The sequence below is a fragment of the Lathyrus oleraceus genome, chromosome 2 (genome assembly GCF_024323335.1).
Source record: "Lathyrus oleraceus cultivar Zhongwan6 chromosome 2, CAAS_Psat_ZW6_1.0, whole genome shotgun sequence".
Classification (NCBI taxonomy): Eukaryota; Viridiplantae; Streptophyta; class Magnoliopsida; order Fabales; family Fabaceae; genus Lathyrus; species Lathyrus oleraceus.
The window spans coordinates 429,698,381-429,770,469 of NC_066580.1; positions in this window are offsets into that span (position 1 = coordinate 429,698,381).

Genomic DNA, 72,089 nt, shown 5'->3' on the forward strand with positions numbered 1-72,089 from the left:
CCAATTGAATGCCAAATGATGTGAATTTTTGCATGATGCTACTTTTGGATGTTAATATTGCTTGTGAATTTTTATGGAATTTTTGGATTTGTTTGAGATTTTCTCTTCTGGATTGTCATTTGTGGACTTTTGATGAGTCATGAATTTAGATGATTTGTGAAATGCTTGATGTTTATCATATGAACTTGAAATTTTGCACATTGATTCTAGACACTTTGAAGTTTATCTTGGCTTTGGTTTGATGCATTTATCATGTATGGATTCTGTTTTAGGCTTATGAGAAGTTGATGCATGAAATTATGCCCTAATTGAGCTTGTTTGTGCATACCTTGCCTTATGGAATTTATTTTCCTTGCTTCCACTTGTCCAAATGATTTGATTTTTGGTATGATGATCATGTGATGAATTCTGTTTAGCCATGATTTTTCTTGAGATTTATTGAATTATTTTTGAGCTAGTTTGGATTGGTTCATTCTGTTTGCTTCTATGAGCTTTCAAATTGCATGCTTTGCCTTCTTTGCCTTATGAAATGATTTTGGTGAATGTTATGGACATGAGACCACTTGGATGATGTTCTCATTTGATTGAACTTAATTTATGCCAATTTTCATGTTCTGTTTTGAATTATTTCTCCCTCTTTGACCCTAGGCCTTGTCCTAGTGGTTAGTGCTTATGTTTGAGTTGTGTTTTCAGGACAAGAAGCATATGGCCTTGAGGAGTTTGATTCATTTGCTCATTTGGATTGCTATTTGATTGATGTTGATTAACATTGAGTTGTTTTGTAGGTGGATTAGCTCCTTTGAGTTGAGCTTGTGCTTTGCTTTGATGCATAGCTTGCACTTGTTGTCTGTTTGACTTTGTACAATTAACTGTTGACTTTTAGTTTGTCTGTTTGACTGTTTGAGTTGTGTACTAACTGAGCTAGATTGTTTTCAGGTACATTAGTTGCTATAGTTCTTTTGAACTTGCTTTTGCTGTTGCTTGGTTGCTTAACCAATTGAGGTAGAATTCACTGACTTCATGTAGTCTGGAAGACCTGGCCTGTTACTTGGTCAGGCACCTGTCTGAAGTCCTCCTTAAGAGGCAATGCTTGTGAATGTTTATCTTTGTGCCAAGCAGGAAAAGACCTTTGATAAGGCAATTGGCAGATACAAGAGATGTGCAATCCATCTCCTGCTATTCAGTCGAGTCATCCCTTTGCTCACACAACTGGTGTTGATGCATTGTGGATATTAACCCAAGATCTATGTTGAGTCAGTCATAAGTGTAGAAGGGTTCCCGCTTTCTGAACCCACACTTCCTTTGTCTAAAGCTCTCCCAGGCCAGGGATAAGAGCTGTGAGGCACACCCCTCACTTCCTATTTCATCTGCTTCACCCTAACTCTCAATGTTAGGGTTAAGAGCTAACATCACCTGATACAGTTGGCTTGCTTTTGCAGCCTAACCCTTGTGTGAGCCCACTTTGTCTGTATATAGTGTGTGCTAATTGTGTGTATGTTTGCTTGGTTTTGATTATGCTTGCATGCTTTGCTTTGCCTGTTTAGGATAGCTTGCAGCCGGTGCAAGTTAGATAGAAAACTCAACCTAGGACCATTGTGGAATACATGATAACTATTAGGCTCGAGTCAGTCTCCCTTCTAGTTGGTCATCTCCCAGTCTCTGGTTAGGAGAAAGTTTCTCCCCTGTTAAGGGGAACTACATTGCCCTGATCCTCATACCAGATGAGGTACGTAGGCAGGAGGTCGTACGAGATCTCTCCGGGCACCCTTTTTCTTTTTGTGTGTGTTTGCTTGACAGTTATTAGGCTCGAGTTCCCGACTCCCTATTAATTTGTTGTTTGTTATCCTTCTTGTGTGTTAGGAGATGGATGTAAGCCCAGCGATTGGCATTCAGTATCCTATTGTTGTGTGCTTGGAGTCCGATGTAAGTCCAGCATTTGGCGTTTGGTTTCCAGTGTGGGTTTGTTTGGTTCGGAGTCTGATGTAAGTCCAGCGATTGGCATTCGGTTTCCATGTTTGCCTGTTTGCGTGTGTTTTGTTTCGGCGTGCGTGAGTCGAACTACGGTAGCTCTAATTCTCATTCCAGATGAGATACGTAGGCATAGGATGCGATATCCTAGCGAGCCCTTTCCCCTCTTTTCCACCTGTGTTGTTTCCGGTGTGTGTGTGTGATGTTTGTGAGCAGTTTTAGCAACCTTTCTTCTATCTTTTTGAGCGTGGATCCCGTCGAGTACGACGAATGCGTAGGGGTGCTAATACCTTCCCTTCGCATAACCGACTCCCGATCCCATTCTCTTTGGTCGCGAGACCATGTCTTTTCCAGGTTTACTTCGAGCGTTTCCTTTCCCTCTTTTGGGATAAATAACGCACGGTGGCGGCTCTGTTTGTTTTGTTTTAGCCCGCCGGTTGTTTTTCGCGGATGCGACACTCACCAATCACAGTTTTATGGAATCCATCAAAAGCTTTGACGACCACTCCACTCTACCTCATGGGAGGCCCCTGATATGATAGTCTAGCAAGAGTGGATTTTGGCAACACATTCAGCGATGATCCAGTGTCTACTACCATATTAGACATGGCATCATCCTTATAGTTCATGGAGATGTGAAGTGCCAAATTGTGGTTCCTTCCCTCCTCGGGGAGATCTGCATCACAAAAACTCAAATTGTTACAAGCGGTAATATTTGCAACAATGTTATCGAATTTTTCTATTATGACGTCATGATCTACATACGCCACGTTTAACACCTTCTGTAGAGCTTCTTGGTGTGGTTCAGAGTTCATCAACAAATATAGCACATATATCTTTGAAGGCGTTTGTAGAAGCTGATCTACAATGTTGTACTCACTCCTCTTGATGAGCCTCAGCATCTCATCACAGTCCTCTTTAATCATGCCATTCTGGCCAGCAGGGACAGGAGTTTTAGCAGCAACGACGGCAGGTATATTAACAGCAAGTGCCGGATTCGGAGAAACAGCAGGATTCCCTAACGGACGAACAACACTCTCAACAGTATCAACCCTTCTGGTGTCAGTCTGGGGTTTCGGCGGCGCCGAAAAAACACGACCGCTACAGGTCAAGCCACTGACATCAGTGATATTAACAACAGAAGTGGAGGGTAGAGGCACCTCCTTCCCATCTTCTAATGCCACAACATTATAACGATAGGGAACAACCTTATCAGAAGAATATCGCACAGGGCCAGTTGGCTTGATTATGAGAGTAGGAGAAGCCTTCTGCTTGCTGCCATCGTACCGGATGACAACAGACTCAGGTATCCTGAATACTTTTGATATCACATTAGCTTCATCAACCTCATCGGGATTCTGAAGTATTTCAATTACACCTTCATCCAGCATTTCTTGGATGTCTTTTCTAACTTGACGACATCCTCTCTCATTGACAGTGCAAACACTGCATCTGTCATGGTCATGCTCATAGTGGTTGTATCCACACAACAATCTGTGCATCTCGACCAAAGATTGTCGGATATGGCTGACATATCGAACCTTATATTTTCCAGGGCAACCCTGGACCATGTCGACAGCAGATTTCCCATGCTCGGGCAATGGGTTCTTCTTGACATTAGGACTTACGTCCTTGAAAAACAGTATACCGCTTCTCACAAGGTCTTGAACCTTGGTCTTCAACGGGTAACAATTCTCCACATCATGTCCGGAAGCACCGGAATGATAAACACAATGAAGCTCAGGCTTATACCACCACTGAGGGTTGGTAGGTATAGCAGGTGGGTCACGTGGAGTGATCAGTTTTCCTTTCTATCAAAGAAGGATATAGCTCTGCATAGGTCATCGGAATAGGATCAAAACTGACCCTTTTCCTATCATAGCTTGTACTAGTCTGATTGTTGTTTCGAGGCTGGTAGGCCTGCTGTTGAGGACGGTGTTGTTGTTGTTGATACTGTTGATGTTGCTGTTGCTGGTTGTGATGCTGATATTGCTGATTTTCCCTAAAAACAGGTGCTATATGAGCCACTTGGTGCTGATTACCGGCGGGACGCACGGTCTTCCTCTTCATAGAGGGTCTTCTAGATTTAATATGGGAGGTCACAACATGTGCCTCACCATCTTTCTTCTTCGCAAACGCCCCATAACGTTTGGTAGAAGAGCCTTCTTCTCTAGTCAGGCGCCCTTCCCTGACTCCTTCCTCTAGACGCATCCCCATATTCACCATCTCGGTGAAGTCAGAAGGAGTGTTGGTAATCATGCTCATAGTAAAATGAACTCAAGGTCTTCAGAAAGATCTTGGTCATCTCTTTCTCTTCCAGCGGAGGCACGATCTGTGCAGCTAATTCTCGCCACCTCTGGGCGTACTCCTTAAAAGTTTCCTTATCCTTCTGGGACATGGCCCTCAATTGGTCCCTATCGGAAGCCATGTCAACATTATATTTGTATTGCTTGACGAAGGCTTCGCCAAGGTTGTTGAAGGAGCGGATGTTCGCGCTGTCCAAACCCATGTACCATCTCAGGGCGGCACCGGACAGGCTGTCTTGGATATAATGAATTAGGAGCTGATCATTGTCGGTATGAGTCGACATTTTTCGTGCATACATAACCAAATGGCTGAGAGGGCAAGTATTTCCCTTGTACTTTTCAAAGTCATGCACTTTGAATTTTACAGGGATCTTGACATTTGGTACAAGGCAAAGTTCAGCAGCAGACTTGCCAAAGAGGTCCTTCCCTCTGAGAGTTTTGAGTTCCTTATGAAGCTCAAGGAACTGATCGTTCATAGCATCTATCTTTTCATACACGTCTGGGCCCTCAGATGACTCAGAGTGATAAATGGTGTCATCTACTCTTGGCATAGTATGCACGACCGGAGGTGGCATAGCAAGGACCGGGCTAGATGTCGGCAAAGAAGAAAACGTTGGGGCGAGACCCTCAGGAACAAAGTTCGCGTGCATCCCCCAGGGAAACCCGGCTGGCATAGTAGTATGCGTGAAATGGGCACTGGTAGCAGGCACTGTTGAAGAGGCAATCTCAAAGATGACTGTCCTCTGGGGAGGAGTTGAAGGCGTTGGAGACGACTGGCTTTGGGCAGCCAAGAAAGACTCCATCAGGGCAATCAATCTTGCCACTTCCTCCTTCAGCTCTCTGTTCTCTTGCTCAAGGTGATCCATTAGTTTTGAAGAGTTGGCTCTTGTGTAGTACCAGTGCGTCAGCTTGTCTTCAAAATAAATGAAGAACACAGAGTTAGACCACTGAACAAGAAGCCTAGAGCAAAACCTGCTTATGCACATGATGCATGTAATGCTTGTGCATATGATTTATTTTTTTGAATCAAAGGAACTTTAGAGTCCTATTTGTAAATATTGGAAATATTAATCATTTAGACATATATGGAAACATCATATCAATAATATCTGGAAAAACGTTTACACCAAAGAAGTACAGTCTTGGTAACCAAATACAATACAAGAGAGAAGGAAAATGAACATCCTATGGAACCCTAGAAACAATCGTCCAAAGCTCTCGAGACTGGAAGATAAGCTGCACGAAGCCTCTTCACCTCTCGCTCATAGGCTGCCTCCATATCTGCCTTCTCTTTGGCGAGTCGATCGTACTTCCTCTTCCAAAACTTGGAAGACTGAGGAAGAAGAGAAGTCACCACATCATCAGGCTCATCGATAACTTGATGCTCAAGGAACTCTATCAATGCATCCTTATCTCTAAGTTGTTGAAGTAGTTCCTCTCGCTCACGGATCCAAGCACGCGAACAGTCTTCATCTCTCAACTCCTCTACTCCTTGGTCAGGAAGGGTTGAAGGCCCAGCCATAACCAAAGGTGTAGGTCTTGGATATTCATAAGGCATAAGGTACTCAGAAACTCTCCTCCTAACCCATGATGTGTAGGGTTCCAAAGCAATATAATTCTTCGGACCAAGCTCTTTCCTTCCCTTCCTATGAATCTTACGCCAAGCGCGGACCATCCTGCCCTTCAAGCCTTGGGGATCTTTACCCTCTTGAAAGAACACACCTTCTAACAAAATGTTATTAGGTTTATCCTTTAAGGGGAACCCAAGTTGACGACGTGCTAAAACAGGGTTGTAGTTAATCCCACCACATGTACCAAGAAGAGGCACATTGGAGAATTCACCACAAGAGTCGATAATCTGCACACCATCATATACACGGTTATACCAAAAGATATCATCATTAGTGAGAGACATAAGTCTCGTGGACCACCGTAGACATCATTTGTTCTCCTTGAAGGCAACCGTCTGTGGCAAGTGCGAAATAAACCACTTGTACAACAGAGGCAAACAACACACAATGGTACCACCACCCTTTGCATTCCTCATATGCAAAGAGAAATAAGTGCCACCCAACAGAGTAGGAACGGGATTAAGAGTAGAGAAAATCCTAATAGCGTTCACATCCACAAACTTGTCGATGTTGAGGAATAACACTAGCCCATAGATTAGAAGTACAAATATGGCCTCAAAGGCGTCCTCACTCATGGCCTTCCCATACAAAGTAGCTTGAGCAATGAGGAAATCAGATGGGAGACCTTGAATTCCACCTTTGGTAGTCATATGGGCACCCACAATAGATTCATCTATATGCAACAGATCAGCAATCTCTTGAGAAGTAGGAACCCTATCCAAACCACTGAACGGCAACTGATCTAGAATAGGTATACCCACAAGATAGGTATACTCCTCAAGCGTAGGCAAAAGCTGTAAATCCAGGAATGTGAAGCAACGGTATAAGGGATCATAGAACTGCACCAATACGCTCATCAGACCTTCATCCACCTGAGTAGCAAGAATAGACAGAAGCTTCCCATGACGAGCCTTGAACTCCAAGGGGTCTAATACATAGGATGTCAAACTACTTAACTTTTTCAAGTCGGGTTGTCTGAAACTGTACTTCTTTGTATTCCTTCTTTGCTTATCCATGTCTGAAAATTTTGCAAATAGACCTCTTAAGTTCCTTGAAAATGTTCTCATTGTTAATGATATGGGTGCAAATAGATGCATGAATGCATGGATGCAACAATCACACTCAAGGATCAAGCAAAGCACACCACACAAAGGTCATGGGATGGATCAAGTCTTCCTTAATATCAATCATCCATTTTGGTGGATCATGGTTTACACCTTATCAACACCCAAGTTCCATTGATATTAAGGATATACAAGAACGGGTCAACCATGAATCAAGGGTTTGTTGCAAGTCACGGGCATGGAGTCTCGGTTAAGAACCACCCAAAGGGAGTGTACTATGGTTAAAACCTTCCAATCATGTTATACAAGAGGTTCCCATAGTCATCATCCCATCTTTCGGATATTATCGGATAAACGACTACTCGTATTCCAAAAATATTCTCAAGAGAGACTCTTATGAGTGTAGTATCGCGTCACAATCGTATCAAATCTTACACTTGAACGACCTTTGCACTACGTCCTAAAAAATAGGCCAAGATGGGCTTGGTAAACTAAGGTCCTTGGCTTCTAAGTCATATATTGGAAAGAGTAATGCCTAACCACAACTACTCGTGTGACATTATTGATCCCAACATAACCTCCACCAAGTGAATGGGCTTGCAAGTCAACTTGCTTAGGAATAACTCCACACAAGTCAACAAGACTATGCCATTCTCCTATCATAAGTGCACTCGAGTTCGGGTATAGAACTCATCTCATAAAGTTGGAATGCATACACTCAAAATGATACCTGAGAACCACTTACTTCTGTAACGAAGTTGGAATGCATACACTCAAAATGATAAAATAAGTTTAATTAAAATTCTCATAATCGATAGTAAAGGATCATATGATAGGTCATGAAACAATCCTCATAACCCCTAGTCCCTAGAAAACTACTCGCTCATGATGAGGGCAAACACAATCACAGAGATATTCATCATCAAACTCATATCAATCAAACAAAATATATGAACAATATAAAGAGAATGAATAAAAAATATGAATTATGAGATAACCTTGTTCCACAAATTGCTCCCTTGGAGACTTGAGTTACAAAGAGAAGTAGAAAAATAGAAACTTGGAACAAGATACAAAAGTTGGGAACCCTAAACTCATAACAGGCTATGAGTTTTAAAAGGAAATAATAAAAGTGAAAAATATCCTTGGTTCAATGCAAAATATTCAGATTTGATTCAGATCGAATCATGCCTAAGAGCCACAATCAATAGAGGATCAATCTTATTATGAAAGCAAACAAAACCTTTGATCTTTCTCTCGCCTCCCTGATATGGCACGTAGCAGCTGTTGCGGGTGGTCGTAGCGGGTTCCTGTTTCTTGTACCAAAATGGATTCAAATGGGGGGCTAGGGCATCATGTTGTTGCGGCCTGTAGCAACCCCCTAGTTTTTGTATTGGAGAAAATTCCAAGATGTCATTTTTCTCCGTTTTGCTTTCCCTTGATTCCTCTTTGTCTTGGATGCTCATTAGACCCTGGAGTTCATAAGAAAACACAAACCAAAGTGTAAAACATGATAATTGAAAGGAAATCAAACAAAATGCGGTAAAATGCTAAAGGAAAACAACTAGAAAGAACGCTGCAAAGACCATTTATCAAACTCCCCCAAACTTATACTATTTCTTGTCCTTGAGAAACAAAGCTTGCATTTGTGAGTTTTCGGATCAAGCAGTCATATCATGATAAAACATACGAAATCAGGGTTGATGGTACTCATACGTGAGTCTTTGTTCCGATTGGCTAGACCTAGTCATCTTGGTAATCATCCGTCAATGAAGGTATTCATAAGAATAATAACCGTGGAAAAACCACAGACCTAAGTCTCCCTTTTAGACACCTCTCCAACTATGCCATGGGCTTAAGTCTCCTTTTATATTTTCTTCCCATTTCATTCAGACAATCATTTTAAGGCATTTAGGATTATTGAGGTCGTCGCATGCACAAGATTGATCGAAATTTTTTGTTTAGGCACCTTTTATTTTTTCTTTTTCGATGATTTTATGCTTTTTGGAATTTGTTGGTCCATTTTGGGACGATATTTGAGGTTCAACCTCCGTTAGGCTAAATAACCGGGTGAGGGTTACCCAACTTAGAAGGTCTAGTTTCCTTTATTTCCTTTTCATCATTTTGGTGACCAAAATTATTTGTTTCTCAACCAATCATACATACATGCAAGTTAAATTATGACAGGCTGTCAATATAAATTAATCAGGAAATACTTCTCAGAGTCGAGTATTATGGCACAAATCTACACGTTGGACTCACGTCCTTACTTCGGGATACCTAAGGTGTTCGGGTAATACCTAAGCTTTCAAACTTTTCCAATGTCCCTAGTCCTAGTCTTTCTTTCCTCAAACTCTATATACTTTCTCGTTTTCCCCACAACTGAAGCTTGTCATAAAAAAATAAAATTCACGGTCTTAGTTTTGGGAAAATCTACAAAAAAAATGGTCTTAATGAATCAATCAAACTAAAAAATATCTAAAACAAGGAAGAAACAAAAACATAAAAGTGCAAGAAATAAAAATGCGATAAAAATAATAAAAAAGCAAGAAAAAATAAATAGATACCCCCCCCCCCCCTCTTAAACTTGAACCAAATATTGTCCTAAATATTTAAGCGCAAGAAGGAGGGAGTAGAACTCACAAGAACCTCATCCCGGAGGTGGGAACCGCAACATGAGTTGTTGTTTCATTACTTGAATGTCATCCAAGACCACTGCTTCCCTATTTTGTTTTGTCCTCATCCCATGGATCTCTGATTGGACCCACTCCCACCTATTTTGGTTTGAATTTGAAGCGCCCACTTCGTGTTGGGTGGGAAGTGTGGATGGAGGGACAACATCCTCCTTCATGGAGGTAGCTACAAGATTGTTATAATTATTTACTTCACCCTCATCCTCGGATGTGTTATTTGGAGAGGGGATACCCGCTTGATGAAGCCAATTATTTGGAACATCAATTTAACCTTTCTTAGATTAGGCAAGTTAATAATGGGTTTGTTTCAGATCATCACCGTATAAGTACTTTCGTCCACATAAATCATCCCTTGATGAACAAGGGCTTCCATGTAAATCTTACTCTTCCCTTCAACAACATGGTTCTCGGCCAAATTAAACTCAAAACTAATAAACTCAGGGTAATCATACCCCCTACTAAAATGTCTCTGGTATCCGCTCGAGCAACCCTACCCAAATAGATTTCCGCAAAGGTGGAGGCATTAAGAATGCCATTTGTGGTCATTGTCGCAACCTGAAAAATACAGTGTGCGAAAAAAATACCGGCGAAAGAAAATGACAGAAGAGTCGCCACCGTGCGTTATTTATCCCAAAGGAGGGAAAGGAAACACTCGAAGTAAACCTGAAAAGAGGGAAGGACGAGACAGGGTCTCGCAACCAAATCTTGGGTTCGGGAGTCGATTATGCGAAGGGAAGGTATTAGCACCCCTACGCATCCGTAGTACTCTACGGGATCCACTTTTGTAGTTCTTGTCTAAAGGGTGTGAGTTTATCTTGTGTTGTTTACTAAAAAAGGGGTTAAATGAAAATGACTCGCGCGGGTGTCGCATCCACTGCATACGTATCTCATCTGAATATGAGAATCAGAGTCTTCGTAGCTCGGCTACCTAGGGGTTAGGGGGATGTGTGCTCGCTAAGACATCGCGTTTTATGCCTACGTATCTCATTTGGAATGAGAATCAGAGAAAGTTGTAGTTCGGCTAACTACGGGGTTATGGATTGGGCTTTGGACGAACGACGTTACTACGCAATCTACCGGATGCTCGACCTTTGGAGACTTACTCGCCTGTAGTAGAAGGAGTAAACGTGTGTTTAGGAGAAGAAAAATCAATGAAGAGTTATGGTTTGGGATGCGCATGCAAAAGGAGTCCTGGACGAAGGAACCTGTAAAAAAAAGTAAACACACAAAAACATTGCCTCCTATCGAGGTCTTCCAGCTAGGAAAGCAGTAAAATGCAGGAAAAATGTAAAAGGTACCACACGGATGAAGATCCGAGGTAACAGCAATTAAAGGAATGGGAAACCCAGGGATCCTTCCAAGCTAAACACCATCAAAGAAAGTGAGTCAGTACAGGTAATCGGAATGAAACCTCCAGGCGGTGTCCCACAAACAAAGTGGAACACCAGGCAAGCTATCCCTGCAAGAGTATGTGAGCCCTCACAAAAACTCAACAAAAGGGTTAGTGAAACACGATAAGCATTTTTTTCATGGATAACAGTATGGTTTCAGAAACCTCAAACCCTGTGGCATACACTTCAGAAATTAAACGATTAAGCATTCAAGGCATTATTTATACATTCATACATAATACATCACACATTTAGAACATTCAAATTGAAGGCGTAAAATAATGGGAATAGGGCAAACCTGATTGGAGCGCTTGATTGAAATTGAGTTGCACCCGTGAGGTTTACAAAACAATCTTTAGGGTTTATGTGAGGCAGAGGTGATTCTGTGCAGTTGAGTTCCCTTCAGGGTTTGGAGGCTGCTCTGAGTTCTCTGTCAGGTTTCTCTCCAGGTTTTGTCTAGGGTTTTGTTCCAAGGAAACCTCAGAGTATTTTGCTTCTCTTCCTTTTTCTGTCTCTTTTGTTTCAATGAAACTCTAGTATTTATAGGCTAATATTGGTAGCTTAGTGGGCTTTTGAGAGAGGTCCAAGTCCAAAAAATTTCTTTTATTTATTTTATTTATTTATTTATTTATTTATTTTTCGTTTTTCGTTTTTTTTTTTCGTTTTTTTTTCGGTTTTTTTTTTTTAAATATTCCGATTGCCATGATGAAATGCAAATGCTAAATGACCTAAAAATGAATGCGTGCATGAGGTGTAAAGCGTATGCTTCAAGAAAAAATGAAAGGTAAATTTTGGGGTATTACAGCTGCCCCTATTCAATCAACTGGAGACCTGGAAAGAAGATAGAAGCGGCTTTCGTGCTTTCGAGGTATCAAGGGATTGAATACAATAAAAGCCCGAGAATTTGCACTGAAGTGAAGTGAAGTAACAATGCCTGTCAAAATCGGTTAAGAGGTGGTCTTGAAAGAAGAATCCGTCTGGTACGGTGAGAGTCAGTCTGAATACCGAAAAAGAATGTTGACCTGGATACCAAAATAAATGGTAACACAAAAATAACCATGGCCTGAATGCCGCTCATCAGTCTGAATACTGGAAATGACTTCGATCTGAACATCGGGAGATATGAGATTATTAATATCGGTCTGAACACCGAGGAGCTGGCCTGAATGCCACAAGTTGCGTCGACCTGAACGTCGGAAACTTCTTCGACCTGAACATCGGAAAATTGGCATGGATGCCACAAGTTGCATCGACCTGAACGTCGGAAACTTCTTCGATTTGAACATCAAAAAACTGGCCTGAACGCCACAAGTTGCATCGACCTGAACGTCGGAAACTTCTTTGATCTGAACATCAGAAAACTGGCCTGAACTCCACAAGTTGCATCGACCTGAACGTCGGAAACTTCTTCGATCTGAACATCGGAAAACTGGCCTGAATGCCACTTCGGTTTGAATACCGGAAACTTGGCCTGAATGCCACTTCGATCTGAATATCGGAAACTTCATGCCTGTCAGCATCGGCAGAAATAGGGAACGATAATAGAGGCGGCACATGGGCCAATGACACTTGTTGGGGATAACAAAGGTAAGTCATGAACAATCTTCAGTCTGAGTACTGGAAACAACTTATGGCTTATCACTTGGGATACCGAGAATGTTTTATGCTTACATGCGTATGTTTGAATTTTTCAATGGCGTAATGCTCCATGAAAATGGAAATGCTACGCGATTTGGGAGGATGCAATGCAATATGATTCTACATGCAGGGATGCGAAATACTGGGTAGAATGCCAAGCTGAGGCAAGGGGATCTGCTGGGGAAATAATCACCATCTTCTGGACCCTGGCAAGGCTGCTGGAGATGCACAGCGCAAAGAACTCTGTGGGGAAATGACCTGCCACACGGTGTTCTGGCAGTGACGAAATACCGAGATTCTGACTGGGGAGAGAACGGCACTAAAAACCTGTTGTTGGGGAAAGCGATAGTGGTTCTGGTAACCACGATCTGCGAGAGATGACTCAGCAGGGGAAGCAAACACCGATATGTTACCGAGGTTCTGCTTCAAAGAAAGAAACCATGAATCTGGCATTGGGATTATCGATCTGGCCTGGAACTCTGAGGAGCAACCGCTTCTGCTGGAAAGATACAGTCTGGCACTGTCAACTCCGCTGGGGGTATATAGTCTGACACTGTCAACTCTACTGGGGAGTGTATAATCTGAAACCACCGCTTGGGGGGAGGTACAGTGGTGAGAACCTGTTGGGGATTGAATAATCCAACGCTCTGATCAGCTCTGCAGGGATAAGATACTGAATTCGTCTATTGGCGACTTTACTGGGGAAAACATTCACGATCATCTGCAGGGGATTTTAAGGAAATGCCCCGAGGGTACCTGTTCTGAATAGACGATCTAAAGCACTTAAGATTTACAGCAATTTTAAATGTTTATTAAGCATGTATCTGTAAAGCTCTTATGTGTCATGATGCAATGTTTATCAAAAATTCGGACGTCATTTTTGCAAACAAAACAGTAAAATGAAAATGAAAACAGAGATATACTGAATAACATGATTGAATGGCCTCTGAATAGGCATTTACATCAGGAAGCAATCCCTGGAAAGAGGTAATCGCACAAAAGATAAAAACAGAAATTAATCTAATGGCAATGTGAAATGGATTTCTATTGGGTTCCAATTCTGCTATGACTTGCTCGTCTTCAAGATCCTCCAGATGATCAACTTTCTGAAAGAGTGATTGGATTGTTTCCTATCCTTCAAAAGTTTCCAGTCATTGACACGAGATGAGATTCAGAACTACTCAGAACACAGTCATTCGCTTAATCCCTAACTTTTGCCTGGATCGCCCTTTTCGGGTTTTCAATCCACCGGGATACCCATTTTTGCCTAAGTTGCCTTTTCAGGTTTTCAACTTACCGGGTGTACAATCTTTTCACTTTTAATCCCTAATTTTTGCCCGAACCTTTTTTCATTTTCTTGGTTCGCCGGGATGCCCATTTTTGCCTGGACTACTCTTTTTATTGTCCAGCGGGTCTATTTTATGCGAAGTATTTTTTAACTGCGTCTGAGTTCACAGGGGAAGTGAAGTTTTCACCATCCATCGTTGCAAGCATTAAGGCCCCACCATCAAAAACCTTGGTGACAATATACGGTCCATCATAGTTAGGAGTCCACTTGCCCCTGTGATCTGTCTGAGGAGGAAGGATCCTTTTCAACACCAAATCTCCGACCTGGAAGCATCGAGGACGCACTTTCTGATCAAAGGCTCTCTTCATCCGACTTTGATACAACTGCCCATGACAAATGGCTGCCATTCGCTTCTCTTCGATAAGACTCAACTCATTGAACCTTGTCTGAATCCATTCAGCTTCGTCTAACTTGACATCCAACAGGACTCTTAGAGAAGGAATCTCCACTTCAACAGGTAGGACTGCTTCCATACCATACACAAGGGAGTAAGGGGTTGCCCCGGTCGATGTACGTACTGAAGTACGGTACCCATGCAAGGCGAAGGGTAGCATCTCATGCCAATCTCTATACGTAACGACCATCTTCTGCACAATCTTCTTTATGTTCTTATTTGCCGCTTCAACAGCACCGTTCATCTTAGGGCGGTAAGGGGAAGAATTGTAATGCTGAATGTTGAAGTTCTGGCACAACTCCTTCATCATTTTGTTGTTGAGATTAGAATCAATATCAGTAATGATTCTTTTGGGAATCCCATAGCGACAAATGATTTCTTTCTTGATGAATCGGGCAATCACATGTCTGGTGACCTTCGCAAATGACGCTGCTTTGACCCACTTGGTGAAATAGTTGATGGCAACAAGGATGAAGTGATGCCCATTGGAAGCGGTCGGCGGCACATGCACCTTATCAGCATAAATCTGGCATTTATGGCACTTCCGAGCATATTTGAAACAATCAGATTCCATGGTCATCCAGTAATAACCTGCTCTCAACAATCTCTTAGCCATTGCATGTCTGCTGGCATGAGTATCGAAGGAGCCTTCATGAACTTCCTGCATTAACATGTCTGCTTCGTGTCTGTCCACGCATCTGAGCAAAACCATGTCGAAGTTCCTCTTATACAGAACATCGTCTTTGTTCAAGAAGAAACTGCCTGCCAATCTTCTCAAAGTCTTTCTATCATTGTTGGATGCCCCTGCAGGGTACTCTTGATTCTTCAAAAAGCACTTGATGTCGTGATACCAGGGCTTGTCATCAACTAACAGTTCCGCAGCAAACACATACGCGGCCCTATCAAGGCGCATCACGTTGATCTTGGGAGCATGGTTCCAACGGATCACCGTGATCATGGAGGATAGAGTAGCAAGAGCATCTGCCATCTGGTTCTCATCACGAGGTATATGGTACAGCTTTACTGTTGTGAAGAAAGTCAACAGTCCTCTCGTGTAATCTCTGTAAGGGACCAGATTGGGCTGGAGAGTGTTCCAATCACCATTCACTTGATTAATTACCAGAGCTGAATCTCCGAAGATGTCCAAAGTCTTGATTCTCAAATCAATGGCTTGCTCAATACCCAAAATACAGGCTTCATACTCAGCTTCATTATCGGTGCACTCGAAAGTCAGACGAGCGGTGAAAGGCATGTGGGCACCTTTCAGAGTTGTAATGACAGCACCAATTCCACTTCCTCTGGCGTTGACGGACCCATCAAACATTAAAGTCCACTTTTCATCTGGATCGGGTCCCTCCTCAACAACTGGCTCTTCACAGTCTTTCATCTTGAGGAACATGATGTCTTCATCTGGAAAATCAAACTTCATCGGCTCATAATCTTCAACCGGCTGTTGAGCAAGATAGTCTGACAGAATACTCCCCTTGATGGCTTTCTGGGAAGTATACTGGATGTCGTACTCTGTCAGTACCATTTGCCAACGAGCAACTCTTCCGGTGAGAGCTGGCTTCTCAAATATATACTTGACTGGATCCATTTTGGAGATCAGTAAGGTTGTGTGAGACAGCATGTATTGTCTCAATCGCTTCGCAGCCCATGCAAGTGCACAACATGTCTTTTCAAGCATTGAGTATCTCGACTCGCAATCTGTGAATTTCTTACTCAGGTAGTAGATGGCATGCTCTTTCCTACCTGTCTCGTCGGGTTGACCGAGAACACAACCCATGGAAGTAGTACTGTCAAATACATAATCAGCGGTCTCCCTGGGACTAGAGGCACAAGGATAGGAGGATTCTGTAAATACTATTTTATCTTCTCGAATGCCCTTTGACAATCATCATTCCACCTGATAGCCTGATCTTTTCTCAACAATTTGAATATTGGCTCACACGTGGCTGTTAGGTGAGAGATGAACCTTGCAATGTAGTTCAACCTCCCTAAGAAACCACGGACTTGTTTCTCTGTTCTTGGCTCAGGCATTTCCTGTATCGATTTCACTTTGGCCAGATCCACCTCAATCCCTTTTCCGCTAACAACAAAACCCAGTAGTTTTCCAGATCTCACCCCAAAAGTACACTTGTTCGGATTAAGCCTCAACTTGAATTTCCTCAAACGCTCAAACAGTTTCTGCAAATTCACCAAATGTTCTTCTTCTGTCTGAGATTTGGCAATCATATCATCAACGTAAACCTCGATTTCATGATGAATCATATCATGGAACAGAGTCACCATCGCTCGCTGATATGTTGCTCCAGCATTTTTCAGACCAAACGACATCACCTTGTAGCAGAAGGTGCCCCATGGGGTTATGAATGTTGTCTTCTCCATGTCTTATGGTGCCATCTTAATTTGATTATAGCCAGAAAAGCCATCCATGAAGGAGAATACCAAGAACTGAGTCGTGTTATCCACCAAAACATCAATGTAAGGTAAGGAGAAATCATCTTTAGGACTAGCCCTGTTCAGATCCCGGTAGTCAACACACATCCGTACCTTTCCATCCTTCTTAGGTACCGGAACGATATTTGCAACCCATGGCGGATAATTTGTGACTGCTAGAAACCATGCATCCAACTGTTTTTGCACTTCTTCCTTTATCTTGACAGCCATCTCTGGTCTTGTTCTTCTGAGCTTCTGGTTGACCGGAGGACAAACTTCTTTGAGCGGCAAGCGACGTACCACGATGTCTGTGTCAAGCCCTGGCATGTCCTGATAAGACCAAGCGAAGATGTCAACATACTCTTGCAGCAATTCAATCAACCCCTTCTTCACATTGTCTTCCAAAGTAGCCCCTATCTTGATTTCTCTCTTGGCGTCCTCGGTGCCGAGATTAATCACTTCAACAGACTCTTGATGCGGTTGAATGACCCTTTCCTCTTGTTTTAATAACCTGGTAAGTTCTTCAGGGAGTTCATAGTCTTTATCACCCTCTTCTTCAGCTTGAAAGATTGGATTTTCAAAGTCGAAGCGAGCCATAGCAGAACCGTTATCAATAGGATCCGGTGATGTGCATCTGCATGAGTGATGGTATGTGCTTATGAGTGTGAAGAAAAAAAAAAGAAAAAAAGTGGAAACTAAACAAAACATTGCCATTTTTTTGAAAAACTGCAAAAATAGAAAGACAGGGAACGAAATATTTGAATGCAAAAAGACGTCCTTTATTTATGATAAAAAATGCAAGTGTCACATAGATGAGCCCTACAATGAGTCATTACGCCCTGGCGGAACGTAAGACTTGGATATGCATGAATAAACAAATAAAATTACTCCTCCAGACAAGTGGCTTGGACAATCTCCTCAGAAGACCAATTGTTGAGAACTTCACCCGGGATCCTCGGACGCACCCAGTTATCGATGTCGCAATCACTATCCCCATCTTCATTGTTGACCGCGGAGACTAATTTGACTTCTCCTTCAACCATGTTAACGTTGGCTCCACCATGCTAGGGCATGGGATTGTTGACGACATTAGGAGCTGGTGCAAAGTTAACGGCCTTTGAATCAATGAGGTCCTGAACTACGTGCTTAAAAGCTTTGCAGTTCTCAATATTGTCTTCCAATCTTCTAAACATGGGGTCCACACCATGACCCATACCAAAGTCTTCCTGCAGCAGGGGGAACTGATTGTCCTGATCATCATGAACGGGCTGTTGACCAGAGGTGACATGTAGGACTGGGATAGGCCCCAGTCCATTGGGTCCATTAGCCTCTCCAGCTGGAGGATCAGTCACCGTCTCTGGTTGAGCAGGGGGATTCCTCTGTATCATCTGCCTGAGCTCTTGATGTCCCTGAGCCACCCCTTGAACCACATCCATGAATTGATTCATGCGGATTTTCATCTCGGCGAACTCTGCCTGTAGGCTTTCCATTACTCTTTGTTGGTTTCTGCGGGTACCGTATCGGTGAATGCCTGGGTCAGCTATCCTGATAATGGAACACCAAACAAACTGAGAACACTGTGGCGGTACTTGTTATGCAAGACATGCTAATGAATATGTAAATACAATGACATGTTTATCAATTCCAAAGGTATTCTACCCCTTTGATTCCAGTCTCTCAATAGATAAACAATGTAAAAAAAAAGACTAAGTCGTTGATGAGAACCAAGAAAATTCCGACTAGAATCAAGTAGAAGATATAAACCCCACAGAAATGGATAAACATGTGTGAATGATTATGAATGCAAAATGATGTGATGCAAAATGATGTGAATGCAGTGCAGTGGCATGGGAATCAAGATCGCTGTATCTGCTTGAACATCTGTCAGGTTGCACTGTCTGGAGAGAAATTAAGAGCACACTAAACAAAGGTCATGGGATGGATCATGTTATCCTTAATATCAACCACCCATTTTGGTGGATTATGGTTTACACCTTATCAACACCCAAGTTTCATTGATATTAAGGATACCTGATCGGATCAACCATGAATCAAGGGTTTGTTGAAAGTCACGAGCATGGAGTTTAGGTTAAGAACCACCCAAAAGGAGTGTACTAAGGTTTAAAACTTCCAAACATGTTGTACAAAAGGTTCCCATAGTCATAATCCCATCTTTCGGATATTATCGGAGGAACGACGACTCGTATTCCAAAAATATTCTCAAGAGAGACTCTTATGAGTGTAGTATCGCGTAACAATCGTATCAAATCTTACACTTGAACGACTTTCGCACTACGTCCTACGAATAGGCCAAGATGGGTTTGGTAAACTAAGGTCCTCGGCTTCTAAGGTCTATATTGGAAAAATTAATGTCTAACCACAACTTACTTGTGTGACATTATTGATCTCAACATGACCTCCACCAAGTGAATGGGCTTGCAAGTCAACTTGCTAAGGAAATAACTCCACACAAGTCGACAAGACTATGCCATTCTCCTATCCTAAGTGCAATCGAGTTCGGGTATAGAACTCATCTCACAAAGATCACCAAGCAGCCATAGCCAGCCAACAGATACAGCAATGATATGTACACAATGCAATAAGGTAAAGCAAGTAAATAAATAACTGTACAAAAGCATGAACACCCAATAAACAAACAAACTACAAAAGCTAGGAGGGACTCGCGTAGGGAAACCGGGTCCCCAGCAGAGTCGCCAGCTGTCGCAACCTGAAAAATACAGTGTGCGAAAAAACAATCGGCGAAAGAAAATGACAGAAGAGTCGCCACCGTGCGTTATTTATCCCAAAGGAGGGAAAGGAAACGCTCGAAGTAAACATGAAAAGAGGAAAGGACGAGACAGGGTCTCGCAACCAAATCTTGGGTTCGGGAGTCGATTATGCGAAGGGAAGGTATTAGCACCCCTACGCATCTGTAGTACTCTACGGGATCCACTTTTGCAGTTCTTGTCTAAAGGGTGTGAGTTTATCTTGTGTTGTTTACTAAAAAAGGGGTTAAATGAAAATGACTCGCGCGGGTGTCGCATCCACTGCATACGTATCTCATCTGAATATGAGAATCAGAGTCTTCGTAGCTCGGCTACCTAGGGGTTAGGGGGATGTGTGCTTGCTCTGACATCACGTCTAATGCCTGCGTATCTCATCTGGAATGAGAATCAGAGCAAGCTGTAGTTCGGCTAACTACGGGGTTATGGATTGGGCTTTGGACGAACGACGTTACTACGCAATCTACCGGATGCTCGACCTTTGGAGACTTACTCGCCTGTAGTAGAAGGAGTAAACGTGTGTTTAGGAGAAGAAAAATCAATGAAGGGTTAGGGTTTGGGATGCGCATGCAAAAGGAGTCCTGGACGAAGGAACCTGTAAAAAAAAAATAAACACACAAAAATATTGCCTCCTATCGAGGTCTTCCAGCTAGGAAAGTAGTAAAATGCGGGAAAAATGTAAAAGGTACCACACGGATGAAGATCCGAGGTAACAGCAATTAAAGGAATGGGAAACCCAGGGATCCTTCCAAGCTAAACACCATCAAAGAAAGTGAGTCAGTAAAGGTAATCTGAATGAAACCTCCAGGCGGTGTCCCACAAACAAAGTGGAACACCAGGCAAGCTATCCCTGCAAGAGTATGTGAGCCCTCACAAAAACTCAACAAAAGGGTTAGTGAAACACGATAAGCATTTTTTTCATGGATAACAGTATGGTTTCAGAAACCTCAAACCCTGTGGCATACACTTCAGAAATTAAACGATTAAGCATTCAAGGCATTATTTATACATTCATACATAATACATCACACATTTAGAACATTCAAATTGAAGGCGTAAAATAATGGGAATAGGGCAAACCTGATTGGAGCGCTTGATTGAAATTGAGTTGCACCCGTGAGGTTTACAAAACAATCTTTAGGGTTTATGTGAGGCAGAGGTGATTCTGTGCAGTTGAGTTCCCTTCAGGGTTTGGAGGTTGCTCTGAGTTCTCTGTCAGGTTTCTCTCCAGGTTTTGTCTAGGGTTTTGTTCCAAGGAAACCTCAGAGTATTTTGCTTCTCTTCCTTTTTCTGTCTCTTTTGTTTCAATGAAACTCTAGTATTTATAGGCTAATATTGGTAGCTTAGTGGGCTTTTGAGAGAGGTCCAAGTCCAAAAAATTTCTTTTATTTATTTTATTTATTTTATTTATTTATTTATTTATTTCGTTTTTCGTTTTTTTTCGTTTTATCGTTTTTTTTCGTTTTATCATTTTTTTTTAAAACATTCTGATTGCCATGATGAAATGAAAATGCTAAATGACCTAAAAATGAATGCGTGCATGAGGTGTAAAGCGTATACTTCCAGAAAAAATGAAAGGTAAATTTTGGGGTATTACAGTCATGAGATACATGCAAAGGATCTCTCTTTGGGTAGCTACCACGGTGTTATCACCTCTTCCGAAAAGGGTGAAAGCAAGCGCCTTTTACGCATAGCGAAATAGAACACCAAAAGCTCTTAATGTCAAACTCCTTCAGGATATCTCCCAGCCCATAGATGGGCAATTGGAGAATATGCCCTGATTCTTCTACACTAAGCTAATAGTTTTAGTTAAAAAGACGTAATTTGAGAGTACCGTATTAGTATCTCGTTCCTTCTATCCACTTCTTTTACAACTTAAAGTCTAAGGTGCTAAGAAACTCAAGGGTTATATGTTCAAAGGTAGGCGTTTTCCGTTGTATGGAACCAAGTAAACAAATTGTGTGGAAAATCCAATCTATTTTGGCTTTAAGGCCAAGAGTAGTAAGGATGCTTTCGCACATGTACCTTGACAGAGAAATCTTTCGCTTGACGAATGTTAAGTACCACTTAGCTTGTGTGTCGTCTTCAAAGATGGTGTTGTGAAGATTTTATGCACAAGTGGTTTCCCTCTTGCAACGCCTTGATGACTCTACTACTTGTTTTACCTTGTCGACTCTCTTTGGTGCCACTGGTGAATGAAGCTTTTTGAGAAAATTTTGAGGTGAAGAATTTGGAGAATTTATACCCGAGAGTAGGCTTAGGATGGTGGATGGTGAAGTTTTTGTGAAGGTAGTTTTGTGGTTGGGGTAGTAGGAGGTTAAAGTTGGAAAGCTTTATGGTGGAGAATAAAGGGGTTTGTGTGAAGGTTTGTGAAAAAGGTTAAGAGAATATGAAGAAGATACGAGATTTGGAAAGAGAATAAGAGGTGATAACAATGGTTAAAGATTAGATTTTGGGTATTTAAAGGGAATTAATGGTTGATGATTGGTTGAAATTGGAGATGTGTGAGGTCCCAATGAGATTTTAATTTGGAAAAGATTTGAAATTTTGGAATCTCCCTTTCCATGCCCTTCTACGGCCCATAGCACGTGCTATAACCATCCATAGTAGGGCGCTGGTTCCCAAGGCTTTGTGTTGGTTATAATAGGGTTTGGTGGTTGGGCATGCTATAAGTGCCCGTAGTAGGCCATTTCTTTTTCTATGGAATTTTTTGTTTCTTGGGGTTTTTGGGTTTTTCTTCCGGACATGATTCCACAATTGGTTTTTCTAAGCTTTTTCCAACAATTTGGCACTTGTCCTACTTTGTTCGTGTGAGCTCTTTATTAACTAAAAAACATTAGTGCGAAAAAGCATGGGTTGACTCCCATGAAGCACTTTGTTTAAGGTCATTTAGCTCGACCATCTACACCCTTAACTCAAGAGGGTGCCTCTTTCAAATTGGAATCTGTAGCGGGGTATTCGTTACCTTTAGATTTATTGACTAAATCAAAATTAAATCATACAATTCGAGTCGCCACCGCACTTCTATTTATCCAAAGGAAAGGTTAGAAAGCGTACAAAAACCGAGAAGTTTTATAAAATCAAAAACTAATAAAAATGTCAGAAGGAATCCGTTCATGTGGACTGAGTAGAGGCGTTGTCATTTTGTTTTCTCTCTCACTCAAAGTCTTCATTCGTAGCAGCTAGCACTGAGATTGAAGGAATCCGTTCGTGTGGACTGAGTAGAGGCATTGTCATCGTTCAACGTTCGTGATCGCTCCGTAGATCTGCATCAAAGGTTTCAATCGTCACAAGAGGTAACGATTCTATCACTGGTCATGCCCATTCGTAAGGATCACTAAAGGATAAATTTTAATTTCCGCTGCGTTTTGGATCGCCATTCTCCTTCAGTGGTATCAGAGCCACTTACGAAACCATGCATCAGATAGCTTTTTATTTTTCTGTATTAATATGATTAAAAGACAGAATGAATCAATTAATTAAACGAGTAATTAAATTTGGCATCATGTGTGTACGATTTGGATGATTGACGTTGACCGCTTCCTGGAGTTTTTCTGGGTGTTCCAACATGTTGAGCTTCACAAACCTAGCTAAGTTGCGGAACTTGCCATTCCATTCAACATAGAGCTCTTGGAGTTTCTTGATGACCTGTTGATCTTCATCTAAGGTTGCTCTAGCCTCTCTATACAACCTTTTCCAGTATACACAATCATTCTTTAGGAGCATGTAGGTTGCATCACCTTCTTGGCTCTCCAAAACTGCAAACCTCCTATTAGCTTCTTCCAACTGGTACTTGAGATGGTGACAGTTTCTTTCAGCTTCTTCTTTTTGGAGTATCTCGCGAGACAACTTTTCCTTGCATTTCTTCAGAGTGTCCCTCAGTTCACGGATCTGTTCCTCAAAGTCGAGCTTAATTTCTTTCTTATCCATAAGAGATTTATCCAACATTCTCCCTAACTCACAGATTCTATATTCAGCTTTCTTGAGCTCTTCCTTCCTAGTTCGGATCACTGATGTGGAACCTATAAGGATATGATCGAGATCGTCCTTCTGGTCTTCCAATAGCCTGGATCTCTTGTTATTATCCTCAAGTTCTTGGGCTTTCCCCTTACGTTCCTCTTTCAAATTCTGATTTTCCAAGATAACTCGGTTCATATGAATTCGTAATTCAGTATTCTCCAATTCGAGCTCCTTAACCTTAGTAGTGAGTTTCTCCATGTCCTTAGGGAGTATGGGCTTGGGCTCATGAGTTTTGGGAAAAGCTAAAGCCTTTAAGATAAATGGCAAATGTATTTCCCCAACTCTTTCTTTCACCTATCGATTGTAAGGCTCTTTGGCAAGAAGGTTTCTTTTTCCAAACTCTTTGCCCTTCCTAACAACCTTTAACCAAGCCTTTCGTATTGCTCTTACATCAGGATTGCTTGCTTGGATGTCAAAGAGCACAAATGGTTGTAAGTCCTTTGCATTAGGAGGACCATCCATGGAGTAGCCGTGTTGCATTCGAGATAACATAGGGTTATAATTGATGCAACCCTTAGTACCCAACAACGGTACATTAGGAAATTCCCCACAGCTGACTATAATTTCTGGGGTTTCCCACTCTCGGATATACCATCGGATGGAACTTGCAGTGAGAGAAGCTAATCTTTGAGGAGACTTAAGTTCTTTTGCCACAAAAGGTCCTTCTTCGGGCATGTGTTGCATGAACCAAGTATAAAGCAAAGGAGCACAGCACAACAAAGTTTCACCCCTCTTTTCATGTCGAGCGTGAAGGGCATGGTAAATGTCAGCTAAGAGAAATGGTACGGGATTTCCAAAGAGAAAGACTTTTATGGCTACCTGATCCACAAATTTTTCAACATTTGGGAAGAGCACAATCCCAAGGATCAATAAAGCCAACACAACATAGAATGCATTCCAATTTCCCTTTTTCTTGAACTTCAGAGCTAAATCTTCCAAAAACATCATGGCAAAACCTTCACAACCCCCTTTCTCAACCCAATTGTCTAGAACAGTTGGGACATTGATACTTAGGGCTGAAGCTATCTTCTTTGGGCCTGCTTCTTCTTCGAGCTTTGGAAATGGATTGAAATATTTCAATTTGAGACCCACAATTCTCTCAACTTCTTCCAAAGTAGGAGCTAGTTGGAAATCAGCGAATGTGAAACAGCGTAGAGGCGGATCATAATATTGTGCCAAAGAGCCGATAATCCCATAGTCAACTTTCTTAGTCAGAAGGCTCAAAATTTTCCCATAGTTTTTTCCGAAGTCATCACGTTTACTGAGAGTCAAATCAGAGATCAGACCCTTCAGACTGTCCAACTTAGGTTCCTTGTACTTAAGTGTGAAAGTGTTTCTCCTTGGAGTTGTCATTTTTAATCTCAATTCCTGAAACAAATAAGAGACAACTAAGAGCTTGCTTTTTATGATGTTGATGCAATGTATGTGGATGAATGTGATGCATTTTTGTATAAGTTCAATAGGCTTAAGGAATAGATAAGTCTGATTGCTTCGTATAGAACATGGTTCTCACCAGGTATGACCTAAGGTTTCAAAAAAAGTTCCTAGAGTCATGGATCCATTAGACTGTTTGCTACCTGTGGCAACATACTTGCCGGGCATCAACTCCATCTAAAGAATCTACTCTAAGTGAGGTTCTCGCATCGATCCAACGAGAAATTCAACTCGCAGACCCATGCTACGCAACCATCTTTCCTAGTTGGACAAAGAATTAAGGTTTTACAAACGGTTCTCAGAGTCATGGATCCTAAAGAAAATATCGGAGCTTACGGCAACTTACTTGCCGAGCGACAACATCCTCTCAAGAATCTACTCTAAGTAAGGTTCTCGCACCGACCCAACGAGAAATTCATCTCGCGGACCCGCACTACTCAACCTCGTCCTATCTTATGTTTTTACTTGAGACTCGGGTAAAAAGTCGTTCCCACAAGGTTTGCAATCAGAGTATCCAAGTACCAAAGCATAATGGAACCAATACAACAGATTTATATCAATATGACAATAAAGATAGCAAAATCAAGAAAGAAAATCCACACAAGTAAACAAACAAAGGAACACAAACGACCTAACTAGGCTTGACTCACTTAGGGAGAGGTGTTCCCCAGCAGAGTCGCCATCTGTCGCACCTCGAAAAATGAGAACACGACTTAGCGAAATGCAATCGCACGCTCGCAATGATGGACTGAACAGAGTCGCCACCGAACTTTATTTATTCCTAAAAAGGAAAGGGGAAATATCGATAAAACCTAAGAAAGAACGACAATGATTATGGTCGTCGCAACCAAATCAGGGTTCGGGAGTCGATTGCGCAGGGGGAAGGTATTAGCACCCCTCACGTCCGTTGTACTCAACGGGAACCATTAGGTTAATTGTGTGCGTTATTGATAGCTTAGAAATGTTAGGTTTCTCGAGTTATTAGGTGGGAAAGAAAGAATAGAAGAGAGAAGAATGTTTTTGGATTTTGCAACGAAGGGGACTAAACTTAAGTTTTTTTATTAATGAGCCTGACAAGATTTACAAATCTTGCTCCTATGTATCTCCGGGTGCAATAGAGAACTCAAGGCTTACGTAGTTCTGGGTAGAAAATGTTTGTTTGTTGGTCGATTTTAGCAAAAGCTATATTGTATTAATCGATGAAAACATTGTTTTACCCAAAACATATGAGAAGCGTACGTATACCACACATCGAATGGATTTACAAATCAACATTCGGAAAAACGTCACTTATCTCAACTCAACAATTATGGCCGAAGCATTGCTTTGCATCATCTCAAGACAAGATGTCTTTCGTTTATGAAAAGGGTTTTTCTATTAATCGCACGGCGACGAAGAAAAGAGTTTGATTGGTTGGATGTATTTTTGGGCTTAAAAGACGAGTATTTATGACTGGCAAGCTCTTACAACTTGTGCCTAATACTCGGGACTACGTTTGGACCTTTCACCCAGGTAATCTTTTTCTTTCAATTTTATTGAGAAAAGACGTTTGAATATTTACAAATATTTTAAAGAGAAGACGAATACATAGGGCTTACAAGCTCTTACAACTTGGGCCTAATATTCGGGATTACGACTAGATATTCCATCCAGGTAATCTTTTTCTTCAGATTTTATTGAGAAAAATACGTTTGAATATTTATAAATATTTTGAAGAGAAGACGAATATATAAGGCTTACAAGCTCTTACAACTTGGGCCTAATATTCGGGATTACGACTGGATATTCCATCCAGGTAATCTTTTTCTTCAGATTTTATTGAGAAAAAGATTTGAAATTAAATTAAAAATGATTAATGTACAAAGGTTTGAAATTAATGAAAATTAAATGGATATTGCTTAAAATCTCATTTTAAGAAGCCCCCAAAAGTAAGTCGAACGAAATAAATAAATAAACAAGTTATTTACAACACATTTAAAAATTAAATCGAAAAGAATAAAATCAACAAGTATTTAAAAAAATAGGACTAGATAAAAAAGGTATAAAATGGTAAAATAAATAGTAAGTTATAAAAAATTTAAATAAAATAGCAAGTATAAAAATAAAAATAAATTAAGATATGTTATTCCCAAGTATTGAACCCATCCCACTAAAGAAGATGAAATTGCTTTCTCTCCACTTGGCCACTTATGGTCATTTGTTAACTCAATCAACGGCTTAAGTATATAACAAAATAACAAATGAAACATAGTAGAAAAAAAGGAAAGCCAGCATGGGCCGCTGGGTCAGGTTACCTAAGGCCCACGAACCTAAGTCCCAGACTCGGGTCAGTGGAGGCCCACTTCAGCAGTATCCAAACGCAAAAAGGGCTAGAAGGAAACACAACGGTCACCCTAGCCGCTGGCTGTTGGGTGACGGAAACAACAAATTGCCAACAATAATGGTTGGTCTGCGGGTTTTAATGTAAAGAGGCAGATGAAAGTGAAAAGCTGGCCTTGGGAAGTGGGAAATGTGTCGTCATCAATGGCCTTTAAACCCTCTTAAAACAAAAATAGACTACTCTAGGAAAGATATGAAAACACTGTTTCCACCTCCACCTTAACCTCTCTTTCCTCTGTTTGAAATGTTCATCTTCCTTTCGTTCCTAAATCAACTTCGCTCATAGAAACAAAAATCATGGTTTTACTTCTCCTAACCAAACACAAACCGATTTCAGCATTAAGGGAACATACCGGATCAGAATACCTTGGAGACGAGTGAACACGTATGAGATCTCTTACACTTCTTACTTCTTCGAGCTTTGGAAATGGATTTCGAAAACAGGGCCAACAGTAGTATCACCGTCTTCTTTCTATGAGTTCGCGAATGCTAATCGCTTTTTGAAGTTTTCTCGCAGAACTCTTACTAAGATCTTTTCTTTTTTGTTATTGAACAGTTTCCGGCCGCCCTTCATGAAGAGAGTATTCCTCCTTTTATACTCACCCTGCTAGGGTTTTGAGTTGGCTACTGAGATCAACAGGGGTATCCCACTTGGAAGTGCTTGAGGTGCTCTAGTTTGTCTACCCTATTTTGGTGTTTAATCTGGAAAAGGTAATATGAACCTTGTACTTTCTTTTCTTGAATTTGTTTCGATTCCTTTTGGGTCGCTTGTGGACTTTTACCGCCGGTAAAAGGCTATTTACTGCTGCGAATTTACCGGAATATAACATGTGTGGTTTGATACTTGCAGGATCTTGTTGCTGTGAATTTTCAATCTGACTCGGCTTAGAAGTTTTATTAATTTGGTCCAAATGAATATATGATCTTGTTATGGAGTCATTAGTTTCAGTATTCGCAGTCTTCAATTGATGATGTGGAGCTTGATTTCTAAGGACAGGAACTTCAGATAAGGCTGTAATAATGTCATCATGTTTTCTTTTACTCACAGCAACAAAATTGTTAAGAGTTAACTGAACGTGTCTTGGTGAATCGGATGAATATTGATCAATTGTCCTTGAAACACAGGAAGCTTGATTGCGCCAAACACTATGAGCAGATGTTGACTGTCTTCCACTTGTATCAATACCAGTTTGCATATGCAACTTTGTATGTTCCATTTTGCCAAGCAAACCGAGATCGTGAGAGTTAGGTCCAGGCATTTTGTTGCAATTGTTGCTGCATTGAAACCTTTGGTTGTCGCAACATATGTGCAGAATGATGGCTTGTTTGCCAGGGTCAGTTCCAAACTGTTGTTGCCGTAACCCCGGTACATTATTTCCCGACTGCTGTTGATGTATATTTGCTAGATTGTTTTGCCGATTTATTAACTGTTGTTATTGTCCTGGATTAAGAACTTGAGACTGTAAAACAAGTCATGGATCTGGCAGATTATTGCTAGGGCCTCCTTCATTTGATGGCATATTGCTGGCAATGGTGCTTTGAGATTTGGTCTCCATTGTAAGCATCTTCATACAAATCATCCGGAGATAATCGGACTGGCTTATGGCAGCAGCACAGATTTTATCTTCAAACCTTTGAGCAATCTTCCGAAGTTCAGGTAATCCCTCATTCCCAGAAACAGGAAGATGTTTTTTTTTTAATATGTCCATTATAGTGTTGACAATTCTTCACTACATAGCTCCTGTAATCCATTAATCACTTCGGATTGTAGGATTTCCCCTATTGTTGGACGTGATGATGGTTCAGGATGCAGCAACCAAAGACAAAAGCCAGCTTCCTTAGGATTTTCTGATAGGAAAGCTGGAGGAAGAATCCTATGATGAAGATCAGACATTGTTGCAATATGTGCTTTTTCAGAGTCAAAATGACCTAGTAACTCAAAAAGGAGTACATCTAGGCAGTCGATGTTTGATGATGTTGTGCAACCTCCCTCCGGACTTGCGTACCACTTATTTTCCCATCTTTCACATAAAGATATAGATGAAAATTCACATGTATTCTCTTTACTCTCAGCAGCTGCCAAGTGTTCAATGGCATTGCTTTGACCATCATTGTGTGATTTTCTAGCTAATATCTCCGGAAAAGATGTAGATCCAATATCTTCCCAGGCACTAGATGTAGCCAGGCCACTACTTATCAACCCAATATCACTTAATGAATTTCCATTTCCAGAATTATTTGTCATGTGATAAAGATTCTGCCAATGTTTTTGTTGATTATACATTTGCACTTGACTATTTGATGTACCAATATCAAAGCTCGAACCATTATAACTTTTTACCGTTAGTTCCTCAACAGTCGCATATGGATGTTGTGACGTAGCCGCTTCACTAACAGCCTGAACTACATTTTTACCTTGTAGAATAGCATTATATTCCAGTGGTTGTTGCGATTTTACAATTTTTCGGCTATCCATTTTCGGTGAATACACATCATTCTCCTTGGTCTGGCGCTGTGAATCCTCAGAGGCCTCTAATTGAATTCTCTCATTAACCAATTCTTCATCCATAACTAATAACTTGGTCAATCACGTAAGCTCCATATTTAGCAATCAACACACAAGCTAAAAATGAACGCGGTTATTTGATAATTTTGTGGAACAGAAATAAGTCGGTGTGTGAAGGAAGAACACGCGCTGTCAAGTCTCACCACACATGAATGAATGAGAATCTCAATATGAAATGAAAGAAAATATGAATGCAAATTTTAAAAAATGTGAAAAACGTAAAAATATGAAATAGTAAATATGAACATGAATGAAGGAGTATATATGGAATTTCTTTTGAATTATGAATGAATGGAAAAGTGAATATGCATGATGACCCAAAATAAAATATTTGGCACTTGACACATGGTTTACTCGAAAGGGGGGTGAAAACTGGTAGTAAGACAAATGGCAGGTGAATAATCACCCCGATGAAATTGGGACGAAAGATGAAACATGAGGTTCACCTGATTCTAACAAAGGAAAGAGTTTTCAAATCTCACATGGTTAAGGAGATTAATCATCTTATACCAAAAATCAAGAGACAAAGCCCAAAAGACAAACATGGACTGGTCGTGGTAGCGAGTCCAACAACAAACGTTTTTTTTGATAGCATCATGACCAGATGGAATGGTCGTGAAGAAAGAATGCAAACGAGTGATTGATGGGGAAAAAATTTCAGGGCCAAAATCGGGGTATGACAGTTGCCCCTATTTAAACATCCTCCACCAGAGGAAAATGAAACAGCACTTTTCATCAGATCACAGTGGGGGATGGTTAAATACCATGGAGACCCAGATTTTGAACCTGAAAAATGCAAATGCTATGATATGATATGCATGGGTGAAAGACCCCTTTTTTTATTTGTTTTGCTAGGGATATGATCATACATGAGATAAACCCTAACATGATATTTTATGATGGATACAGATTGAAACAAAGATCTGCGGGGAATGATGGAGACATGTTGTAATGGTGGCCCACGGGAAACAGAAATGAAAGTGAAAACTTGTTGGGGATAACAATCCTGCTGGAGGAAAGAAAACTGGGGAATATGCAAAGAGATTTTAACAACAAATTCGAACATGACCCAACAACAATAGAAAACCCAAAGAAAACTGCAATAACAGGTTCATACATGACCTGATAATATTGGAAAACATGCAAAGCAAGTATCGTTAATAGGTTCATACATGACCAAGAACTTTAGAATACATCAGACAGTTCTGGAGATTTCTCACGAGAAATTCATCCGATCAGAGATTTTTGAGATTCCCAACAGGGAATTTATGCAAAACAAAGATAAGCAGGAGTCTTCTTATAAGTAGATCATCCACGCAAAAGGCTACGATGATTCTTTACAAAGAAATCGAACAAAACCATCATCATTGGAGTTTTCTAACACGAAAAACCTCCAAGCTTCTGGGAATTCCTCAAGATGATGAGTCATACATGACTTTCACGGAACCATCAAGAAAGACAGGGTATTCAAACTCTCTGTACGTGCCAACAATAATTGGACTTTGACCGTAAGCAATGGATTACAACCAAACTTTTAACGGATAGGTGCCAACAACAATTGGACTTTGACCGTAAGCAATGGATTACAACCAAACTTTTAACGGATAGGTGCCAACAACAATTGGACTTTGACTGTAAGCAATGGATTACAACCAGCTTTTAACAGATTTCTCCAACAACAATTGGACTTTGACTGTAAGCAATGGATTACAACCAACTTTTAACAGATTTTGCCAACAACAATTGGACTTTGACCGTAAGCAATGGATTACAACCAGCTTTTAACGGGTTTCGCCAACAACAATTGGACTTTGACTGTAAGTAATGGATTACAACCAACTTTTAACAGATTTTGCCAACAACAATTGGACTTTGACCGTAAGCAATGGATTACAACCAGCTTTTAACGGGTAGGTGCCAACAACAATTGGACTTGACCGAAGGAAATAGTAAAATATTCATTATCACATCAGAGTTTCCCAGCACCAATTGGACTTGAAATAAATCCCAAGGACTATGGGATTTTTTTTTAAAATAGATACTAGTAACCACTGGATTTTTGATGATAATGCCAGTAATGACTGAATTTTGGAGATGCCAATGACGATTTGAACTTTTGAAACGATACTAGTGACAACTGGTCTTTGGGTCAAGAGATAACAATCAACAACGGGACCGAAGGGGCCACACACATGAGTACAGAGTACATTTTGAACCATGCATGATTTAATTTTTGTTTTATGCATGATATATGAATGATCATGATATGCAATGCTGACAATAGGCAGACTGGGAGTTTGTAGGGACTGTTTATAGAGATTCTGATTCCTCAACACCAATAACTCAAACCCGTACAATTAATAGGCCTATTCAGAGGGGAATCTATCAAGATTGACAGTTATAAATAACCAAAGGTCCACCCTTCCAGAGGGTTAATAAGTTGTGTTCCATGGATATTTTTGTTGGTGATCCAGGAGTATTTATGCAATCTTGAGACTTTCGGAAAAACAAATGATTTTCTCTTGATTTTCACATATATCAAAGTAATTTTGTTCCTTTCACTAAATTTCAAATTCTTTTCAAGTTTCAAAATTTCATTATTAACAAATAGATGACACTTTGCATAACAAAGAAAAAACATAGAAGAACGCAATTAACACTGATTGATAGGCAAAACTTGTATTTTATTCAAGGATGGTAGCACACAAATGGCGTAGCTCCATGGAATGTTACAATTTTGAAAAATGGCAATAAGGAAAGGTTTATGTTGAATTCAGTGACCACTAACATCCCCAATAGATATGATTCCCCAAAACCTTGCTTCTAAGGGGAGTAACTGGATTGATCTTCCGCCTCAGATTCTTCGGTGTTAATCAGTAACAAACTGATGCAGTTTATGCCTTGTGCCCCTAACTTTTGCCTGGATCGGCCTTTTGGGTTTTCAATCCACCGGGACGCTCTTTTTTTGCCTAAGTTGCCCTTTCAGGTTTTCAACTAAGCGAGCTATCATTTTTATTCATCCCTAACTTCTTCCTGGATCATCCCTTCGGGTTTTTGATCCACCGGGATACCCTCTTTTTTTTTGCCTAAATCGCCCTTTCAGGTTTTCGACTTAGCGGGTTTTTATTAGGAATAGTATTTTTTAACTGCATCAGAGTTCACGGGGTGTGAGAGCTCTTCATCATCCATAGTTGTGAGAATCAAGGCACCTCCGGAGAAGGCTTTCTTCACAACATATGGCCCTTCATAATTGGGAGTCCACTTCCCACGTGAGTCCTTGTGTATTGACAAGATCTTCTTAAGCACGAGGTCTCCTTCTCTGAATTCCCGAACACGTACTTTCTTGTCAAAAGCCCTCTTGAGTTGTTTCTGGTATAACTGTCCATGGCACAAAGAATTCATTCGCTTCTCATCTATGAGGTTTAACTTATCAAATCTATTTTGAATCCATTCAGCCTCTTCTAGCTTGGTCTCCATCAAGATCCTCATTGAAGGTATCTCCTCTTCAATTGGGAGAACCGCTTCCATCCCATTTACCAAAGAGAATGGGGTTGCCCCTGTTGAAGTGCGGACGGAAGTCCGATATCCATGCAGTGCAAAGGGTAGCATTTCGTGCCAATCCTTATAGGTTTTCACCATTTTCTGCAGGATCTTCTTGATGTTTTTATTAGCGGCTTCAACAGCGCCATTCATCTTTAGACGATATGGTGAAGAGTTATGATGCTCAATCTTGAAGCTTTCGCATAGTTCTTTCATGGTCTTATTGTTCAGATTCGTCCCATTATCCGTGATGATCCGGCTTGGAACTCCATAACGGTAAATGATCTCTTTCTTGAGGAACCGTGCAACCACTTATTTTGTCACATTAGCATAAGAGGCGGCTTCTACCCATTTGGTAAAGTAATCAATGGCAACCAAGATGAAGCGGTGACCATTGGAAGCTTTGGGCTCGATGACGCCAATCATATCGATGCCCCACATTGAGAAAGGCCAAGGTGGCGTCAAAAAATTTAGTAGGGTCGGAGGCACGTGTACCTTGTCGGCATAGATTTGGCATTTATGACATTTTCTAGCATAATTGAAGCAGTCAGATTCCATGGTCAACCAGTAATAACCAGCTCTCAAAATCTTCTTGGCCATGGCATGCCCATTGGCATGAGTTCCAAAGGATCCTTCATGAATCTCCTTGGTCAACAGGTCCGCTTCATGTCCATCCACGCATCTGAGTAGAATCATGTCGTGGTTTCTCTTGTATAACACACCATTGCTTAAGAAGAATTTGGATGCTAACTTCCTCAATGTTTTCTTGTCAAGGGTTGTTGCATCTGTTGGATATTCTTGGTTTTGCAAAAAGCATTTGATGTCGTGAACCCAAGGTTTACCATCGGCTTCCTCTTCAACCGACTGGCAGTAGGCAGGCTCAACTTTCCGCTCTATCTGAATGAGAGGCGCTTCATTATGGAATCTAACTTGGTACATTGAAGCCAACATAGCCAAAGCATCAGCAATTTGGTTCTCAGTCCTCGGGATATGACGGAAAGTGATTTCGTCAAAGTATTTTATTAGTTCCATGACATAGGCACGACATGGGATCAACTTGGTATCACGGGTTTCCCATTTGCCTTTTACTTGGTATATCACCAAGGCTAAGTCTCCGCATACTTCGAGGATTTTGATTCGGAGGTCAATTGCTGCTTCAATGCCTAGGATGCACGCCTCATACTCTGCTATATTATTTGTGCAATCAAAACACAATCTTGCTGTGAAAGGAGTGTATCCACCATTCGAATTCAATAGAATAGCTCCTACGCCATGCCCCATGTAATTGGAGGAACCATCGAACATGATCTTCCACCGAGATCCGGGTTCAGGTCCTTCATCAGGTTCTGGGATTTCACAATCTTTTACTACCATAATGTCTTCATCAGGGAAGTCAAATTTCAACGACTGGTAGTCTTTAACGGGCTGGTTTTCCAGGTAATCAGATAACACACTTCCTTTAATGGCTTTCTGAGATACATATTGGATGTCATACTCAGATAGTAACATCTGCCAACGGGCGAGTCTTCCAGTTAAAGCAGGCTTTTCAAAGATATATTTTATTGGATCCATTTTTGAGATCAACATAGTAGTGTGGCAAATCATGTATTGTCTTAGACGACGAGCGGCCCATGCTAAAGCACAACAAGTTTTCTCCAAGAGTGAATATCGGGTTTCACAATCGGTAAACCTCTTACTCAATAGTAAATGGCATGCTCTTTTCGGCCGGTTTCGTCATGTTGTCCCAGCACACGTCCCATTGACCTTTCAAGCACAGTTAAGTACATAAAGAGTGGTTTCCCCTGAACAGGTGGAATTAGAATAGGGGGCTCTTGCAGGTATTGTCCGATCTTCTCAAAATCCATTTGGCAGTCAGAGTTCCATTCAACTGCTTGATCTTTTCTAAGCAACTTGAATATAGGTTCACACGTAGCAGTCATATGAGATATAAACCTAGAGATATAGTTCAAACGTCCCAGGAATCCTCTAACTTCTTTCTCTGTACGTGGAGCAGGCATTTCTTGTATTGCCCTAACCTTGTCTAGATCCACTTCAATTCCTCGTTGACTAACAATGAAACCAAGCAACTTTCCAGATCGGACACCGAAGGTGCATTTAGCAGGATTCAACCGTAGTTGAAATTTTCGAAGACGCTCAAATAGCTTTTGCAAATGATCTATATGATCCTCTTCACTTTGGGATTTTGCAATCATATCATCTACATAAATCTCAATCTCCTTGTGCATCATATCATGGAAAAGAGTGACCATTGCTCTTTTGTAAGTTGCCCCGACATTTTTGAGACCAAATGGCATTACCTTGTAGCAAAATGTTCCCCAAGGGGTGATAAATGTGGCCTTTTCCATGTCTTCCGGATCCATCTTAATTTGATTATAACCCGAGAATACGTCCATAAAGGGGAAGACCGCGAACTTAGCAGTGTTGTCTACCAGAGTGTCAATATGTGGCAGGGGGAAATCGTCCTTTGGACTAGCTTTGTTTAGATCCCTGTAATCAACACACATCCTGACCTTGCCGTCCTTTTTGGGTACTGGTACAATATTAACTACCCATTGGGGGTACTTCGCAACTGCTAGAAAACCGGTATCAAATTGACGTTTCACCTCGTCACAAATCTTTAGAGCCATGTCGAGTCTTGCTATTCGGAGCTTCTGCTTCACTGGCGGGTAATCTGGCTGTAGTGGTAGCTTGTGGACAACAATATCAGTATCTAAACCTGGCATATCTTGATACAACCAAGAAAATACATCTACATATTCTTATAGCAACTTGATCAATCTTTCTTTGGTGCTTGCCCCAAGTGTAGTCCCAACTTTGACCTCTTTCTTATTTTCCTCAGTGCCAAGGTTGATTGTATCCACTGGTTCTTGATGTGGCTGAAGGGCCTTTGACTCGTGCTCGAGTAGCCTTTCCAATTCTTCAGGGAAATCACAATCTTCCTCACTATCCTCTTCCGCTTAGTAGATGGGGAGTTCAAAGTTATAGGAAGTAGTGGGGTCATCGAATTCAACTGGTTTATTGATTATTCTGCATGTTTTTTAAATGATGGTTTTTTAGAAAAGTGGAAATAAAGTGCAAAAGAATTAAAAATATTTTTGTAATTTTTTAAAGGATTGCCATTTTAAGGAAAGAAAAACAAATGAATGAACGATAAGAATTTGAAAAAAATGCTCTTTATTTGTCATAATGATTTTGAAATTTAAAGTGGCCCTACAAATGATCCGTTAGCCTTGGGCAGAGCTAAGGATTTTCAAAAAACAAAGGGAAACACAATTACTTTGACACAGGAAAAACTTCTAGAATCTCAACTGCTTCCCAATTTGTTAAGGCTGCTTCACACCAGTATATCAGATTTGATGCTTCTCCATCTTTAGTGTCATCTTCATCTGCACCAACTTGATCCCCATGGATAAATCTGGTGCTTAGGAAAACTTCTTGTATGCTCCGCACGCGGTCCTTTGCCGGGACCAGGGCTCCTTCCTTAGCAGAAGGCTTGTACCCCAAACCAAAACGATCATTTTTCTCACTGACATTGATGACTTGCCCCCAACCTGTAGGACCTCTACTTTCAACTGCTGGCCTTGCACTATTCAAAGAGGCGAACGACAAACTGGTTTTTTCAATAGGATCCTTTACTTCTGCAAGTGTGGCATTGGATATTTCCAGTGCTTGGAAAGAGGTCTCTAAGGCATCTTCATCAGCCTCGATATAACGGAAAGAGGAGAGTTGACTAATGATAAAATCTTCTTCACCCGAGACAATGACGAGCTTGTCATCGATGACAAACTTCATTTTCTGATGCAAAGTAGAAGTCATTGCCCCAGCAGCATGTATCCACGGACATCCCAAAAGGCAGCTATAAGCGGGATTTATGTCCATGACTTGGAAATTGATGGGGAATACGTGCGGTCTGATTTGGATTGGTAGTTCTACCTCCCTAACTACTGTCCTCTGAGAACCATCAAATTCTTTTACCACAAGTGCACTAGGTTTCATTTCCGAACCTTGGTAAGATAATTTAGCAAGCGCCCTCTTTGGTAGAACATTGAGGGACGATCCAGTGTCAACTAAGACCCTGGCCAGAGCATCTTCTTGGCACTTTATGGATACATGTAAGGCGCGGATATGATTCTTCCCTTCCTTGGGTAGCTTGATTTCTAAGGATAGGAACTTCAGATAAGGCTGTAATAATGTCATCATGTTTTCTTTTACTTACAACAACGAAATTGTTAAGAGTTAACTGAACGTGTCTTGGAGAATCGGATGAATATTGATCAATTGTCCTTGAAACACAGGAAGCTTGATTGCGCCAAACACTATGAGCAGATGTTGACTGTCTTCCACTTGTATCAATACCAGTTTGCATATGCAACTTTGGTCTGCGGGTTTTAATGTAAAGAGGCAGATGAAAGTGAAAAGCTGGCCTTGGGAAGTGGGAAATGTGCCGTCATCAATGACCTTTAAACCCTCTTAAAACAAAAATAGACTACTCTAGGAAAGAGATGAAAACACGGTTTCCACCTCCACCTTAACCTCTCTTTCCTCTGTTTGAAATGTTCATCTTCCTTTCGTTCCTAAATCAACTTCACTCATAGAAACAAAAATCATGGTTTTACTTCTCCTAACCAAACACAAACCGATTTCAGCATTAAGGGAACATACCGGATCAGAATACCTTGGAGACGAGTGAACACATATGAGATCTCCTACACTTCTTGCTTCTTCGAGCTTTGGAAATGGATTTCGAAAACAGGGCCAACAGTAGTATCACCGTCTTCTTTCTATGAGTTCGCGAATGCTAATCGCTTTTTGAAGTTTTCTCGCAGAACTCTTACTAAGATCTTTTCTTTTTTGTTATTGAACAGTTTTCGGCCGCCCTCCATGAAGAGAGTATTCCTCCTTTTATACTCACCCTGCTAGGGTTTTGAGTTGGCTACTGAGATCAACAGGGGTATCCCACTTGGAAGTGCTTGAGGTGCTCCAGTTTGTCTACCCTATTTTGGTGTTTAATCTGGAAAAGGTAATATGAACCTTGTACTTTCTTTTCTTGAATTTGTTTCGATTCCTTTTGGGTCGCTTGTAGACTTTTACCGCCGGTAAAAGGCTATTTACTGCTGCGAATTTACCGGAATATAACATGTGTGGTTTGATACTTGCAGGATCCTGTTGCTGTGAATTTTCAATCTGACTCGGCTTAGAAGTTTTATTAATTTGGTCCAAATGAATATATGATCTTGTTATGGAGTCATTAGTTTCAGTATTCGCAATCTTCAATTGATGATGTGGAGCTTGATTTCTAAGGACAGGAACTTCAGATAAGGCTGTAATAATGTCATCATGTTTTCTTTTACTCACAGCAACAAAATTGTTAAGAGTTAACTGAACGTGTCTTGGTGAATCAGATGAATATTGATCAATTGTCCTTGAAACACAGGAAGCTTGATTGCGCCAAACACTATGAGCAGATGTTGACTGTCTTCCACTTGTATCAATACCAGTTTGCATATGCAACTTTGTATGTTCCATTTTGCCAAGCAAACCGAGATCGTGAGAGTTAGGTCCAGGCATTTTGTTGCAATTGTTGCTGCATTGAAACCTTTGGTTGTCGCAACATATGTGCAGAATGATGGCTTGTTTGCCAGGGTCAGTTCCAAACTGCTGTTGCCGTAACCCCGGTACATTATTTCCCAACTGTTGTTGATGTATATTTTCTAGATTGTTTTGCCGATTTATTAACTATTGTTGTTGTCCTGGATTAAGAACTTGAGACTGTAAAACAAGTCATGGATCTGGCAGATTATTGCTAGGGCCTCCTTCATTTGATGGCATATTGCTGGCAATGGTGCTTTGAGATTTGGTCTCCATTGTAAGCATCTTCATACAAATCATCCGGAGATAATCGGACTGGCTTGTGGCAGCAGCACAGATTTTATCTTCAAACCTTTAAGCAATCTTCCGAAGTTCAGGTAATCCCTCATTCCCAGAAACAGGAAGATGTTTTTTTTAATATGTCCATTATTGTGTTGACAATTCTTCACTACATAGCTCCTGTAATCCATTAATCACTTCGGATTGTAGGATTTCCCCTATTGTTGGACGTGATGATGGTTCAGGATGCAGCAACCAAAGACAAAAGCCAGCTTCCTTAGGATTTTCTGATAGGAAAGCTGGAGGAAGAATCCTATGATGAAGATCAGACATTGTTGCAATATGTGCTTTTTCAGAGTCAAAATGACCTATTAACTCAAAAAGGAGTACATCTAGGCAGTCGATGTTTGATGATGTTGTGCAACCTCCCTCCAGACTTGCGTACCACTTATTTTCCCATCTTTCACATAAAGATGTAGATGGAAATTCACCTGTATTCTCTTTACTCTCAGCAGCTGCTAAGTGTTCAATGGCATTGCTCTGACCATCACTATGTGATTTTTTAGCTAATATCTCCGGAAAAGATGTAGATCCAATATCTTCCCAAGCACTAGATGTAGCCAGGCCACTACTTATCAACCCAATATCACTTAATGAATTTCCATTTCCAGAATTATTTGTCATGTGATAAAGATTCTGCCAATGTTTTTGTTGATTATACATTTGCACTTGACTATTTGATGTACCAATATCAAAGCTCGAACCATTATAACTTTTTACCGTTAGTTCCTCAACGGTCGCATATGGATGCTGCGACGTAGCTGCTTCACTAACGGACTGAACTACATTTTTACCTTGTAGAATAGCATTATATTCCAGTGGTTGTTGCGGTTTTACAAGTTTTTGGCTATCCATTTTTGGTGAATACACATCATTCTCCTTAGTCTGGCGCTGTGAATCCTTAGAGGCCTCTAATTGAATTCTCTCATTAACCAATTGAAGAAAGAATGTAAAGGAGTGATTGATGGGGAAAAATGTCAGGGCCAAAATCGGGGTATGACAGTAATGTTATGAAGAAAGAGAAGAATTCAATATCAAAGGAGGACAACCTTGAAGATCTTGCTTGGAGAAGCTTAGATCGTTATTAGGTTAGCTTAGGTTCTCTCATTGACTTGGGGGAACAATTGCGCTAGGGGCCATAACTGTTTCATTATGTATGTTGATGCATGTGAATGTATTTTGATGCATGTGAGAGATGATTTATATGATAAATAAGCCGATGAGATCAGAATAATTGTACTTCCCTCAAATTAAATATTAAGTTTATGCTTTCTAAGTTTTAGCACTCATCAAGACTAGTATCAGATAATGTAGGTTTCACCTACGCGAGGTGCATGTTCTATATTGGTAAGGTGCGATGGGATAATTGTAATATCCAATTGTTAAAACAATGGGTCAAACTTAACTAAACAAATTATAATAAGATTATATGTGTTTAGAAGAAAGAGTTGGAAATGATCCATGTGATGGATTGGAATAAGGAGTTATTCACCCAACTAAAATATTTGGGAGTTGTATTAGATACAATTGGAAGGATTTCCTACCTAAATAACCTAGTTTTGTGTAATCCGCCTACGCGGACTTAAAACAAAGTGAAATGTGGATCTCGACCCACTAGAAAATCTTCCAACGGGATTTTCCGAATCAAATGATGAGGGTCATTATTTTGAGTAAAATAGTGGGAGCATATTTAATTAAAGGCCTAATTAAATATGTTATTGATACTTATATTTTCATTAATTTCATGTAGATTACCATGACAACAAACACCTCTAACAACATTTTACGATCAATCCTTGACAAGGAAAAATTGTCTGGGACAAATTTTCTGGATTGGTACCGAAATCTGAGGATTGTCCTTAAACATGATAGAAAGTTGTATGTCTTGGAGAAACCTGTTCCTGAAGAGGAACCTCCTAGTTCTGCATCTAAGGCAGAAAGAGATGCTTATAAGAAGCATGTCGATGATGCCAATGAAACTGCTTGTCTCATGCTGGCTACCATGAACTCAGAGTTACAAAAGCAACATGAGAACATGGCAGCGTTCGATATGATCGAACACCTGAAGATGCTCTATCAAGAGAAAGCAAGGCATGAAAGGTTTGAAGTTTCAAAAGCCCTTTTTCAAGGCAAGTTAGCTGAGGGAGCCCCTGTAGGTCCCCATGTGCTCAAGATGATTGGGTATGTGGAAAACCTTGAAAGGTTGGGTTTTCCCCTCGGAAAGGAACTTGCGACTGATTTGATCTTGCAATCGTTTCCAGATAGATTCAGTCAATTTGTCCTAAATTTCAAAATGAATGATATGGACAAATCTCTTCCTGAAATGCTAGCCATGTTAAGAACTGCTGAGCAGAATTTGAAGTCAAAAGGGAAGTCCATTCTGATGATCGGAAATGGAAAGAGACAGAACAAAAGACCCACCAAGTAGGGTGAGAAAGGGAAAGGCAGGGAAGTTGCTAAACCCAGACCCACTATTGCTGCTTTGAAGCCTAGTGGAGGCATAGCAAAGGCAGGCACCTGCTTCCATTGCGGTAAGACCGGACACTGGAAGAGAAACTGCCCAAAGTACCTGGAAGATATGAAGAATGGAGTAGAGACTTCAACTTCAGGTATTTTTGTTATTGAAATAAATTTATCTACTTCTGCATCATGGATATTAGATACTAGATGCGGTTCTCACATTTGTACAAATGTGCAGGGACTAAAAAGAAGTAGAGATTTGGAAAAAGGTGAAGTTGACCTACGAGTTGGCAATGGAGCAAAGGTTGTTGCTTTAGTCGTAGGAACTTATGTATTGACTTTACCTAGTGGTTTAATAATTCAGTTAGAGAATTGGTATTATGTACCTGTAATTAGCAGGAATATTATTTCCATTTCTTGTTTGGACAAGTTTGGTTTTTCATTTATAATAAAGAACAATTGTTGCTCAATTTATTTGAATGATATATTATATGCTACTACACAAATGAGCAATGGACTATATGTCCTTGATCTAGAAATGCATGTTTATAACATTAATACTAAAAGGATGAAACCTAATGAGTTAAATCCAACTTACCTTTGGCATTGTCGATTAGGCCACATAAATGAGAAATGCATTTCCAAACTCCATAAAGATGGACTCTTTGAATCTTTTGATTATGAATCATATGAGACATGCAGATCTTGTTTAATTGGAAAGATGACAAAGTCTCCATTCACAGGAAAAGGTGAAAGAGCGAATGATCTTTTGGCCCTCATACATACTGATGTATGTGGACCACTGAACATACCAGCCAGAGGAGGTTTTCAGTACTTCATCATATTCACTGATGATTTTAGTAGATATGATTATGTGTATTTAATGAAACACAAATCAGAGTCCTTTGAAAAGTTCAAGGAATTCAAGAATGAATCAAAAAACCAACTAGGTAAGAATATTAAAACTCTTCGATCAGATCGAGGTGGTGAGTATTTAAGCCTAGAGTTTGATGACCATCTGAAAGAGTGTGGGATCCTTTCCCAACTTACTCCTCCTGGAACACCCCAATGGAATGGTGTATCTGAGAGAAGAAATTGAACCTTGTTAGACATGGTCCGATCCATGATGAGTCACGTCGATCTTCCAAACTCCTTTTGGGGACATGCACTATTGATAGCAGCTTACACACTTAGCCGTGTTCCATCCAAAAAGGTTGAGAAGACACCATATGAGATATGGAGTGGTAAGAAACCACATATGTCTTACATGAAGGTTTGGGGTTGCGAAGTTTATGTGAAACGACAAATTTCAACTAAGCTTGAGGCCAAATCTGACAAATGCTTATTTGTGGGGTATTCTAAAGAAACAAGAGGGTATTATTTCTACAATCCTTCTGAGGGCAAAGTGTTTGTCGCTTAAACTGGAGTTTTCCTAGAAAAGGATTTTATTTCCAAAGGAATTAGTGGGAGGAAAGCAGAGCTTGAATAAATTCAAGAATCACAAAGTATTGATACACCTATGGAGGAATTAGAGCAGGAAACACAAGTAGTTGTGGAAGAGCAACCTGCTCAAGTAGAACAAGACCGGCGTAGGTCAAGCAGGATACATTAACTACCTGAGAGATATGGATATCTCATAACTGATCAAGATGATGTATTACTCATTGATCAAGATGAGCCTGTGACCTACCAAGAGGCCATAACGGGTCCCGAGTCTGAGAAGTGGCTAGAAGCCATGAAATCTGAAATGGATTCCATGTACACAAACCAGGTTTGGACCTTGGTAGAGCCTCCTATAAGAGTTAACCCTATAGGATGCAAGTGGGTCTTCAAAAAGAAGACTGGCATGGATGTTAAGGTACATACCTATAAGGCTAGACTGGTTGCAAAAGGATATAAACAAATTCATGGGGTTGACTATGATGAAACCTTTTCACCAGTTGCAATGCTTAAATCTGTTCGGATTTTACTTGCTATCGCTGCATATCATGATTATGAAATATGGCAGATGGATGTCAAAACTTCTTTCCTTAATGGGAATCTTCTTGAGGATGTGTACATGACACAACCTGAAGGATTTGACATACCAGAAGAAGCCCAAAAGATATGTAAGTTACAAAGATCAATCTATGGATTGAAGCAAGCTTCCAGAAGCTGGAATCTTAGTTTTGATGAAACATTAAAACAATATGGATTCATCAAGAACAAAGATAAGCCTTGTATCTACAAGAAGGTTAGTGGGAGCATGATCGTTTTCCTGGTATTATATGTAGATGACATATTACCCATTGGAAATGATATCCCTACCCTACAACAAGTAAAGTCTTGGTTGGGTAAATGCTTTTCTATGAAGGACCTAGGTGAAGCAACCTATATATTAGGAATCAGAATCTATAGAGATAGATCCTAACAGCTGCTTGGCCTAAGTCAGAGTACATACATAGACAAAGTGTTGAGACGCTTTAATATGCATGATTCCAACAAAAGATTCATACCTACGCAACATAACCTATGTCTATCAAAAACACAATCCCCTTCAACTAAGGAAGAAAGGGATCGCATGAATAAGATTCCATATGCATCTGCAATAGGATCTATCATGTAAGCCATATTATGTACTCGACCAGATGTCTCGTATGCTTTAAGTGCAACGAGTAGGTACCAATCTGATCCTGGTGATGCTCATTGGGTAGCTATCAAGAATATCCTCAAGTATTTGAGAAGGACTAAGGACTCATTCTTGATATATGGAGGTCAGGAAGAGCTGGCTGTAATTGGATACATCGATGCTAGCTTCCAGACAGATAAGGATGACTTTAGATCGCAATCTGGTTATGTGTTTTGCTTAAATGATGGCACTGTGAGTTGGAAAAGTTCAAAGCAAGATACAGTTGCTGAATCTACAACTGAGGCCGAGTATATTGCTGCCTCAAGTGTAGCAAAGGATGTTGTTTGGATCAAAAAGTTCATTAGTGAACTTGGAATAGTTCCTAGTATCGTGGATCCCATTGGTCTCTATTATGATAACAATTGTGCTATCACACAAGCTAAGGAGCCTAGATCTCACCAACGATCCAAACACATACTTAGGCGTTATCACCTCATTAGAGAGATAATAGATAGAGGAGATGTGAAAATATGCAGAGTACCTACACTTGACAATATCGTTGACCCACTGACAAAGCCTCTTACACAGCAGAAGCATGATGGACATACTAGATCTATGGGCATTAGGGGTATGCCTGATTGGCTCTAGTGCTAGTGGGAGATTGTTGGTGTAAGCCCTAGAGGCCAACACTTTTGGTACTTGTATCGAATTATTTATTAATAATAAAAGGCTTTTTCTTTATTATGTTTGTTTAATAAAGTCCCTAGAATAGATAGTCCGATTAATGTATCAAGTGTTACTTAATCATGAGATCACATTAAACATAAGGACACTATTCTTAAAGTATCCGTAGTCGAGCTTTATTGTGAAGTGCGATAACATTAAAGCATTAAGACTATTATGTATATAGACTGATGATCACATCTCATGGATCATGGATAAGGAGTTATCAAGTCTTAAACATAGGTATGAATATTAAGAGTAATATTTATACTGGATTTACCCGCTATGAGAATACTATATAGAATGTTATGCAAAGTGTCATAAGTTATTCTCATGGTGATAATGGTGTATACCACCCTTCGACCTGAAACCACTATGGACCCTAGATGTAGAGTCGAGTGCCTTATTGCTGATCAAACGTTATCCGTAACTGGATGACCATAAAGACAGTTGATGGGTACTCCATGAAGCATGCTAAGGGACATGAGTGACCTAGATGGAATTTGCCCATCCTGCGTAACAGGATAAATGTCTATGGGCCCAATATTGAACTAGACAAGGATGACACGGTCTATGCCTTGTGTTCAATATAGACATAAGGGCAAAAGGGTAATTGTACACATAAGTATTATCACAAAAGGATTTGTCAAATCACATGACATTTTCGTGTCTTGGGTAGCAGTGATGTGTTGCTAGATACCGCTCACTGTTTATTATGTTAAATACGTGATTTAATATAATTGCCAATGCCGCGAAAACCTACAGGGTCACACACAAAGGACGGATTGATGAGAGATAGAGTAACTAAGGAACACCGTAAGGTATGGTGCACTTAAGTGAATTGTAGAACATCGTAAGGTACGGTGTACTTAAGTAGAATACGAAATATGGTAAGATACCACGCGCTTAAGTGATTTTGGCATATTATAAGATATGGGCCACTTACACTTAAGTGGGGTTTTTAGCTTATATCCCACACAAGTGGTTCTATAAATAGAACCCTTGTGCATAAGCATTTTTTTAGCAGTTGCAATTTCATTTTCTATCTCTCTCTCACTCGAAGCCGTCATTCGTAGCAGCTAGCACTGAGATTGAAGGAATCTGTTCATGTTGGTGCATTACGCGAAAAACCGGCGGGAAACGAAGAACAACAGAGCCGCCACCGTGCGTTATTTATCCCAAAAGAGGGAAAGGAAACGCTCAGAGTAAACCTGGAAAAGACATGGTCTCGCGACCAAAGAGAATGGGATCGGGAGTCGGTTATGCGAAGGGAAGGTATTAGCACCCCTACGCATCCGTCGTACTCGACGGGATCCACGCACAATAGGAAGGAAAATGGTTGCTAAAACACTGCTCACACACACACTGGCTGAAAGAGACACAATAAAACAGACAAGACTGAAACTGACTCGGCAGGATGTCGCATCCTGGGCCTACTTAGTCTATCAGGCATAGACATCAGAGTCGAAGTAGTTCGGACTGGGGAAACGACACATGCTCGCTAGGATATCGCATCATATGCATACGTATCTCCTTGGACGAAGGAGAATCAGAGCATTCGTAGCTCGGCTGACACGCACACAAACAAACACAGGCAAAGGCAAACGTGGAGCCCGAAAGCCAATCACTGGACTTACATCAACATCCGAACCAAACAAAACCACACTGGAACCTGAATGCCACTCGATGGACTTATATCAGCTTCCAAGCACACAACAACACACACAAAGGGGTTGAAGACAAAAGGTGGAAAAAGAAAAAGGGCGCCCGGAGAGATCAGCTCATCTCCTGCCTACGTACCTCATCTGGTATGAGGATCAGGGCGACGTAGTTCCCCTACGCAGGGACACAGGACTAGCCTAACCAGATAACAGAGGGAGACACAACACTAGGGAGACTACGACTCGAGCCTAGATGTTGTCATGCAAAGTCGTCCCTAAGTTAAGGTTTCTAGCTAACTTGCACAGGAAGCAAGCCTATCCTAAACATGACTTGCACAGGAAGCAAGCCACACCTAACCTAACTTGCACAGGAAGCAAGTCAAACTAAACCTAACTTGCACAGGAAGCAAGTCAAACAAACACACAAGCACAAGTAGCACACACTATATGCAAACAATGGGCTCAATCAAGGTTAGGTTTTAGTCGAGGGGTCATATCAACCTCAACAAACAAACCACTGGAACTGGGTAGTGTTAGCTCTTAACCTTGCCATTGAGGGGCTAAGGTGAAGCAGATGAAAGGTAAGTGAAGATGAGACTTCACAGCTCTTATCCCTGGCCTGGGAGAGCTTAAGACAAGAATGTGTGGGTTCAGAAAGTGGGAACCCTTCTACACATTTGATACTGACTCAACTGTACAATTGTACAAGATCTTGGGTTTGTATCTGCAATGCCTCAACACAGTGGTGTGAGCAAAGCAGATGACACACAGAATAGCAGGGGATAGGTTGCATATCCCTTGGGTTCTGCCAATTGCCTCTTCACTTAGGAGGTCTTTGAATATGTACAAGGACAATTTTAAACAATCACAAACATTGCCTCTTAAGGAGGACTTCAGACAGTTGCCTGGCCAAGTAACAGGCCAGGTCTTCCAGACTACATGAAGTAAAGAAATTATACCTCAATGCAAATTTCTCTTAAGCAAAGCAAAGCAAAGTTCACAAGGAACTAAAAGCAACTAAAGTACCTGAAATCAGTCAAGCACAGTTAGCATACAAGTCAAAGTTAAATCAGAATGAAACAAAAGTTAACAGTCAACACAAGCAGGCTAAATGTGCAATGCACAAAGCTCAAGGCATGTGAGCCAAGCAACCTACAAAACAAATGGATTAGTCATGATAAACAAGCAAACTCAACCAATTTGAATTGGTCTCACTGAGTATTTGTTGGTTAACCTGAAAACATGAACTCAAATGTGAGTAACAGGACCACTAGGACAAGCCTAGGGTCAAAAGGGGATGAGAAAGTCAAAACAGCAAATGAACTCCAATCAAAATCATATTCAAACAATCAAGGAACAAACTCAATTGGGTTCACATTCATATCAATCATTATCATCATTTTATAAGCAAAAGAAGTCAAAGCATGGCATATGGAAGCTCATAGAAGTCAACAGCAAGACTTAGCTCAAAACCAATCTCAAACATTTCAAAAAATCATCAAATAAATCATGATCAAACACAACCCATAGCATGGTAAGCATGCCAAATTTCAACTCATTTGGACAAGTAGAAGGTGGTCAATGAAAATCAGAAAGGCAAGGCAATTCTACACATGTTCAAAGAAGTCAACTAAACATGCCTCAACTTGAAAAAATTATAAATCAGTGATAGCATATGAGAAATGGATGGGATCAAAACCATGGCAAAGCTTAAGATGTCTACTAATCACGTATCAAATTTCAAGTCCATCTAATAAAGTATGAGAATTTCACAAATGAAATGGGAACATGTGTCACAAAAAGTCAACATAAGACCAAACAGGGGAGAAATATCTCAAACAATTAGGAAATGCCACAAACAATTCAAAGAAAAATCACATGTAAACTAGACATTCAAGAGTACATTCATGCAAAAATTCAAAGCAATTTGAGGTCAAGAGGCATGGTAAAGAAAATCATGAAGTTGCACATCAATGGTGTGACACAAATTGTCACACCCTACTTCAAAAAATCATAACTCAAAGACCAGAGATGATAAATTCATAAACCCTATACCAAAATCACCATGAATGTGTCTAGTTTAAGCACAAAAAATTTCAAAGGCATTGGATAAATCATCATCATTTCACAAATGTTTTGGCAAAAGGTACAAAAAATGGATACATGTCAAAAACCCTAGCATCATTTAAAATTCATTCATTCAAAAAATCAGTAAAAATCATGATTAAATACTAGAGATCCAGATGAACACAATGCAAAAATCCTCATGAATTTTGGATTAATAATGAAGGAGCTATGATTTTTGCAAGATGTGTAACAAAATGAAATAAATATTGCAATAACAATTGAAATAACATGATTTAATTAAATAATTGGACACGGAGTGGCAGAAACGTAAATATGGGGAAAACTTAATGAAACGGTGCGTATGGGACAAAAGAAAGCTGCATTCTGATTGGTCCAGGCAATGGAATAGTGACAAACTCATGCAAAGCAAAATTTCACACGATGCAAACAGATTTCTGGAAATGGATTTAGGGTTCATGCTTACTACAGTGCAACATTCATCTTCATCATCCAATCGAAAATTCAACTTGCCCAGAAATTCAAATTGAGCATACCATTATGACCAGCAAACAACACACATGCATAATCCAAACTCCATTTTCACTAAATCAACTTATCATGGAAGATTCGAGCAAAAACATATATGAACACCAAACTTCAGATCAACATATCTTTGCACATACTCAACCATTTTCAAAACCATAACCACTATTGAACTCAGCATACAAAGACCTAACTAATGCATGTCAAGATTTAGAAAATGGTGATACGCGAAAACTTACCAAATCTGCAAGGCAATGGTGATTCAGTGATGATTTGGCCGTGTAAGCTCAAAACAGCTGCTCCTAGTTGCTTGAAATGATGAATGGTTAAGAATTTTGAGCTCAGGAATGCTTGGTTTTGCTCAAGTCAAGATCTGCCATTAATGTGTTCTTGGAGAAACAGTCGTGTGAATGGCATTACAGTTGGAAATCAAGGGTTGAAATCAGCTCAGCAGGGATGGTATATCATGAACCAAAGCACAGCAGCATGAGTTTTATGGAGACTTTCGAAAAAAGTTGAGATGATGAAAAATGAAGTTTTAGAGAAATGAACTTTTTCTGTTTTCAATTGTGACTGCTAGGGCTTCTGTTTGGCAGAAAATGAACATATATATTGCTGTTTAAGGTTTGCTAATGGAATGTTAATCACAATTAACTTAAATGAAGTGTCTTTGCCATTTTGCTAAAAATCCAACCATTTGCAAGGAGGTGCATGAAAGTGCACGAAATTGGGCTTGTAACATGTCCAAAATACAATTTGTGATCAATTCCAATTGGTAAAAGTGGTTAAAAATGCTTACTTTAAAAACTCATTTTTTTACTACACTTGAAATTAATTCATGTAAGTTCAAAAATGCCATTTTGATTGGTGATGTTTTGGTGAATGATGATGACATATTTGGAAAGAGGGGATCAAATATGACTTGTTGCAAAAAACCCCACCCAATTTGGCCAAATGGTTTGAGAGATATGGCCTTTTGAAGTTCAAAAATTTCTGAAAATGATTTGATCATAACTTGCCAACCATACATGGGAATTGAGTGTTCTTGGACTTTTTGGAAATGGTAGAACAAGATCTTCAACTTTCATGTTGGGAAAAAATTCATTTGAAGCTTGTATCATGATGTAAGTTTAGGATCAAGAAGTTTCCATTTTTGGCAAATTCCAATTACAGGTCAAGTTTCTATTTTTGGAAATTTCTTGTCTGGCTTCAAATTCTTCCATGATGATGTTTGACATGTTATATGAGGCCTATATGGACATGAATAAGCCCTCTCAAACCAATTCCCACCTTGAAATCCATAAAATCAAGCCCAGTTGACCAAGGTTGACTTTTTAGGGTTTCTGGTAAACTGTGCATTGACTGATTACTTCTGAACATCCAATCTTTGACCAAAACACTTCAAGAGGACCCCTAGGTCATGTGAACATGTTGGGCCAACCCTAGGGCCTTGGCTCAATGAAAAATTGTACTTGCTTGATTGACTGACTGATCTCCTGACCAGTTTGACCTAATTCTTCTGACTGGCTTGCACTTGAGGCAAAAGGGACAATGCAATGCTATGCAGTGGACCATGTTATGTTATGACCTAATATGAGACTGTATGTACAATGATAGGTGCAAATTTGAGGTGCTACAGCTGCCCCTATTCAATCAGCTGGGAACCCGAACGGATGATAGCAGTGGCTGTCAGACTTTCAGGGTAAACAGGGATTGAATACCAAAGAACCGTAGAAATTTGCACCAACTGGATATAATACAAAAAGAACCACGTCATTTACCGATGACGATTGTATGACAACTTCAGAAAAGCAAAACCATTTACCGATGGTTAAAAAACTGGAAACTTGATATTTACCGATATCAACTTCAGCGAGACCATTTACCGATGGTTGCTGGGAAATAATTTCAGAAAAGCAAAACCATTTACCGATGGTTAAAAACTGGGAACTTGATATTTACCGATATCAACTTCAGCGAGACCATTTACCGATGGCTGCTGGGAAATAATTTCAGAAAAGCAAAACCATTTACCGATGGTTAAAAACTGGGAACTTGATATTTACCGATATCAACTTCAGCGAGACCATTTACCGATGGCTGCTGGGAAAACAACTTTGATGTAAAAAGGAAGCAAGACCATTTACCGATGGTGGCTTCAAAGCAAACTTGATATTTACCGATATCAACTTCAACAAGGCCATTTACCGATGGCTGCTGCAACTGGGAATTCGATATTTACCGATATCGAAGAAAACCGGGCCATTTACCGATGGCATCTCTGCTTGGGGAGGAACAAAATCTTTGTGGTGGAACCAGACAAGATGTTTACCGACGACTTCTGGGGATCTTGATTTTATTAACAAGAAAACAAAGCATGACCAGACATTTACCGATGACTGGGATGAGACTCGATGTTTACCGACATCGAAAGATGATGTTTACCGACATCCAAAAATGACCAGACATTTACCGATGACTGGGGAAAAATTTATTGGGGAGAGACAAATAAATATTCGCAACCGGAAATCGGATAGAACATTTACCGATGACTCTACTGGGGATCTAGCTGGGAAATTATCAGACATTTACCGATGACTGAGGGAAGGACTCGATGTTTATCGACATCGAAAGATGATGTTTACCGACATCAAAAAAAGACCAGACATTTACCGATGACTGGGGTGAGACTCGATGTTTACCGACACCGAAACAATGGTGTTTACCGACACCAAAAATGACCAGACATTTACAGATGACTGGGGTGAGACTCGATGTTTACCGACACCGAAACAATGGTGTTTACCGACACCAAAAATGACCAGACATTTACAGATGACTGGGGTGAGACTCGATGTTTACCGACACCGAAACAATGGTGTTTACCGACACCAAAAATGAAGAAACACACGCGGGTGCTGTCATGACACTTACTGGTATCACAAGAACGACATCTTAGATATGCCATGACAAGGCTGATCCCTTGCTGGGGGTCTCACTGAGGAGAAACAAACTTTCTGTCACCAACGGGTGAGGACATAAACCTCTGTGGGGGTATCAGTTCTGAATGTTGTCGAAGCAACTGTAGCAGACGCGCTGTGCTGATGTTGAACAAAAATGATCCGCCTCTGCCGGGGATACGGTCTGATGGGGTATCGAACACATGAATGCATATGTTTGAATTTTTCTTATGGCGTAATGCTCCATATGGAATGGAAATGCTACGCAGTTTTGAGGATGCAATGATCACTACATGCAAAATGCAAAATGGTGAGAACTCCGATGAGGAATACACAGGACGACTGTGCCGAGAAACCTTCAATACAATTCCGTTGGGGGAAACAAGGCAACTGCCGGGGAATCATCCACACAACTCTGCCAGGGGAAGACAAAGTAACTCGCTGGGGAGTAATGAAGCAACTTGCTACTGACAAAAGTGAAATTGCTGGAGATATCCCAATCAATCCACCGGTAGGATAAACTCTGCTTGGGGAAATAACTGATCCGCTGGGGAAGATAAAACAGGTAACTCTTCGGGGATAAAGATCATACAAACCTCAGATACGATAAACTCTGCTTTGGGAAATGTCTGTTACTCCGCCGGGGACGACCCACATAATTCACAAGTAGAATCAACTCAGCTGGGGATGCAGGTATCAACCTGCTATGGAAGCTCGTCCAATCCACTGGTAGGATGAACTCTGCTGGAGAGATAACTGCTCCGCTGGGGAGGACTTAACCAATCCACAGCTAGAAGGGAAGCTTTGTTCTGGGAAATAACTGCTGGAGAATGCTTACAGGTGACGACCTGTACAACGGAACAACAGATGCTCCAGGGGATATATGGACAAGATACGCTCAAGTGTCCTCAACATTCAAAATGATTTTCAAATGTTTTAGTCTTTTGCACGTTATTGTTTAGCCTTCATGTTTTTATATGCAATGTTTATCAAAAATTCGGACGTTTTTGCAAACAAAACAGTAAAAGTAAAAACAAGGGAGCAATTTATCTGAATAACGACTTTTATTGATTGAAAATGTGCCTGAAAAGGCAAAATACATTGGGAAGCAATTCCTAGAAAGAGGTAATTGCGCACAAAAGGAAAATAAACTATCCTAATGGCAATGTGAACACGGCATCCACTGTTTCCCAACTCTGTTATAGCTCATAGATCATCAGTTTTTCTCCCAACTCCTTGCTTTCTGAGAAGACTGACTGGACCGATCACATCTTTCGAGATGGCAGCTGACGAAGCGCGATGAAGTACAGATAAACTCAGACTGTAGTCTTCGCTTTAATCCCTCTTTTGGCTGGATCGCCCTTTCGGGTTTTCAATCCACCGGGATACCCATTTTTGCCTAAGTCGCCCTTGCGGGTTTTCGACTTACCGGGTGTACAATTTTTCATTTTTATCCCTAATTTTTGCCCGAACCTTTTTCTTCTGTTTTTTGGTTCGCCGGGATGCCCATTTTTGCCTGGACTCTTTTATTCTTTTTGTCCAGCGGGTCAATTTATGCGAAGTATTTTTTGACTACGTCTGAGTTAACAGGGGAAGGAAAATCTTCACCATCCATTGTCGTAAGCATTAAGGCTCCACCAGAGAAGACCTTCTTCACAACATACGGACCTTCGTAATTAGGAGTCCACTTGCCCCTGTTATCTGTACCGGGAGGAAGGATCCTCTTCAAAACTAGATCACCAGTTTGAAATGTCCGAGGACGCACTTTCTGATCAAAGGCTCGCTTCATCCTTCTCTGATATAACTGCCCATGGCACACAGCTGCTAACCGTCTCTCTTCGATAAGGCTTAACTCATTAAACCTTGTCTGAATCCACTCGGCTTCGTCCAGCTTGACATCCAATAATACCCTCAGAGAAGGGATCTCCACTTCAACTGGTAGGACTGCTTCCATACCATACACAAGGGAGTAGGGGGTTGCCCCGGTCGACGTACGTACAGAGGTACGGTACCCATGCAAAGCGAAAGGCAACATCTCATGCCAATCCTTGTACGTTACGACCATCTTTTGCACAATCTTCTTGATATTCTTGTTTGCTGCCTCTACAGCACCATTCATCTTTGGTCTGTAAGGAGAAGAATTGTGATGTTCAATCTTGAAATCTCTGCAAAGCTCCTTCATCATCTTGTTGTTGAGATTCGAACCATTGTCAGTGATGATTCTCTCAGGGACTCCATAACGACATATGATTTCTTTCTTGATGAACCGGGCAACCACTTGTTTGGTGACGTTGGCATAGGAAACTGCTTCCACCCACTTGGTGAAGTAATCAATCGCAACCAAGATGAAGCGATGTCCATTCGAAGCAGTTGGCTCAATCTTCCCAATCATGTCGATGCCCCACATGGCAAACGGCCAAGGCGAGTTCATGACATTCAACGGGCTTGGTGGTACATGCACCTTATCAGCATAGATTTGGCATTTATGGCACTTCCGAGCGTACTTGAAACAATCGGATTCCATAGTCATCCAGTAATAACCGGCCCTCAACAATTTCTTAGACATTGCATGACCACCAGCATGGGTACCAAACGAACCCTCGTGCACTTCTTGCATCAACATGTCTGCTTCGTGTCTATCCACGCATCTGAGCAGAACCATGTCAAAGTTCCTCTTGTACAACACGTCATCCTGATTCAAATAAAAGCTTCCATCTAGCCTTCTCAGGGTTTTCTTGTCATTCTTCGACGCATCTTCAGGATACTCTTGAGTCTTGAGGAAGTTCTTGATGTCATAGTACCACGGTTTTTCATCAATCGCAACAACAGACTCGGTTGCAAACGCATACGCAGGCCTCTCGAGTCGATTCACCGCAACATGTGGCACATGATTCCACCAATGAACCTTTATCATAGAGGATAAAGTAGCCAAGGCATCAGCCATCTGATTCTCATCCCGGGGGACATGGTACAACTTCACCTTCTTGAAGAACGTCAGTATTCTTCTAGTGTAATCTCTATACGGAATCAAATGTGGCTGGTTCGTATTCCAATCTCCATTGACCTGATTGATCACTAGAGCTGAATCTCCAAATATGTCAAGAGTTTTGATCCTCAGATCAATGGCTTCTTCTATCCCCATGATACAAGCCTCATACTCAGCTTCGTTATTGGTGACGTCGAAAGTTAATCTGGCAGAGAAAGGTATATGAGCACCTTTGGGATTGATCAATACTGCCCCAACACCGTTACCATTCATATTCACAGCCCCATCAAACATCAGTGTCCACTTGTCATCAGGATCAGGTCCTTCCTCGACAAGCGGCTCTTCGCAATCTTTTATCTTCAGATACATGATGTCTTCATCAGGGAATTCAAACATCATTGGCTGATAATCGTCGATTGGTTGCTCGGCAAGGTAGTCTGACAGAATACTACCTTTGATGGCCTTCTGTGACGTGTACTGAATGTCATATTCTGTTAAAATCATCTGCCATCGAGCAACGCGCCCGGTGAGAGCCGGCTTCTCAAAGATGTACTTTACTGGATCCATCTTAGAAATCAACAAGGTAGTATGGTTCAACATATACTGCCTTAGTCGGCGAGCAGCCCAGGCCAAAGCACAGCAAGTTTTCTCGAGCAGTGAATATCTTGTTTCACAGTCGGTAAACTTTTTGCTTAGGTAGTATATGGCATGCTCTTTTCGACCAGACTCGTCATGCTGCCCCAATACACACCCCATCGAGTTCTCGGTAACTGACAGGTACATTATCAGCGGTCTCCCTGGAACTGGAGGAATCAGGATTGGAGGTTTCTGTAAATACTCCTTAATCTTGTCAAAAGCTTTCTGACAGTCATCATTCCATTTGATCGCCTGATTCTTTCTTAGCAGTTTGAAAATTGGTTCACATGTGGCAGTTAAATGAGATATGAACCTTGCAATGTAGTTCAACCTCCCTAAAAACCCACGGACTTGCTTTTCTGTTTTCGGTTCAGGCATCTCTTGAATAGCTTTGACCTTTGCTGGATCAACCTCAATCCCTTTCTCACTGACAATGAAGCCTAAAAGCTTCCCTGATCTCACCCCAAACGTACACTTGTTCGGATTCAGCCTCAGTTTGAACTTGACCAATCTGTCAAACAACTTCTGCAAATTAACCAAGTGCTCCTCTTCTGTCTGCGACTTCGCAATCATATCATCCACGTACACTTCAATCTCTTTGTGCATCATGTCATGAAAGAGAGTCGTCATTGCCCTCTGATAGGTAGCACCGGCGTTCTTCAGCCCAAATGGCATCACTTTGTAGCAGAACGTGCCCCAAGGTGTAATGAATGTCGTCTTTTCCATGTCCTCTGGCGCCATCTTGATCTGATTATAGCCCGAGAAACCGTCCATGAAAGAGAATACCGAGGATTGAGCCGTATTATCCACCAATACATCAATGTGAGGTAATGAGAAATCATCTTTCGGACTCGCTCTGTTCAAATCCCGGTAGTCGACACACATTCTGACTTTGCCATCCTTCTTTGGCACAGGAACAATGTTGGCCGCCCACGGTGGATAATTGGTTACAGCTAGAAAACCAGCATCCCACTGCTTCTGAACCTCTTCCTTGATCTTGACAGCCATATCAGGACTAGTTCTGCGAAGCTTCTGCTTGACTGAAGGACACTCTTCTCTAAGAGGTAATCGATGCACCACAATGTCTGTATCCAACCCAGGCATATCTTGATATGACCAGGCGAATATTTCCACATATTCTCTTAGTATCTCAATCAGCCTCCTCTTGACAGAGTCTTCTAAAGCAGCCCCAATCTTGATCTCTCTTCTGGCGTCCTCAGTACCCAGATTAACAATCTCCAACTCCTCCTGATGAGGTTGGATGACCCTTTCCTCTTGCTTCAGTAATCTGACCAATTCTGCGGGGAGTTCACAGTCTTCCTCACTCTCCTCTTCAGCTTGGTAGATGGGATTATCAAAATCATACTGAGCCATACCAGGATTGTTCACAGTGGATGCCAAAAGATCACTTCTGCATGTTTTAATGTTTTGTTTTTAGAAAAAGATTTCAATAAAGTCACAAAAACAAAAACATTGCCATTTTTATTATTTTGAAAAAGTGGAAACAAAAATAGAAAGACAAAGATCTCAAAATTTGATTGCAAAACGTCCTTTATTTATGATAATCATTAAAACATGATGAGGCCCTACAATGAACCACTACGTCTTGGGCAGAACGTAGGGTTTTTCATGCAAAATGAAAAAACAAAGGAAAATTACTCTGTCTGAAGAGTAACTTGGACCACTTCTTCAGCCGTCCAATTGTTGATAGACTCCCCTGGTGCACAAGGGCGGACCCAGATGTCCAAATCACAGTCACTGTCACAGTCTTCACCACCGGTTGCAAAGACGTCCCCATGATTCATCAGCCCGGCGCTGGTAAAGGTACTTGGACCCGTCTGCACACTCTGCTCTGCTTGGAGAGGCTCATATCCGATACCGAACTTGTCTTCCTTGACAGGCAAGTCCACCATCTTGCCCCAGCCCTCAGCTTTGCCGGAATCAACCACCTCCTTGGCTTGCTTGTACGAAGCAATCGAAGCACCAGGCTTCCTCTGATCAGCATAAGCTACCTTCTCAAGCGCCACGGTCTCAAATGCCTGGCATAAAGTTTCGTGGATCTCGCCATCTACCTCGACATACTTGAACGAGGACAGGTGACTCACCAGAATCTCTTCTTCGCCACATACGGTCACAATTTGGCCGTTCCAGACATACTTGAGTTTTTGGTGGAGAGTTGACGAGACTGCTCCTGCTGCGTGTATCCACGGACGCCCCAACAAACAGCTATAGGCGGGCTGAATGTCCATAACATAGAATATGATGTCGAAAACCTCGGGACCTATTTTCACCGGCAAGGTAACTTCTCCAAACACAGAACGTTTGGATCCATCAAAAGCGCGCACAATAAGGTCACTGGGAGTAAGCACAACTCCCTCAACATCAATCTTCTTCAGAATCTGCTTCGGCAAGACATTCAGTGAAGACCCGGTGTCTACCAGTACGTGAGACAGAACTGCCCCCTTGCATTCCATAGTGATATGCAAGGCTTTGTTATGATTACGACCCTCAGGCGTTAAGTCTAGGTCAGTGAAACCTACACCATGCCTGGTGCTCACGTTGGCTAGCACACCCTCCAGTTGGTTGACGGAAATCTCTTGCAGTACGTATGCCATGTTCAACATCTTCAACAAAGCATCACGATGTGCCTCAGAGCACAGCAGTAAAGAGAGTATTGAAATTTTGGACGGAGTCTGGTTGAGCTGATCTACGATCTTGTAGTCACTCTTCTTTATGATCTTCATAAATTCCTCAACGTCCTTTTCAAATGAACTCTCAGCCTCCTTCTGAGCCGATTCCTCGTCAACAGCAACTTGTTTACCCTTCGCCCTAGCAGATGCCTCAGCATTAGCATCTCTCAACGGCTGAGGAGCAAACAGTCGTCCACTCCGGGTAAAACCTCCTGGTCCCCCAACATTGTCCACCACAGGACTTGCAACCACAGGAGTTTTTATCGGTGCACTGATTGTCACAGGCGCTTGACTTAATGGCCTCATCTGATTATCAGCCCTCCGATTGCTGCGATAGGCATTATCATATCTCCAAGGCACAGCCCTACTATCCTCAACCGGTCTTCTGCCAGACGCAACGATAGTAGTCGGAGCATTGATAGTTACCGGAGCGGGGATGGTAACTGGAGTGGAAATGGTAACTGGGGTACCACTTGCTGCAGATGAACTTACGACCCCTTGTCCTCGTCCTTCAGACGGCTTGAAGTAGATGGTGACAGTCGACACTGACCCATTATCTTTGACAGCTCGACTGAACTGGAGACAACCTTCATCAATCATCTTTTGAATACCAGCCCTCAACTGGTCACAACCATTCGCAGCTTCGACACAGCCCAAACAACCCTCATTACAGCCCGGGTAGACACCCCCCTTCAACAGACGGCCTTTTACTACTAGCAGAGAAGTCTGAACATCATCCACACTATCAACCAGATTTTCAGCTTCTCCTTCTTCAATACAATTCACCCTATGCCCACCATGCTGAGGCATAGGATTGTTCACTACATTAGGGACCGGAGCAAAATTGATTGCCTTGGCATCAATCAAGTCTTGAACCTTGTGCTGCAAAGCCCGGCATCTCTCAGTATGATGGCCTGGTGCCCCAGAATGAAAGTCACAGCGGACGTTCGCATCATACCCAGGCGGCAATACTGTTAGTGGAGCCATGGTACGTAACTCCACAAAACCCAATCTGAGCAACTCAGGCAGAAGCTCAGCATACGTCATGGGCAACGGGTCAAATCTTCTATCAGGCTGCAACCTCTGCCTCGGCTGATAAGGACGTTGCTGCTGTTGTTGTTGTTGTTGCGGTTGTTGAACCCTTTGTTGTTGTTGACGAGGTTGTGGTGCAGGAATGGTCACTGCAGCTACCGGACGATATTGTTCTCTATTCACAACTCCTCTGTACACATTCCCTCGGTGGACAGCATTGGTCTCTCCTTCTCTACGGCGAGGTGCCCCAGAGAAGGGTTTCTTTGACGACGACGAAGACCCCACATCTTGAATCCTACCAACCTTGATCAGACTTTCTGTTCTCTCTCCACAGATGACGACATCAGAAAAACTTCCGAATGGGCAGCTTCCCATCCGGTCCATGTACACACCTTGAAGAGTGCTGATAAACATATCCGTCAACTCCCTTTCCAGCATAGGGGGTTGAACTCTTGCAGCAAGCTCGCGCCATCTCTGGGCGTACTCTTTAAAACTCTCATTGTTTTTCTGACACAGACTCTGCAGCTGAGTCCGGGTCGGCGCCATATCCATGTTATGTTTATACTGTCTGAGGAATGCTTCACCCAAATCCCTCCAGCATCTGATCGAATCCCTCTTCAACTCCATGTACCAGTCCAAAGACGCCCCAGATAGGCTGTCTTGGAAAAAGTACATCCACATCTTCTCGTCGTCAGTATACGCCGAGATCTTTCGATAATATGCTTGCACATGAGTGCGAGGACAGGAGGTGCCGTTGTACTTATCAAAGGATGGTGCTTTGAACTTGTGTGGGATTCTCAAGCCTTCAACTAATCCCATGTTAGTAACATCAAAACCAAGGGAGTTTTGACATTCCATTGCCCGGATCTTCTCAGCAAGGGCCTCAACTTTACGATCTCTCGCATCATTTCTACCCAGAATGTCTTCATCTTCACTGAGTAAGGTAAACATATCCTCTTGTCTTTCAACAATCGGAATTCTATTACGGGCCGGAGCATGGATGACTCTGGCATTAGCAACATCTGGAGCAATAGGTTGACCATCAACTCGAATACCCCTCAACTCTTCACCTACAGCATAGTTGTTGACGGGAATAGCAGCAGCAGGAGTGTCATTAATTGGGTTTCCTTCTTGTAGAGGTGGATTGACTGGTGGCAGTGCAGCTTCTTGCCTCTGAACCAGAGCTCGGAGTTCTTCTTGTCCTTGTGCAACCCCTTGCATCATGTGAATGAATTGGGCCATGTTAGCCCTCATCTCAGCTAACTCAGCTTGTACTTGATCCATATTCCGTTGATGGTTGAGTCTCGTTGAGTAGCGGTGCGGTCTTTGATCAGCTATCCTGCCTGAACACAGGAACCAAAGTGAGAAGTCGGCACAAGAACACCTGTTATGCAAATGATATGAATATGATGTTAAATGATGTGTATGATGCACATGATATGCTCATTTCTCAGGCATGCAAAGAGCCTGATCCATCTTCAAAAGATGGCAACCTGCAGCAACAAGAGAACAACAGGTACAAGGAAAAAAGAGAACAATAGGGAAATACCAACATCCTTATCTATAAATAAGGGTAAAAAGATCATACAACCAAGAGTCAACAAAAATCTGAACCGGAGTACAAACAGATGAATCCCTATCCAACAAGCCTGGAGGTGATTCTCAACAACAAAGATCCAAAAGACGGAGTACAAACAAATGAATCCCATCCAACAGGCCTGGGGGTGATTCTCAACAAATACATCAAAAATACAAACTAAGACAGACGGTCTTCCGGAATGAGGGTCTTCAGGTAATGGCACTGGTCTATCAACAGTGTGCATTCTGAACATTCTGGTAAAGGGGTGATCTTCTCCTTCAACTGTCTTCTAAGCTCTAAGACTTCTCCTCCAAGATAGTCCTCTGATGTCTGTCTCAAATCAACCTCTTTCTTCAACTGAATGTCTTTGTCTCTGAGTTGAATGTCTTTGTCTCTGAGTTGCTTCTCTAGGTCTTTGATCTTCTTCTGATAGTTGGCTTCTGCTCTCTGCAGTCTCAAACACTCCCTATGCTCTGCATCTAGCATGGATTCCATCTCCTCGTATGATCTCTTCTTGCTCCTTGCTCTGCTAGCATCCTCTCCTTGCACTTCCCTGAGTTGATGGGCCAAGTGCAACTTATCAACTTTGGCTTTGTACAACTCCATCTGGGTGTCCTGCTCCTTCTCTCTCAAACGGCGACTTTCCATTAGAGCTTGCTTATAGTGCTCAGCAGGCACACTATCAGCAAGAACCAAAGGTGGTTGCTCTTGTAACGGCTCCATCCTATCGTAGGGTAGCAGCAAAGTTTCCACTCTCTTCTTTACCCAATCAGTGTAATCGGGCATTGCAACGGCAAACTTCTTCCCTAAGACGGATCCACCCTTCACTCCAACAGATCTCCAAGCTCTACCTATCTGCTCCAATCTAGTTGGGTCACTCTGCTTCTCAAAGTACACACTCTCAGCTACCTCAGCTTCAAGTGGTTTTCCCTTCATTACAAACCCTAACTGACGGAGAGAAAGAACTGGATTATAATTTATGCAACCTTTGGTCCCCACGAGTGGCACATTCCAGAATTCTCCACAACTCATGATAACATTCCGTACGTCCATCCGGTATGACTGCCATCTAATGTCATAAGAAGTAAGTGACATGACCCTCTGAGTCCACTTAAGAGTGCTCTGGGTATCCACGAAGGGTCCACTGACGGGCAGGAGTGACATAAACCATCTGAACAGGAGGGGTAGACAGCACCTGATGGCTCCACCCTTACCATGCCTACTGTGAATGGCATAATAAGTATCAGCTAATAAGGTGGGGACTGGATTCCCTCTGATGAAGATACTGATAGCAGCATGGTCAATGAAATTGGGCATGCTTGGGAATAGGACGATCCCATAGATCATAGCAGCGAGCTGAGCATGAAAAACTTCCCAATTCCCCTTCTCTGCTTCATCTCTAGCAATCCTCAGGAGGAACTTCAACGGCAGACCCACTACTCCCCCACTGGGCTTCCAATTATCACCAACTTCCTTGACACTCAACCGGAGAGCTCTGGCAACAACTCTGAAGTCAACCTCCTTGGGCACGTCCAAGAAGGGAACCTGATGCTGAATCGGGACGCTCATCAGAATAGAATACTCCTCGAGAGTAGGCGCCAACTGATAATCTTGAAATGTGAAACATCTGAGCTCCGGGTCATAGAACTGAAGAAGTGTCTGCAGAGGCACCGGATCAACTACTGTCTTCAACACTGTCAGAATATCTCCAAACTGCCCAACAAAACCCTTCAGCTGATCACTAGTCACAAGACTACCCAACTCGATCAATGAAGTCAACGGCTCACGATGAAAGCTGTAGGAACAGGTCTTCCGCTTCGGCTCTGGGACTGTTGCCATCTCTATCAATGAACCAAGCTCTGGAATGTACCTGAGAAATGATATGCATGCAGAGATTAGTTTCTTTTTTTTCTTTTTTTTTTCTTTTTGATTTTTTCTCTTTTCTTTTTTTTTTATTGCGTTTCTTTTGAAAAATAAATATGCTATGATGCAAATGATGCAGACTGGACTGGCTGGTTGTGCAATCTCTGATCACAAGGTCGAAGCTTCGGTCTAAACTCTGAACCCAAATCCAACTTGAAAACCAAAGTCAACTGAGATAACTGTTGTCTGAACCCAAAGTCACCAACAGAACCACAAGTCACCAACGGTACCTGTAATAATGAACCCTTCCCCACTCACGGGTGTCGTCTAGGCCAGGGTAGGTCGAGAGAAACGCAGCATAAATAACCTTTCGCAGAATACTATCATATACACACCCGAAGTATGTAACGACAATATCCCACCAGGGTCTGAACTGCTCGTGATATCAATGTTCCGCTAAGTGGCGCAATACCACCCGCTTCCCATTAATCACTCTATTCCTAATCATCCTAGATTTCACTCATGGTCTGGGTATTGGACCTTTTACCTCAAGTGACTCCCACCCCAACAAAGAAAAACAGACAACCAGCCAGGCAGATGAATAATGAATGTGAATGAATGCAAACATTAATGCACACAATAAATGCAAACAATGAATGAAATGAATGCAATAAACAAAACACAGCACAAAGCAACCAAAACCCTAACCTAAAGAGCGCTAGGAGAGACTCGCTTAGGGAAGATGGACCAGCAAGAGGTCAACTTCTTAAATTCCCCAGTGGAGTCGCCAGCTGGTGCATTACGCGAAAAACTGGCGGGAAACGAAGAACAACAGAGCCGCCACCGTGCGTTATTTATCCCAAAAGAGGGAAAGGAAACGCTCAGAGTAAACCTGGAAAAGACATGGTCTCGCGACCAAAGAGAATGGGATCGGGAGTCGGTTATGCGAAGGGAAGGTATTAGCACCCCTACGCATCCGTCGTACTCGACGGGATCCACGCACAATAGGAAGGAAAATGGTTGCTAAAACACTGCTCACACACACACACTAGCTGAAAGAGACACAAGAAAACAGACAAGACTGAAACTGACTCGGCAGGATGTCGCATCCTGGGCCTACTTAGTCTATCAGGCAGAGACATCAGAGTCGAAGTAGTTCGGACTGGGGAAACGACACATGCTCGCTAGGATATCGCATCCTATGCATACGTATCTCCTTGGACGAAGGAGAATCAGAGCATTCGTAGCTCGGCTGACACGCACACAAACAAACACAGGCAAAGGCAAACGTGGAGCCCGAAAGCCAATCACTGGACTTACATCAGCATCCGAACCAAACAAAACCACACTGGAACCTGAATGCCACTCGATGGACTTATATCAGCTTCCAAGCACACAACAACACACACAGAGGGGTTGAAGACAAAAGGTGGAAAAAGAAAAAGGGCGCCCGGAGAGATCAGCTCATCTCCTGCCTACGTACCTCATCTGGTATGAGGATCAGGGCGACGTAGTTCCCCTACGCAGGGACACAGGACTAGCCTAACCAGATAATAGAGGGAGACACAACACTAGGGAGACTACGACTCGAGCCTAGATGTTGTCATGCAAAGTCGTCCCTAAGTTAAGGTTTCTAGCTAACTTGCACAGGAAGCAAGCCTATCCTAAACATGACTTGCACAGGAAGCAAGCCACACCTAACCTAACTTGCACAGGAAGCAAGTCAAACTAAACCTAACTTGCACAGGAAGCAAGTCAAACAAACACACAAGCACAAGTAGCACACACTATATGCAAACAATGGGCTCAATCAAGGTTAGGTTTTAGTCGAGGGGTCATATCAACCTCAACAAACAAACCATTGGAACTGGGTAGTGTTAGCTCTTAACCTTGCCATTGAGGGGCTAAGGTGAAGCAGATGAAAGGTAAGTGAAGATGAGACTTCACAACTCTTATCCCTGGCCTGGGAGAGCTTAAGACAAGAATGTGTGGGTTCAGAAAGTGGGAGCCCTTCTACACATTTGATACTGACTCAACTGTACAATTGTACAAGATCTTGGGTTTGTATCTGCAATGCCTCAACACAGTGGTGTGAGCAAAGCAGATGACACACAGAATAGCAGGGGATAGGTTGCATATCCCTTGGGTTCTGCCAATTGCCTCTTCACTTAGGAGGTCTTTGAATATGTACAAGGACAATTTTAAACAATCACAAACATTGCCTCTTAAGGAGGACTTCAGACAGTTGCCTGGCCAAGTAACAGGCCAGGTCTTCCAGACTACATGAAGTAAAGAAATTATACCTCAATGCAAATTGCTCTTAAGCAAAGCAAAGCAAAGTTCACAAGGAACTAAAAGCAACTAAAGTACCTGAAATCAGTCAAGCACAGTTAGCATACAAGTCAAAGTTAAATCAGAATGAAACAAAAGTTAACAGTCAACACAAGCAGGCTAAATGTGCAATGCACAAAGCTCAAGGCATGTGAGCCAAGCAACCTACAAAACAAATGGATTAGTCATGATAAACAAGCAAACTCAACCAATTTGAATTGGTCTCACTGAGTATTTGTTGGTTAACCTGAAAACATGAACTCAAATGTGAGTAACAGGACCACTAGGACAAGCCTAGGGTCAAAAGGGGATGAGAAAGTCAAAACAGCAAATGAACTCCAATCAAAATCATATTCAAACAATCAAGGAACAAACTCAATTGGGTTCACATTCATATCAATCATTATCATCATTTTATAAGCAAAAGAAGTCAAAGCATGGCATATGGAAGCTCATAGAAGTCAACAGCAAGACTTAGCTCAAAACCAATCTCAAACATTTCAAACAATCATCAAATAAATCATGATCAAACACAACCCATAGCATGGTAAGCATGCCAAATTTCAACTCATTTGGACAAGTAGAAGGTGGTCAATGAAAATCAGAAAGGCAAGGCAATTCTACACATGTTCAAAGAAGTCAACCAAACATGCCTCAACTTGAAAATATTATAAATCAGTGATAGCATATGAGAAATGGATGGGATCAAAACCATGGCAAAGCTTAAGATGTCTACTAATGACATATCAAATTTCAAGTCCATCTAATAAAGTATGAGAATTTCACAAATGAAATGGGAACATGTGTCACAAAAAGTCAACATAAGACCAAACAGGGGAGAAAAATCTCAAACAATTAGGAAATGCCACAAACAATTCAAAGAAAAATCACATGTAAACAAGACATTCAAGAGTACATTCATGCAAAAATTCAAAGCAATTTGAGGTCAAGAGGCATGGTAAAGAAAATCATGAAGTTGCACATCAATGGTGTGACACAAATTGTCACACCCTACTTCAAAAAATCATAACTCAAATACCAGAGATGATAAATTCATAAACCTTATACCAAAATCACCATGAATGTGTCTAGTTTAAGCACAAAAAATTTCAAAGGCATTGGACAAATCATCATCATTTCACAAATGTTTTGGCAAAAGGTACAAAAAATGGATACATGTCAAAAACCCTAGCATCATTTAAAATTCATTCATTCAAAAAATCAGTAAAAATCATGATTAAATACTAGAGATCCAGATGAACACAATGCAAAAATCCTCATGAATTTTGGATTAACAATGAAGGAGCTATGATTTTTGCAAGATGTGTAACAAAATGAAATAAATATTGCAATAACAATTGAAATAACATGATTTAATTAAATAATTGGACACGGAGTGGCAGAAACGTAAATATGGGGAAAACTTAATGAAACGGTGCGTATGGGACAAAGAAAGCTGCATTCTGATTGGTCCAGGCAATGGAATAGTGACAAACTCATGCAAAGCAAAATTTCACACGATGCAAACAGATTTCTGGAAATGGATTTAGGGTTCATGCTTACTACAGTGCAACATTCATCTTCATCATCCAATCGAAAATTCAACTTGCCCAGAAATTCAAATTGAGCATACCATTATGACCAGCAAACAACACACATGCATAATCCAAACTCCATTTTCACTAAATCAACTTATCATGGAAGATTCGAGCAAAAACATATATGAACACCAAACTTCAGATCAACATATCTTTGCACATACTCAACCATTTTCAAAACCATAACCACTATTGAACTCAGCATACAAAGACCTAACTAATGCATGTCAAGATTTAGAAAATGGTGATACGCGAAAACTTACCAAATCTGCAAGGCAATGGTGATTCAGTGATGATTTGGCCGTGTAAGCTCAAAACAGCTGCTCCTAGTTGCTTGAAATGATGAATGGTTAAGAATTTTGAGCTCAGGAATGCTTGGTTTTGCTCAAGTCAAGATCTGCCATTAATGTGTTCTTGGAGAAACAGTCGTGTGAATGGCATTACAGTTGGAAATCAAGGGTTGAAATCAGCTCAGCAGGGATGGTATATCATGAACCAAAGCACAGCAGCATGAGTTTTATGGAGATTTTCGAAAAAAGTTGAGATGATGAAAAATGAAGTTTTAGAGAAATGAACTTTTTCTGTTTTCAATTGTGACTGCTAGGGCTTCTGTTTGGCAGAAAATGAACATATATACTGCTGTTTAAGGTTTGCTAATGGAATGTTAATCACAATTAACTTAAATGAAGTGTCTTTGCCATTTTGCTAAAAATCCAACCATTTGCAAGGAGGTGCATGAAAGTGTACGAAATTGGGCTTGTAACATGTCCAAAATACAATTTGTGATCAATTCCAATTGGTAAAAGTGGTTAAAAATGCTTACTTTAAAAACTCATTTTTTTACTACACTTGAAATTAATTCATGTAAGTTCAAAAATGCCATTTTGATTGGTGATGTTTTGGTGAATGATGATGACATATTTGGAAAGAGGGGATCAAATATGACTTGTTGCAAAAAACCCCACCCAATTTGGCCAAATGGTTTGAGAGATATGGCCTTTTGAAGTTCAAAAATTTCTGAAAGTGATTTGATCATAACTTGCCAACCATACATGGGAATTGAGTGTTCTTGGACTTTTTGGAAATAGGAGAACAAGATCTTCAACTTTCATGTTGGGCAAAAATTCATTTGAAGCTTGTATCATGATGTAAGTTTAGGATCAAGAAGTTTCCATTTTTGGCAAATTCCAATTACAAGTCAAGTTTCTATTTTTGGAAATTTCTTGTCTGGCTTCAAATTCTTCCATGATGATGTTTGACATGTTATATGAGGCCTATATGGACATGAATAAGCCCTCTCAAACCAATTCCCACCTTGAAATCCATAAAATCAAGCCCAGTTGACCAAGGTTGACTTTTTAGGGTTTCTAGTAAACTGTGCATTGACTGATTACTTCTGAACATCCAATCTTTGACCAAAACACTTCAAGAGGACCCCTAGGTCATGTGAACATGTTGGGCCAACCCTAGGGCCTTGGCTCAATGAAAAATTGTACTTGCTTGATTGACTGACTGATCTCCTGACCAGTTTGACCTAATTCTTCTAACTGGCTTGCACTTGAGGCAAAAGGGACAATGCAATGCTATGCAGTGGACCATGTTATGTTATGACCTAATATGAGAATGTATGTACAATGATAGGTGCAAATTTGAGGTGCTACACATGTGGACTGAGTAGAGGCGTTGTCATCATTCAACGTTCGTGATCGCTCCATAGATCTGCATCAAAGGTTTCAATCGTCACAAGAGGTAACGATTCTATCACTGATCATGCCCATTCGTAAGGATCACTATTGGAGAAATTTTAATTTCCGCTGCGTTTTGGATCACCATTCTCCTTCAATGACTGCCACATGTGCGCCTATATTCAAGCTCCTCCGGAAAGATCAGCGTCATGATTGGACTGAGGATTTCTAAAAGGCCTTTGACAGTATCAAAGAGTATCTCTCCGAGCCTCTGATTATGTCTCCACCTGTTGAAGGGAGACCATTGATTATGTGCTTGACTGTGCTTGATGATTTCATGGGTTGTGTCCTTGGTCAGCAAGATGAATCAGGAAAGAAAGAATATGTAATATACTACTTGATTAAGAAGTTCACCGACTGTGAGTCTCGGTACTCAATGCTTGAGAAGACATGTTGTGCTTTGGCTTGGGTTGCTAAGCGTTTACGCCAGTATATGCTGAATCATACAACTTGGTTGATATCCAAAATGGATCTGATCAAGTATATCTTTGAGAAGCCTGCTTTAACTGGGAGAATTGCCCGTTGGCAGATGTTGTTATCTGAGTATGATATTGAGTATCGAGCTCAAAAAGCTATTAAAGGTAGTATCTTGGCTGACCATTTGGCGCATCAACCAATTGAAGATTATTAGTCTGTGCAATACGACTTCTTTGATGAGGAGATTCTGTATTTGAAAATGAAGGATCATGATGAGCCTACGCTCGATGAAGGGCCAGAGCCTGGTTCCCAATGGGGTATGGTGTTCGATGACGTTGTCAATCAGTATGGAAATGGTATTGGGGCAGTGATTATTACTCCTCAAGGCACACATTTCCCTTTTACAGCAAGGCTAACTTTCAAATGCACGAATAATATGGCGGAGTATGAGGCCTGTATTATGGGTTTGGAAGAGTGCGTTGATCTTAGGATCAAACATCTTGATGTTTATAGCGATTCGGCCCTTGTTGTTAATCAAATTAAGGGTGAATGAGAGACGAATCAGCCTGGCCTCATCCCATATAGAGATTATGCGAGGAGGATTTCAACTTTCTTTACTAAAGTTGACTTCTATCATATTCCTTGAGATGAGAATCGGATGGCGGATGCTCTCGGTACGCTTGCTTCAATGATTGTTGTCAATTATTGGAATGAAGTCCCAAAGATTACCGTGATGCGACTGGATAGACCAGCTCACGTGTTTGCAGTTGAGGAGTGAAAGATGATAAGCCATGGTATTATAATATCAAGTGCTTTCTCCAAAGTCAGACTTACCCGCCTGGGGCATCTGTTAAAGATAAGAAGACTTTGAGGAGATTATCTGGTAGTTTCTATCTTAAAAGTGATGTTCTTTATAAGAGAAATGTTGACATGGTTCTGCTCAGATGCGTGAATAGACACGAAGCAGACTTGTTGATGACTGAAGTCCATGAGGGTTTATTTGGTACTCATTCCAATGGACATGCCATGGCAAAAAAGATGTTGAGAGCAGGCTACTATTGGCTGCCAATGGAGTCTGACTGCTGCAAATACGTAAAGAAATGCCACAAGTGTCAGATTTATGCGAACAGGATTCATGTTCCCCCGACACTTCTGAATGTTATTTCCTCACCATGGCCTTTCTCCATGTGGGGAATTGACATGATTGGCATGATTGAGCCTAAGGCGTCAAATGGTCACCATTTTATTCTCGTAGCCATTGATTACTTTACCAAGTGGGTTGAAGCGGCATCGTATGCAAATGTGACCAGGAAAGTGGTTGTGAGGTTTATCAAGAACCAACTCATATGCCGATATGGTGTGCCATACAAGATCATTAATGATAATGGATCTAACTTGAACAATAAGATGATGAAAGAGCTACGTAGCGAGTTCAAGATTGCACATCATAATTTTTCTTCCTATAGACCCAAGATGAATGGGGTTGTTGAAGCTGCTAACAAGAACATCAAGAAGATTATTCAGAAGATGGTTGTTACGTACAAAGATTGGCATGAGATGCTGCCATTTGCTTTGCATGGCTATCGTACATTCGTCCGCACTTCAACAAGGGCAACCCCTTTCTCCCTTGTATGTGGCATGGAGGTTGTGCTCCCCGTAGAGGTCGAGATCCCATCAATGAGAGTCTTGATGGAAGCCAAGTTGACTGAGGCTGAATGGGTTCAGAGTCGTTATGACCAACTGAATTTGATTGAAGAGAAGAGATTAACGGCCATGTGCCATGGTCAGTTATATCAACAAAGGATGAAGAAAGCCTTTGATAAGAAGGTCAAGCCTCGTGTGTTCCATGAAGGTGACCTCATGCTTAAGAAAGTCTTGTCTTTCACACCCGATTCCAGGGGCAAGTGGACTCTAAACTATGAAGGTTCATACGTTGTTAAGAGAGCCTTTTCAGGCGGTGCTTTGTTGCTCACAACTATGGATGGGGAGGATTTCACTCGTCCTGTGAATTCAGATGCAGTCAAGAAATACTTCGCCTAAAAAATAAAAACAGAATAGCTCGCTAAGTTGAAAACCCGAAAGGGCGGCTTAGGCAAAAATGGGTGTCTCGGTGGATTGAAAACCCGAAAGGGCGATCCAGACAAAAGTTAGAGACTTAAAAAATGAATATATATATCCCGCTAGATTGAGTACCTCACCCTGGGGCAATCTAGGCAAAAATTAGGGGTATGGCAAGTAACTGCATCCTGACAAGACTTTGTTCTACGACTGTCATCTGTCAGAGATTCGAGCTCAATCATCATTAACTGAAGTTTCGAATATAGTGGATTCAAAGTTGGTGGAGAAACGGTCATTATGTTAAATGTAGCCCTTTTCCATGTGTATCACCAATTTCAAATTTGTAAAGATCCATGGAGTCTCGCCATTTACGGACTACCATTCTCTTAAATAAATTTGAGCCTTTATCCAATCCTTTGTACTCTTATTTGTTTCTGTTTAACAAATGTTTGCATGTTTTAATTGATGAATATCAGTGTTTCAAACAAATAAAGTTTTCATGAATAAACTGTTTTAAACAAAGTGAACATTCACAATGACGGAAAGGATAAGTGGAAGGTCCTCAGTGCTTTCCCAAGGATAATATGAT